This window comes from Phocoena sinus, chromosome 14 (assembly GCF_008692025.1).
Source record: "Phocoena sinus isolate mPhoSin1 chromosome 14, mPhoSin1.pri, whole genome shotgun sequence".
Lineage (NCBI taxonomy): Eukaryota > Metazoa > Chordata > Mammalia > Artiodactyla > Phocoenidae > Phocoena > Phocoena sinus.
Window position 1 is genome coordinate 12,219,841 of NC_045776.1, and position 72,089 is coordinate 12,291,929.

At 41.6% G+C, this 72,089-nt stretch overlaps 2 protein-coding genes across 2 annotated transcripts; one reads left to right on the forward strand and one right to left on the reverse strand.

The window, feature by feature from the left end:
* Positions 1 to 81: 81 nt before the first annotated feature.
* On the forward strand, positions 82 to 7,593 carry LOC116739054 (serpin B3-like). Its single transcript, XM_032603108.1, has 8 exons — positions 82 to 187; positions 934 to 1,123; positions 1,743 to 1,802; positions 3,179 to 3,307; positions 3,784 to 3,901; positions 5,014 to 5,156; positions 5,457 to 5,612; positions 7,183 to 7,593. Exons 1-8 carry the CDS (start codon positions 87 to 89, stop codon positions 7,591 to 7,593), a joined length of 1,308 nt encoding a protein of 435 aa, XP_032458999.1. The 5' UTR covers positions 82 to 86.
* A 22,870-nt stretch (positions 7,594 to 30,463) lies between these two features.
* On the reverse strand, positions 30,464 to 52,914 carry SERPINB5 (serpin family B member 5). The gene is made up of 7 exons (XM_032602847.1): positions 52,838 to 52,914; positions 46,864 to 47,038; positions 43,935 to 44,072; positions 41,062 to 41,179; positions 38,639 to 38,781; positions 33,739 to 33,906; positions 30,464 to 32,162 (listed from the first exon to the last, which is right to left on the reverse strand). Exons 2-7 carry the CDS (start codon positions 47,029 to 47,031, stop codon positions 31,770 to 31,772), a joined length of 1,128 nt encoding a protein of 375 aa, XP_032458738.1. The 5' UTR covers positions 47,032 to 47,038; positions 52,838 to 52,914; the 3' UTR covers positions 30,464 to 31,769.
* Positions 52,915 to 72,089: the final 19,175 nt, after the last annotated feature.

Consider the following 72,089-nt stretch of genomic DNA (forward strand, 5'->3'; position numbering starts at 1 on the left):
TAGAGACTTCGTGCTCATGAAGCTGATGCGTAGCCCGGTGAAGAAATCAGAAGCTGCTTTACTTGAAATACCAGCTGCTGTGAAGGATGGGAGGCAGCAAGAGAGAGGTATATAGTCCAGACCTGACGATTCGCGGCACATCAGCTCACAGGCCGTCTGCCCACCTCTGCTTCCTCCAGGCTCACAGGTAAGTGCTTCCAGCAGCTCTGCTTTTGACTACGTGAATCCTTTCTGAAAATAATAACAATGATGTGTGTTACATCATTTATCTAATTTGTTTTGTCTGATTGTATTTTATTCCTTAACCAGGACAAAAGTAAAACAATTTTTCATTTCCTTTAATCTTTAGGTAATTTATTTATTTCCAAAAACCAAATGCTCCTTTAGGAGGAAGTGTGATTGGGAGGGTAGGATGTCCAGTACCCACAGATCCCTCAAGTAAAAGGCATAGAGGTGCCTCATGAGAGATGGTGGGATGTTACACATCAATCTTTGTCTTTGATCTGTTATAATGCATTTTCTACCCAGTCTTAGTATAGTCAGTAAGGAAGAAAAGATAAAGATATTCTATTAGTTTTCACAAAAGTTTTCTTTTCCTATTTTTTTTTTTTTTTGCCACACCACACGGCATGTGGGATCTTAGTTCCTTGACCAGGGATTGAACCTGTGCCATCCTGCATGGGAAGTGCAGAGTCTTAACCACACTGCCAGGGAAGTCCCCACAAAAGTTTTCTTTTTAAATACTATTTCGATAGTCTTCTAATTATGAAGTATATACATGTACATTGAAAAAAGCTTTAAAAGTAAAAGGAAGGAAGCTATAGTTTTCAGAATCCCACAACCCACATATAAGGCATATTTTATGAAAATTTTATTACAGACTAACCTCCCTTTCAGTAAACTCATTATAAAATAAATTTGATGCTTCTCCAGGAGTTCCAGACTACATCAAGCCACCATGAGTTCACTCGGGGAAGGAATCACCCACTTTGCAGTCGACCTGTACCAACAGATCAGACAATCAAACAAGGAAAATATCTTCTATTCCCCTTTGAGTATCATGTCCGCCTTTGGCATGACTTCCTTGGGGGCCCGAGGACACACCGCATCAGAAATCCAGAAGGTAGGTCGCAGCTTCCTTTACACTTACCCGTTTGTCCTGGTTTCTCTGTCGGCTTCTGTGCAGATGATCACAGACCTGGCTGTCCCCAGGGGTAGCACAGGAAGCTGCAAACCTCCCCAGGACTGGGCGGGCACAGAGCTGTGGGAGCATATGCTCTCCCCCAGCTCTCCGCCCCATCTCTTCCCTGTGCCTAGACTTCCTTTGGGAGCTGGGATGAACCCTACAACTGCCCAGTGACCACAGGTGAGGCTTTAAATGGTAGAGTTCAGGTAGAAGTGGTGCGTTGACTAAAATCCATGGGAGACATCTTTACATGTTTCCTCAGCAATGAATGAAAAATGAATCAGGATTCTTTGAACTGGCTGGTGATCAACCAGCTTTGTGTTTTTCACACGCAGGTTGTGTTTTTCAAGGAGCCAATGCTTGCACGGAACATTTCTTTGTTCTTTCTTTCTTTCTGGGGTTTTTTTTTTTTTTTGCTTTGGCATTTTGTTTTGATTCTGTCTTTCCTTCCTTCTTTCTTTCTTTCTTCCTTCCTTCCTTCTTTTCTTTCTTTTCTATTTACTCTGGGGTACATAGATCTCTAAAGTCTCCTTGTCTCACTCCCCGTCTCCTCCAGGTCCTGCACGTGAATGAAATTGCAGAGAACACAGAAGGAGGAGGAGTTATAAAAGATCCCGTGAGTCACAGAGCATTGGATCTAGAAGGACATCACATATCCAAGAGGGTCGGAGTTTAAACTGGGACTTTCAGATAAACAGGGAAAAGCCAGTTTTTAGGGGACATCTTAAGCAAAATAGATTGGACAGAGTTGTTTCTCATATCATCTTATGTACTTATTTATTTTATATATTTGTTTTCTTGAAAGAAGAGTAGCATGTTCTTAAGAGCAGGGGTTCTGAAACCCAAAGGAGCTTCAAACTGAAGAATGTTTTTTTTTGCCATGCCACGCAGCTGGCAGGATCTCACTTCCCCATCCAGGGCTTGAACACAGGCCACGGGAATAAAAGCCTGGAATCCTAACCACTAGGCCACCAGGGAACTCAGGAGCTTCAAATTGTGCTCTTCTGTTCAGGAATGGAGAACATGGCAAAATACAACTGCTCTGAGCCACAATTTGACTTCATACAAATTAACTAAGAGCAATAAAAAGTCTGCTACAAGACATGCAACTACATGTAAAACAGGACAAGAGTGCCTGGATGACAGAAACCCCCATAAACGTTATGTATTATTATTATTATAGAATAATAATAACTATAGTAATCACAATATGTTGCTAAAATTATATAATTTTAATTAAACCCTAAATTAGATTAAGAGCAATCAGCATATGATCAACTATATTTTGGAAAATGATGGAGTGAGAATTATGGTTGGTAGCTTAAACAGTCCAAAACTCTTAGTTAGCAAGTGGAAGGTTCTGGTTGAGATAAGCGTGAGTTGAAAAATTGGCTCTGTCTCCTTGGAGAAGTTTCTTAGTTCTCTGAACTCTCTTGTTTTCGTGTCAATTGAACTAAAGACTTAGAGATGCTGATGTGCATCTGTTGGCAGAGACACACTGCTCCTACTTCAGAGTGACTGGCATAGCGAACAGCCAAAGAGCACAGTCAAGGGGTCTTAGAAAGCAATCCCTCCAAGGAGTAAAACAGGGCTTCATGTCATAACATAGGGCAATATACAAATTTCATGTTCTCATGCAGTTGATGACTGTTAGAGGTACACTACGGCTCTGGCTCTCAAGGAGTTTAAGTTTTAGCTGGTCCCTAAACATTTGAGACAATTAAAACACAATCCAGTAATGGAATGGTGCTGCACCTCTAGTTCAAAAGAGAAAAGACTGGAGTGTGTTAGAGCAGGAAGGAAGAATTACCTGGAAGATTGAATGTAAGGATTATGAAGGGTATTTCTGGTAAAATACACCATATGTGGGGAGATAGCAACAAATGTCATCCCTGGGGATACCAAACTCTGGGAACAGAGCTCACAGACCTATGGGGGTGTAGTATTTATATACAATGAGAGTCCAATGAGCTCACTTTCTGGTGTTTGAAGGTTGAAAGGCCAGGAAATATTCATCATCAATTTCAAAACCTTCTGACTGAGTTTAAGAAACCCACTGATGCCTATGAGCTGAACGTAGCCAACAGGCTGTATGGAGAAAAGACTGTTCAGTTTCTTCAGGTAAGTTTCGTGGCCTGTCACACCTTTGGTCTGCATCCTGGGTCCACTGATCCTATCTCCTAATGGGGGAGGGGGAGGCAGAGGAGCCTGGCTGACCCACATGGGGAGCATTTGCCCTGGGGGCATTCAGCTCCTGCCCCGCGACGCCCCCCACTAGAGTGTCCCAGAGCCTGACAACCCACCGGGGAAGCACCGCGATGCCCCCCACTAGAGTGTCCCAGAGCCTGACAACCCACCGGGGAAGCACCGCGATGCCCCCCACTAGAGTGTCCCAGAGCCTGACAACCCACCGGGGAAGCACCGCGACGCCCCCCACTAGCGTGTCCCAGAGCCTGACAACCCACCGGGGAAGTGGGCGTAAGGATTGTTTCAGGTACTCTGTTTGGTCATTACTGAACACAGTTTAATCTGGGAATACCTGCATAGTTACTGATAAATTACTCTTAATCCCTCCTTTCTTCCTGCCCATGTCACAGGCGTACGTGGATAATGTTGAGAAATTTTACCTAGCCAGTGTGGAGTCTGCTGATTTTGTCAGTGCTGCAGAAGAAAGTCGGAAGATGATTAATTCCTGGGTGGAAAGCCAGACTAACAGTAGGTTATGAGAGGGTCACTCCTTCAAAATCACTGTAGATTCCCCGCTGTGTGTGAACGCTGGGGCGGACACTGCATGGGGTGCCAGGAGCCGGGGTGAGATGAGATTGCAGAGGATGGAGGCGGGCACTGCAGAGGGTGGAATGGTCCACGTCAGTGTGGAGAGAAACAAGGGGAGCCCGGGAGGGATCCCAGGACCAGCTACCTGGAAACTCAGCTGAGTCTGTGGATGACAGTATCTCTATGGATCCCAACTCCCTGCTCAAACTTCAGGTTGATTCGCATTTTTTCTTTAAATTAGAGGCTTAACGTCTGGATTATGATCCCTAAAAGATAATATTAAAAGGGTTCCCTTATCCTTTGTTAACTGGGAGACGAGCCACTCTCCTGCCAACCACCCTTCTTGCCACCTGCAGCAGGAGCTGTCTGACCACTTCCCCATCCCCGCATCCTGCAGGGATGGCCACAGTCGTCCTCCCCAACCACGGAAGGCGGCTGGATGATGTCTCCGTTCTATGAATAATATCCTACCTCCCGTCCTAAATACAGGCCAAACCTACAACAACTCAACGTGGCAAATGAAGACAAAGACACCCCGGGACATGGTGTCTGAGTCCATGTTTTCGATTCTAGCGTTCATGTCATTTGTCCTAAAGAACATTCAGGCCCATTCCCTCTGAGTAGTGGGTTCAAGTTTGAAAAAATAGAAAGCAAAGAAGAAAGGGAAGAAGAAAAGAAGAATAGAAGGAAGGATGGAGGTAACAGGAGAGGGTGGGGGTTATTGAGGGGACAGAGAGGGTAGTAGGGAGGGAGGGAGAAAACTGACCAGTGGAAAGATCAGCTGAAATCAGTCCATCAGAATTCAGTGTGAGATGACTGATGTCACCCCAGAGACCAAACACGTTCCCAGTCAAAAGAAGGGGTGTCTGCATGAGGGCGACTCCATCAGGCTGGCGCCATGAGGAAAGCTTCACCTTGTGAACAGTCGGGCACAGAGTCCCTAATGTGGTGATTTGTGTGAATATTTAATCATCACTTGTAACTTTCAAAGCATCTTCCAGACAAACCACTTGTGCCTTTCATGACAAACCTTTGATTTTCTTTCTTTGCAGAAAAAATCAAGAATTTCCTTCCCAGCGGATCTGTTGATAAATCTACTGTTCTGGTTCTGCTAAACGCAGTCTATTTCAAAGGGAAGTGGCACGAGGAATTTAAGAAAGAAAATACTGGGGAGAAACAATTTTGGCTGAACAAGGTATTGTCTATAAATTATGTATGTAACATAACATGCTACACATTCAGTGTGAAATTTAAATATCTAGTGATTAATATATAGCTGCTGTGGGTAGAAGATAGAATTTGTCAAGGCTTATTTTCTTGTCTTTTTTTTTTTTAACTTTATTTAGTTGGGATTCCTTGAAGAAACTCTTGTCTCTAATTCACAGATTTCTGAGATCATCTCTTAGAAGGAGGATGTATTTGGTATTACACGAATATTACCTTTCTTTTTGACTTATGCTCACTTCACATTTTTTGCCACATGACTTTATTGTAGGATACAAGCAAACCTGTGCAGATGATGAAACAAACCAACCTTTTCAATTTCACGTCACCGGAGGACATGCAAGTCAAGATCCTGGAAATACCGTACGAAGGCCAAGAGCTAAGCATGTTTCTGCTGCTGCCCAATGACGTGGATGGTCTGCAGCAGGTAAAAGCTGGCACCTCCAATGCTGCCTACTATTGCTTAAATTCCTAGTGAGACAGTGCTCTTTGGGCTGCTCACAGACCGGTGCTAGTGGCTGGCAGAGCTCAAGCACACAACAGAACAATAAAGCCGATACCTTAGGTGTCACGGTATGATACGAATAGTGTTTCTGTACATCACAGGTCACATTAATATTCTGATGAAACTATGGAATGTCAGTTCACAAAAAATATATACCTAGATACACACATAACTACTTTGCAACCATACGAACCTCTGATATATTCCAGTCCACTCATTTGAATACAAGGAGATTAACACTCATACATAGGTGACACATAGAAATATTTGCAAGTTCACTCACAAGTAAAATAAGGAAATTAAAAAAACAAAGCGGTTACATATTGCCCACTAATTCACAGTGCTTTTGTAGACGGTGGACAAATAGCTTTATCTTGATGCCCACTTTTTAATTTTGAACTATTTGGTCCCTAAGTGCTCAGAATGGACCAAAGGCTCATTCAGAACCTCATTGCTAAGATTTCAAAAAAGGGGGGGATTAGAGAATTCTCCTGTTAGCATTGTTATAATAAAGTTAGTATGTAAAAATATCAATAACAATATCTGGCATAAAAGGCCATAAGCCGTTACTATAATAGTCGATGATGATGTGGAAGCGGCAGTAAACTCGCCACACTCAAAATACATATCTCGTAACACTGGAAACTGGAAATCCTTAGGGAAAGCAATATGGCAGGAAATGTGAAGAGCCATCAGAATATTTCTGCTTCAGCTCTAAATTCCCCATTATCAATGACATTGGGAATCTCAGTCCTAGGATTTTATCCTATAACAACAAGTCTAAACAAGGGAAAAGCTTTTGGACAGAAGTGGCTCAAAATAATGAAAAATTTTAAATGAGGAAAAATACATGTTTGTATTACCTTAGGTTAGGTTAGGGACTGACATGCAGTGAATGCTTAAAAGGTATTAGGTAAAGATATATATACTGAATATCAATTTAATGGTAGCATTATGTAACAATGTAAACTTGATTAGAGAAACATATATCTATACAGGAAAAGTTTACAAATAAATGAAGCAAGGAAAAGGAATAAAAGTAGGCTATACGTTGTAAATGCACTATGTAAACATTTATGGACGAAAGAACATTGACAAGAGGTCATTTGAAAGTGAAGCGCGAAATAGAGAACGAGCCTAAGAAGTGGATAGCTCATCTTCTACAAATAATTTTATTTAACCATTCTGTTTCATATATGTGTGCATATATATATATCCATTTGTATAGATATTTATACATATGCATATATTATTAATGTGTACATATATACATAAAAATAGGAAAGCCATGAAAATATAAGAACATTTATTTGATTATATAATATATATTCAGGACTCTGTTATTTTTACCTCCTCAGATAAAACCCTATCAACTGAATCTCCTGTATTTATGTTTTTACTGTTAAAGGATTTCCACGTTTCAATCCAACGTTAAGGGGGGCTCCGTGTCCACTGACAATCTTGCCAATTGTTCCCTTTTTCATTGTTACAGCTTGAAGATCAGCTCACTGCTGAGAAGTTAATAGAGTGGACGAACCCACAGAATATGAACCAGCGTGAAATAGAGTTACACCTACCTCAGTTCAAAGTGGAGGAGACCTATGACCTCAAGCCCATGCTGAAAGCCCTGGGGATGGTGGACGCCTTCACTGAGGGGAAAGCCGACTTCTCAGGCATGAGCAAGATACGAGAGCTGATGGTGTCGGAAGTCTTCCACAAGTCCTTCGTGGAGGTGAATGAGGAGGGTACAGAGGCTACAGCTGTGACTGGAGCAGTAATAGTTGCAACATCAGCAGTACTTCCAGACAGTTTCCACTGTGACCACCCTTTCCTGTTCCTCATCAAGCACAAAAAGACCAACAGCCTCCTCTTCTATGGCAGAGTCTCTTCCCCTGAGATGTGATTAGCCAGCGGCTACACTCGGGGCATACTCACAGAGCTGTTCCTGAGCCTTGATTGCTGGAAGTAACAGGTTGTCTTTGATTCATTTTCCTTTCCAAACTCATAATCATCACTAAGCTTGTGTTGGTTGAAATACCATGTCTGTCTGTCTCTCTTTTTCTACAAACCCATGTAAACCTACTGTTATCTCCCCATGGTAACTCCCATGTGGACAAAATGTTCAAGATATAATAAAAGGATATTTCAACACTCTATCTTCACCTGAATTTGAAATAACATAGCTGCTGTTTCGAACATCGTATCTACCATTCAAACCTACTCACCCAGACACCCACATTTATTTGAATTCAAGTGATCTGTGGAACGCTTACATGCCAAAAAGTTTTCCTCTTATAAAAACATCATCAGTAATACACTACTTATTCATACTACTTGTTGCTTTTCCTTTTTTGCTTTCTTTCTTTTCAGCAAAGTGCAAGTGGCCTGCCACACATAGGAGAGATAATTCGGAAATATAATAATTTATAAAAAGAAAAATTCAAAACAAGTGTAGAGCATGATGAGGCTTGAGGCTGAAGAGGTAGACTGGTACCAGAGCATGAAAGGCTTTGAGTCCATGTTAGGAACTTTGTATTTTATCTCTAAAGAAACGAAAAGACATTGTAGGTTTGTAACGAAAGTGGGGCCCGGCTGCTCACTGCTCAAAATCCAATAAAGAGGTCAGGTTGGTGGAAAGGAAAGTTTGCTTTAATTTGGATGCTGGCAACCAGGGGGGGAGGGCAGACCCCTGTCCAAAGGCCGACTCCCGCCCTGACAATCAGGGGGCAAGAGCCTTTATACCCAGAGGGAGGGGGCTCCATGCAGAAACAGCTCTGGTGACAGGCAGCTCTGACAGTCACCGTGAAACTGGTCATGAGCTGGTCTGACCTGTGTCATCTTGATTGTTTTAAGTACAGTCAGTCTTCAGTTCCAGGGTTGGTTTTTTCCCATTTCCTTGAGGTTCTCAGAATTGTGGCAGCTCATGTCATGGCTACAGTCCAGTCACCATGTAGTTAACTTCTTCCACCCGGTGTGGGTTTCAGTATCTATAATACAGCTCACAGGATACGGCTCAGAATATTATCTACAGCCCTTGAGAAGGAAATAAAAGTCCTTGACTTTGCTTAATGACTAAATTACTATCACTGGGTCTCCTTTGTTTTCCTTTGTTTCTGCATTTTCTCACTTCTCTAATTAAACTTATTCTTTGGCTAAAGTTATTTCCACAGACAAAAAGCAGGCTGAGGACATGGGGGGAAGGACCATAGGGTCCTGCTTCATTTCAGGTTTTGTTTGTTTTCCAAAGGGGGATAGAGATCATATCTGCCACTTTAAAATATGTATCTGGTTATTATGATGTAAATGGGTGAGAGGAAAGAACAGCATGGACATAGTGAAATTACTAGTAAACCATTAGGATGTCAAGAGTGGAACTGAGATAAATATTTGCGGAGTAAACTTTGCCACTCCAAAATGTGTCCTTTTGGCGTGAGGATTAATTTAGGCTAATAATTTTAAGAAACAGAGGACCCAGGAAGACCCAGGAGGTCTTTCTTTTTATCTCCCACTTAGCTGCCTAAAGAGTTTAGATTAAGGGCCTGTTCCCACAACAGAGCTATCACCAGAGATACCTGCAGAGAATACGAGCGAGAGGTGGTGGGGAAGCTCGGCAGGGCCTGGAGATCAGTCCCCTCTGTGCCCATAGTCTCCGCCTGGCCCAGCAAACATGTTACCAAACATTTGCTTTTCCATCTCCATGTCAGCTGCATTTTTGAAGTCCCAAACCACTACACCCAACATCCTCTTTTGTCTTCTCTGAAGATGGTATTTAAGGTGAGGTTTGGGGCCATTTTGTCAAGTTTCTCAGTCTTCCTGGGTCTCTCCCGTGTACGGTGGAATAAAGTTTCTTCCTCCCTCACAGATAGTTACGTGTGATAATTGTTTAGGAACTAAAACTCATAGAATTTTGGAAACACAGTATATATGGCAGAAATGAGAGATAGAACCCGAGACCTATGGTGAAGTTTCTGGCCTAACCAACTGGTTGGATGGAAGAAGGTTTCGTTTTGGAGAGAAGAGATGATCCTCGGCTTAAGTTTGCACTTTGTAAAATTCCTTTTGAGACATCCAAATGGACTTGTCTAGTAAGCACTTGAATCCATGAGTCTTGAGCTCATCTGCAGGACACGATCTGGAGCTTGAAATTTGTTATGCTTGTTGGGGAAGGAAAATACTTTCCTCTACACTCTATGTTCTTCTGGCTGTTCTAAAAATTAAGTTGACAGAGACAGTTTGGCAGGAGAAAATCCAATATAATTATATACATATGGGGACCCCATAGGGAAAATGAGACTCGAGGACAAATTAGTCAATTGAGGCTTATATGGCATCTGAGAGAAGGAAAAGCATGTAGGGGGCTGGGACTTCAAAGGGGAGGGAAAGATTTACAGGAAGATAGGGAAAAACAAATGCTTGGTAAACAAAAGTTTGCCATGCTATTCACAGACAATGGGACACAGAGAAGGCTTTGATCAAAAGGGCCTTGCTAAAAGGGAACCCTCTTGCACTGTTGGTGGGAATGTAAATTGATACAGCCACTGTGGAGAACAGTATGGAGGTTCCTTAAAAAACTACAAATAGAACTACCATATGACCCAGCAATCTCACTAGTGGGCATATACCCTGAGAAAACCATAATTCAAAAAGAGTCATGTACCAAAATGTTCATTGCAGCTCTATTTACAATAACCAGGAGATGGAAACAACCTAAGCGTCCATCATCGGATGAATGGATAAAGAAGATGTGGCACATATATACAATGGAATATTACTCAGCCATAAAAAGAAACGAAATTGAGCTATTTGTAATGAGGTGGATAGACCTAGAGTCTGTCATACAGAGTAAAGTAAGTCAGAAAGAGAAAGACAAATACCGTATGCTAACACATATATATGGAATTTAAGAAAAAAAAATGTCATGAAGAACCTAGGGGTAAGACAGGAATAAAGACACAGACCTACTAGAGAATGGACTTGAGGATATGGGGAGGGGAAAGGGTAAACTGGGACGAAGTGAGAGAGTGGCATGGACATATATACACTACCAATTGTCAAATAGATAGCTAGTGGGAAGCAGCCGCATAGCACAGGGAGATCAGCTCGGTGCTTTGTGACCACCTAGAGGGGTGGGATAGGGAGGGTGGGAGGGCGGAGACTTGGGGATATATGTATACATATAGCTGATTCACTTTGTTATACAGCAGAAACTAACCCACCATTGTAAAGCAATTATACTCCAATAAAGATGTAAAAAAAAGGGCCTTGTTTCCCTCACGTCCCACCCCTGTCTACCATACCTGACTCATATTCATTGTACTTGACTCTGACTATAGCTCTCTTCCTGGGATTGGCCCCCTATCTAAATGCTTTTGGCAGTTAAGGGGGAGGATGTAAAAGCTCTTCCTGAGACTTTTGTTGCTTAAAAAAAAAAATAGTAAAATAATTTGTTCTCCCCTACATGCTCAACAGAAAATTTCCCAGCCCCAGGGGGACTTCCCTGGTGGTCCAGTGGTTAGGACTCCGTGCTTCCACTGCAGGGGGAATGGGTTTGATCTCTGGTCAGGGAAATAAGACCCTGCATGCCACACAGCCACAAATAAAAAATGAAAAAAAGGAAACAAAAGTTTACTATATTTATTCAGTAACCCTAAAATTCTGTTTTGTTTTTTTTTAAACAGGTAGCTAAAGGCAGGAATGAGACCCTAGGGAGAGGGTGTAAAGTGATAAGAAAGGAGGGCCAAGAACTGACCTTGAAGTACATCAATATATAAAGGTCAGGTATGGACAATTTTTATTTTCTAAACATAGCTTTTCTTAGGGGACTGTACTCATTCCAAATGCTTCCCAGTCAGTACTTCATCCCAGCTGATTTCATAAACCATGAATTTTGGAGGATGTGAGCAAAGTTAAAATTTTCCTCAGCCAAACTTAGCAACCCAGGAACACAGAAGAGGAAATAGATGTTTCACCATTAAGTGTGAGACGTGGTCAAGGGAATTGACAGACTGGCCAGAGAGTGGGTCACACGAGTAAGTGGTGCAGTGAACGGGTGGGAAGGGAAGGCAGGGCAGGGGGCCGTTGCCTTGATGAACACGGAAGCATTGGGGCACTTAATGAGGTTGAAGCAAAGAAATGATGGGAATGAGTTTCTGAGAAATATGAGAGGATCAAAATTTGGCCCAGGACCTGGGATTTTTCCTGTACATTAAAATGGAAAATTGTAGGTAATAAGATCAGAGTGCCATCACATGTCTGAATTAATTTCTAATGATTCAATGAACTTGAAACTGGTATAGAGTTGTTTGGATTTCTTTGGAGGGGGAGCGTTTGAAGAATTGTTGGTTAGAATGCCTTTAGACCACACCTTTCAACTACTTGTAATTTTAGTTGGGTTTTCCAAAGGAACTTTATAAATGCAAGCAAGTAAGACAAAGGCTCATAGGCATTTGAATCATATCAGGTAGAGGGCATGGTAGACATCTATCTATGAGGTCTGAAAAGCTTTGCCTATATTCTAGGCCAACTAGAAGGCAGAGATCCTACTGCCTTGCCTAGTGGCCACATGTAAGAGAAATTGAAGGGAAATTCAACACCTGTATCTTTATTTATTTTTTGCGGTACGCGGGCCTCTCACTGTTGTGGCCTCTCCCGTTGCGGAGCACAGGCTCGGGACGCGTAGGCTCAGCGGCCATGGCTCACGGGCCCAGCCGCTCCACGGCATGTGGGATCCTCCCGGACCGGGGCACAAACCCGTGTCCCCTGCATCGGCAGGCGGACCCTCAACCACTGCGCCACCAGAGAAGCCCCTGTATCTTTATTTTTAAAGTAATAGATTATAATGCATTGAATTAAACAGAATACAGTGAGGCCATACTGATACAAAATAAACAGATGACTAAATTAAAAGTTTTATACTGAATGGATGTTTACCTGCTATCAAAGTTCCTCCCCACAGGGTACCATTTCACATCTATTAAAGTAGAGAACTGGCCATATCAAATTTTGGAGAGAATGTGAAGCAACGAAAACTCTCATACACTGCTGGTGAGAATACAAGAAGGTGTAACCACTTCTGAAATCAGTTTGGTAATTTCTTATAAAAATTAAACGTTTACTCAACATATGATACAGCAGTGCCACTCCTTGATATCCACCCAAGAGAACTGAAAACAGGTGTTTACAAAAGTACTTGTGTACAAATGTTCAAAGCAGCTTTATTAATAATGGCCCAAAACTGGAAAAAACTCAAATTGGCATCAGCAAGTAAATGGATAAACAATGAAATAGGACTCAGCCATAAAAAGGAAGAAAATACTGATTCTAGCAGAGCCACAGATGAAACTTCTCAACACTGTGGGAGAGAAGCTGAACAGAAAGAGTCCCCATTGTATAATTCTACATGTATGTCAGGAGTCCAACCTGACAGAGGGCTGATTAGTGCTGTCCCAGGGCTGGAATCAGGGAGGAAATTGATTGCAAAAGAGTCCAAGGGAAACTTCTAGTTGAGATGAATGCTCTATAATCTGACTGAGTGGTGGCTACATGGGTGTTTACATTTGTGAAAAGTCACTGATGTGTACACTCCCAACGTGTCACTTTTGTTTTATATAAATTCTGCCTCATAAAGTAGACAGGGAAGGAGGGAGAAGAAGAGAATATACAAAACACACATGGTTATTGTTGCCTCTAGAAGTATTTGAGTGAAAAACAGCTCTTAATTAAATATGTTTTTAAGATCAACCCCCTTCTTACCAACTCAATTTATTTACATATATTTAACCACATTTAATTATATGCCAGTATTCCTATCATATAGATGAAGAAGCGGCAGTTAAATAAGTGCTCAGAGGTCCTGGGGCCTTCTGCTGACACCCAGATAGGGGCATAGAAAGACAGCTTGGACATATGTCAATTTTAGAACTGGTCATTCTGCCAACACCTCCTGTAGGGAGAGGCTTTGGGTGTGGCGATGAGATAAAAACTGCTTGGAGATGCAGAATGCGTCACAAATAATGGATCACATGTGAATATTTTCAAAACCCAAGGGATTTATCCATGTAAGCTTCACGAGCCAGAACTTTTGAACACCTTCCATGGGTTTAATGCGCACATTGCTGTCCTGGATCACTCACCTGCAAATACTGACTTGGAGATACAAATCAAGCAGAGAGAGGAACGCCTCTCTACCTGAAATTCACTGATGTCTTAGGACTGATCAACGGCAGCTCAGGTTCTAATACGGTTGCTATGATTTGGTTTCTAAGCAAAGTTAGAGGATGCTACTGCTGCTGCTGATGATGATGGTGGTGGTGGTGATGGTCATGCTGATGTCAAAGACGAAGAAAAGAGCAGCAAATATCAGTTGGAGGCATACCATGGTCCAGATCCTTTAATAACCGCAGAGCCTGTTTATCCTCCAACAACTCAATACAATAGAAACTCTTCTAAAACCCATTTTTTAAAATGAAGAAACTGAAGGTTAGAGAGATGAACAAAACTACCCAAGGCCCCATAGCTCTTCCCAAAGTCCAGATTTTTATTCAGTTTTTCTGACCCTAAAGTTGCCACATAAGAGGAGGATTTAGAAATGGACATGAACAAAATTTGTTTTGATTGCTAAAGTGGTTGACCTTAATTCCCTGGATTATTTTCCACGTAATTAGATAGTGGATCATTTCATTAGAAGTACTCACCAAATATAATGTTAGAAGTGATATTAGAGATCATTTATACAATGCTCTTCATTTAAGCAATAAAAAACCCCAAATTCCAAAGACATTAACTGCCTTGCCTGAGGTCACAGTTAGGTCAGGGCGGAGCTGGGATAGAAGCTCTAACTTCCTGACTCCGGGCCTGGTGTTCTTCATTTACTTTCTTTGCCTTCTCTATTTGATCAATTCAATTTTACACGTGATGTTGCCCACTGATCTGTTATCCTCCAAAAGCATTGAGTGCACAGGTCTGGGTGTATCCATTCCCCTATCCACTCACCTTTGGTCATCATCAACAGGCCCAGGGCTGATCGCCCTGTGGTTCAAACTTAACAGATTACATGGGAATTAAACACTTCCATTTTCTTCAGGGCAACTGTATTCTTTTTTTTTAAATAGATCTTTATTGGAGTATAATTGCTTCACCATACCGTGACAGTTTCTCTTGCACCACGAAGAGAATCAGCCATATGCATACACATGTCCCCATATCCCCTCCCTCTTGAGCCTCCCTCCCACCCTCCCTATCCCAGCCCTCTAGGTCATCGCAAATCACCGAGCTGCTCTCCCTGTGCTATGCGGCTGCTTCCCACCAGCCAACTATTTTACATTCGGTAATGTATATATGTCGATGCTACTAAGTTTCCATTGGGTGCTGTCTCCTTGCTCCTCCAATAAATTGGTAGCTAGAACATTGGATATAAGATGTGCAGGGACCAGGAACTGACCAGGTTCTTGAGCACTTGTATTCCCAGACATTGATCTACATGCTGAGCATGCAAAGATGAGTCCAGTTAGTGGTGGAGACTCATTTGAACAGAAAATTTCAATACGATAGAATTAACAGTATGAAAAAGCTTCACCAAGCACTCTGGGAGGACTGGATTGTGTGGGATAGTTAGGGAGGGGCAGGAAAACAAGGCTTCCAGGAGGAGAGCTGCACTTGACACAAATCCAGAAGTGTCTGATTTACATATTTCACATCCAGAATGTCAGTGTATTCGTATATAGAGGGAAACGTACTGTAAGTTTATGGCTAGTTATCGCTGGAAACTTCTTCCATTGCTTAAGTTCACAGCTCAAGTTGTAAATGAGAAACTTGCTGGGCCAATGCAGAAAAAGAAAAAATTAAAATGAGATTTCCAGCATAAAAAATGGCTCTGTATATGAGTATCTTTTCTCTTCTCTTTTGCAGATGGTAGTAAGCAAAAGTTAATTAATCTAAGGTAGTTCTGTAGATTCCTTTTTCAATAAAGTCGGGTAAAATTTGGGGACTCATAATTCATGTAAAGGCTGCCAAAGGTGAAAGCAACTGGGGTTGAGCAGGACGCCCTGGAGGAAATAAGAGAAAATCAAGAAGAGGGAAGAGAGGGCTTAGCAACCTTCCAGCTTCTGCAGTGACGGAGAAAGCTGGAAAGAGAGCCGCTCTTCTAACGGGAGAGTCTGGATAACACACAAATGCTTGAACTCATCAGAAAGCCACAGGTGCAAGACAACTACCCAGCCTGAAATCTAAGGAAAAAACAAGTGCAGTAAGTCCCCTACATAGGAACCTTCAAGTCGAGAACTTTCAAAGATGCAACCGTGCGTTCAGGCGTGAGGGAAATTGCAGCTTGCCTTCCGTCTCCTACTGCTGACGATGCTTCAGCTCTACCATCTCCCACCTCCTCTCCCACCTCCTCTCCCTCCTCCAGTCAGTAACTCTTCCTGCCTGTTCTCTCGATGCCAGCCCCTGGGTGCCAGCTGTTGTACTGGACTACTGTACTTTTCAAGGTACTGTATCATAAGATTTAAAGCGTTCTCTTTATTTTATGCGTTTTTTTAATGTATTATTTGTGTGCAAAGTATTATAAACCTATTATAGCACAGTGCTACATAGCTGACTGTGTTAGTTGGGTACCTAGGCTAACGTCGTGGGACTTACAAATGGGACTTAACGAATGCGCTCTCAAACGGAACTCGTTCGTATGTAGAGGACTTACTCTGCTCCCAAGGAGAGACAGATGCAAACACTGACATGCCTGGGGCAGACATGGGGGAAGGCAGGGCCCCAGACAAGCGTGAAGGTACAGACCCTCAGAGCCACAGCCACGCAGGGAGTTTGTACCCACTGAGTCTTCTCCCCAGAGGCTCACTGGGTGTTCAAGGGAAAGACTGGGTACAGGGCACACTCAGTGGAGAAGGAAGGGGCTGCCACTGCAAGAAGGCCAAAAGCCCCACTTGATTCTTCTCCCCCAAGAAACAGAAGTCGTTAACCTCTGAGACAGGGCAGCAAGCCTTGTCACTCCCATAGCAGCGGTGCAGACCCCCAGGGAAACCTTCCAGCAGTCAGGCCTCCACCCCAAACACAGTGTAACCCCACAGGAATTGAAAGCCAGGGCAGCACTGAAGGCAACCATCATAACAACAAAATCCAGACTCAGCTCAGATCCTCTCTAGAATGACTCCATACCCCATGCTAATTACATGGCAAAAGAAGAGTCATTCTGAGCATAAAGGCTATTTCCCTCTTTCTCTGCTGTACCACACCCAAAATTTGATATGCAATAATAATCTGTGAGACACACACACTCACAAACATACACAAAGAAGAAAAGAACCCACTGTGCAGAGAGACAAAGCAATCAACAGAACCAGACTCCAGGATGATACAGATGTATGTAGGAACTATCACAGACCCAATTTAAAATAACTAAGATTAAAGATACTAAAGGATCCCGTGTGCCCTTACTGTGGCTTTTAGAGCAGTACCACAATTTGCATTAATAGACTTACCCACTGGCTAGGAACACAGAGTACAACATAAACCACTGCTGTTGGAATAAACCATGACTCATATTAAACAAAGCAGAATGCTCTGCGATTATCCTATTGTCTACAAAGGTTCACTATTTTCCATACTCTGTAATTCTAGTAAGTGGTTTTGGTGACTAGTATTTCCAAACATCTGGTAGTACTAGCTCAAGACAGTAAAAACAATGGTAAGGAAAACAGTGCAATGGGTTTAAAGAAAGAAGTGAAAGTATATTAATGACCATATTATTTTACATAAATTTTTGAGTAAGATATGACAGCTGTGATAATCAGACTGTGGGTAAGTGCCTTAACATTAAATGAAAAAACACAAGGTCGCCGTAGCAATTGTAAGGACAAATAGAAATTAAAATTAAGAGGCTTAATTCTTCCCGTTGAAAATGAAAGAAGAGATTCCCCTTCCCTCCTTTTCCTCGCAGCATTTACTTTAGGAAATTTGTAATTCTAAGCACTTTCTCCTCTTTGAAATATATATATATATATCTCCTTTTGAAGACTAAGTAAGCCTTTTGTTAGCTTTATGGGAGAGGAATGTCTTTTTCCATGTTTGAAATGGAAATTTCAGGGCAGATAGCAACCCTACCTCCCAGCTTCTGTTGAAGGGTAGGCACTGAAATCAAAGGGCCAAGTTGCAAAACTACCTCCCATCCTAAAGATAGGAGAAGTTTAATTTTCCTCTGGATAAAAGCAATTAGCTAACCCAGATGGTCACCCTAATTACCAGGTGAGTCTAGGATGAACTCTGTGTGACAAATGGCGCCGTGAAGTCTCTTACCTGAAAACTTGTTATTGTTTATTGTTTGAGAATATGTATGTAATGTGCTGTATCTGTTTGGTTGTATAACAGTATCTGCCTTGGCAATTTCTTACCGAATTGCCTGGTTTAATGCTTACTTAATAATAAAAGTGTTTTCTCTTTGTGGAAAGAATTTCTGGGTTGGAGGAGGATTATATTTTTAATTATATTTCCCCAACACATTCCACCATGATGGAGACTATGCTTTGTCCCACCAGAAGCCTGCCATGGGAGCTAAAAAATGTGTGCAGTAATTATAACTTGGAAGTGAAACCAAGTAGAATTGTGTGGAGCTCTCCTGGGCACAAAAGCCTTTCTTTCCATGTCTTATTTGCAGGCAAAAGACTTCAGCCTCCTAGACCTTCCTGAATACCAAAGGGCAGATTCAAACAGTTGTTAATTAGGGAAGTGAGGGAATGCAGAAATAAAGGAGGAACAATTAAGAAACTATGGGGCTTCCCTGGTGGCGCAGTGGTTGAGAGTCCGCCTGCCAATGCAGGGAACACGGGTTTGTGCCCCGGTCCGGGAAGATCCCACGTGCCGCGGAGCGGCTGGGTCCGTGAGCCATGGCTGCTGAGCCTGCGCGTCCGGAGCCTGTGCTCCACAACGGGAGAGGCCACAACAGTGAGAGGCCCGCGTACCTCACTCGTGGCCCTTACACTGAGGTGAGAAGTAGACACCTGTAAATAAAATATTTACATACATTTCTTTACAAATATCTCTTCATACAAGAATATATATGTATACATAGATGCATATGTGACATGTATGTGTATATCACATATGTAATATCTATATATGACTGCAGTATGAACGAATGGAGGAAAAGAGAAACAGGAGGCGATTTAAGAGTCTGTTTCTATTATTCAGAGGAGAGACATGGAGTTTGGATCGGGATAGTAGCAGCAGAGAAGTAGGTGAATTTGAGACATATCAGAATGTAGCGATTGGTTGTGTGAGGCGAAGGCGGGGAACTCTTGTGGAAAATGATATGAGTCCAGTTTGGACCGCTGGGTGGATGGTGTGGCCACATACGAAGAAAGAGAACAGGAAAAGAGAAGGTGAATTCAGCGTGGGTCCTTAACTTGCTGTGTCTGTGTCACCTGTAGGTGTCCACGTTGCAGCTGGATATGCGGCTGGAACCCAGCAGGGAGACCTAGCAACTGAAGCCAGGGAATTGTATCAAAAACAAAATGGGAAAAAAAAAAAAAAATGGGGCTCCACAATAAAACTCTAAGGATTTTTAACATTTAAGGGGCAGACAGAGGGAAAGTTGCAGAGTGCTGTGTCTTCGAGGCAAGGGGAAGCAAGCACTTCAAGAACGTCCCCAGAAAAGCAGGGGCAGAAGGTCTCAGGCACTGCCTGAGTGGACGTGTCTTAAAAGCTACTACAACTGGTTAAGTTTGAGATCCTGAGCGGCACCGTTTGAGTGCGACAAACAGCGCCATCTAGTGGAAGATAAGAGGAACAGACGAGAGAAGACCGATTTTCTTGTCTGTTGGAGTTGGAAGGAACTTTAGAAACAATATTGTACAGAGGAAACATAGGCCACAAGGGCTAAGTCTGATTTCCCCAAAATTTACACCAGCTCTCCAGTGAGAGAGCTAGGACTAGTACGTGGCTTGTCAGATCCCAAGCCAGTAGCCTCTTTACACTGAACTGCTTCCAAAGTGTTTGCAGATGACAGAAAGCACTCGGACCCGGACTAACCAGGACCAAGGAGTCCTGGTGTCTCTCAGCTCCTTAAGACCTGCACAAGTTTTGGATCAAATCCGGGTTCCCTGCCCTGCGAAATGTCCAATGCCTTCCCAAGGCGTATATGAATTCTCAGACACCTCCGGTTCCAGAATCTTCCTCCAGTGAATTCTTATCCTCAACTCTACTTCATAGGGCTGTTCCTTTACCTCAACCTTGGCATCAATCCAGACGTGGAAACAAACCCTTTCCATGGGGCCAGGTTTGAGATAACAATCAAAAACAGCCTCACTCAGCAAAAATGAAAAACACCTCACCCAGGGCCAATGCGGAGATGAAGAACTGGGCATTAGAAAGCTTCTTCTTGACAGTATTTTGACTATTCCATCACATTACATGGATTCCCCTTATCTTTTCTGTCTTTGTTGACACTTTCAGAGCAGACAATTGTTTTCATACTGTCTTTTATAGAAAGTGTGACCATATAGTTAATCTTTCAAACCAGACACTTCTGAAAGTGAAAAGGATACCAAAACGAATTAAAATACAGACGTACATATACATATATGAAATCTTTACTTGACAAACTGATTTTATTTTATTGGTGGGCTTTGCAAGATTTCTGTACAAAAACTATTTTCAAAAATAAAATGTTGTTTTAAAGCAACATGTGTCTGTGCACACAAGCAAAATAGGAGAAAGAAAAAACTTCCTAGAATCGATTATCTGAGCGTTAAAAAAATAATATAAACATAAGCAGAATCATTATTGTCGTGTAGTTTAAACGTTGTCTTAATTATATTGGTCTCTAAATCGGTCACTAGTATTTCTCTGAAGATTGTAGGCTTTCAGTATGATGTATTTTTAACTCTTTCATAAAACTGCCAGAAATTATCTTCAAAGTTGCATTTGATGATTAATAAAATTTAAATTCTTGAGAAAATAGTCTCTCTCTAGGTGCTGAAGTACCTGTTAAGCTCAGAGCAAATTCTGCTACATGAGGAATAGTCTGAATTCAGACTTTATTGCAACGCTTAAATAATCCACCTCCAGTATTGTCACAGGGACAGTCTCTGTGTCTCTATTCAGAGAAGATTTGTTCTACAAGCCAAAATGTGTCAAATAAATTATCTCAGTTTATGAGTCTCTTGAATGTTTCATCAAATGTAGATTATGCAAAATTGACAGCTTCCATTTTATTCTATTTGATAAGAAATATAAATGTATCCATTTTTTAAAAAAAAGTTCTATCAAAAGATACTTTCCACAAGTGCAGTAACAGAATTTCAAAATTAAATCTTGTACACACTTGAGCACCTCTTGTTCTTAAACTTGCCCAGTTCCCCCTTTCTTTTTCAGGAATTAATTTAAATGTCTTCCTGTCAGCAAGTTTTGTGTTCAGTAATTACAATTAGCCCAAATCACCAAAAGCTGAGGTTTGTGGGGAGGTCTGTTCCTTATACGCTTTGATTAGGGACTTCCCCCAAAAGTGAACATAATGCAACCAAAAGGTAAAGGATTCATTTTCCAAAACAAGAACAAAAGTTTTAGACTATTGTAGGACATGAGTTGGTTTACAGCATAGTTCTTCAAAGATTCAAGTATTTCTAAAATCCAACTGACGGTGGATTTACAAAAAAATTCTGTAGTTACTTTGTGTATACATTTAAAAATGTATACCTTTTACAACTGCAACTTCTGCTTTGGTAGAATAACACAGCATATTTGGACACAATTATGAATTTTATGAGGACCACAACCAATTTCAGCTCTACTGCTATTTCACTTGGGTGTTCTTAAATTTAGAAAAGAAAATTGTTTTCATTATACCATTGAGGTCACCAAAGTTTCTATTTGTTTTCACTAGAAAAATAAATAAGTTTATCTTTAATCCTGAAACTTTTTAATTAAATTTATTATTGAGTTCATAATACTTCAGGTGTTTTTCATGTGATAGGTGGAAATCCCAAAAGCTTTAGGAACCAGACAAAAGAAAAAGGGAGCCACGATTGAAGTTACCATAAATGATTTTCTATTTGAAACAGCTCCTGACACTGATAGAAAGCTGTCATCATTTAACTGTTTGGGGCATTCTTCTTCTAATGGAACTGAAGCATCTAGAGCTAGTGCTTCCTTGGCCTCTGTGCACACAAACACACACACACACACACACACACACACACACACACACACAAAACCCTTGAATTTGAAAATGAGTTCAGTAATTTAGAAGAATAGTCACATGATTGAATGAAAACTGACACTTCACAGGGTGCTGCATATAAGTCCCTTCTCAATGCGGTGTATATATACAATGGAATATTATTCAGCCATAAAAGAAAGAAATCCTGCCTTTTGCAACATGGTTGGACTGGAGGGCGCTGTGCTGAGTGAAATAGGCAGCTTCCATTCTCACGAGTCCTTCACATACTTTCTGCCCAACAGCCAGGCCTGAGGCCAGACTGGTCTGCCCAGCATATGCTGTTCCCTCCCTTGTTTGCCTAACCTTAATAATGCCTGCTGGTGCTGGAAGACTCAGTTCAGATCTTGGAGGGTCCCTCAGACTGAGCTGGGCACCCTCCCTCTGTGCTCTAATTCCCCCACCAATCCTACCATAGCTGATTGTTCATTTTCTTTCTTTTCGTTTTGTTGTGTTGTGTTTTTTTGACCACACCACGCGGCATGCGGGATGTTAATTCCCCCACTAGGTGTCGAACCCATGCCCCCTGCAGTGGAAGCTCGGAGTCTTAACCACTGAACCTCCAGGGAAGTCCCTGATTGTTCATTCTCTGTATGACTGTGTGCCTTATTCATGTTTTTCATCCCATGGCCAGTGTCTAAGACAATAAATGTTTATCCAATGAATAAATGAACGATTGAGTCGATGAAAGTTTTCGTGATAACTTTGTGGATGGGAATAGGACATGATAGTCTGGTCAGGTAGTTTCACAGTTAGGTGGGCAAACAGTTTTGCCTACTAGATGCTCAACACAATTTTATTTAATGAAGAAATATTTCATTTTCGAGCCTGACATGCTTAAAATTATTGAAAAGAGAAGTGCAAATCTCATTCACTGCCTACTGTAACTCCATTCATTACTGGTGCCCGTGGTCCCACTGGGATGAATTTTATGACAAAGAAAACCACACTCAGCAAGGTCTCACATTTGCCAGCTCAGACAGGCTGACTCCCCTGCCACTTCACAATGGTGCCTCCTCAGGGATCGGAAAACCTGTTCTCTACCTGGAAAGCCATTGACCTAATTATCCTACTCATTTAGTTCCTGCTTTCCCCTAAGTCAACAAAGAAGAAGAATTAAGGACAAGGGAAAACAGCTCATCCCAGCTCCCTATCACCTGCCTTCAGTGTTGGATCAAACTCAGCCATCAACTCCAGGCTGTTCAGAAAGGAAAGAGCCCTGTTTATTTGGGTGCTGTGCCGACTCCCGCGGTGTCCAGAGAACTCGTCCTCAGGCAGAGAACTCCCTTTATCCACGCATCCTCCCTAAGCAGTGCCGGGACTAGGGGTGGTGATGGTAATGACCACTTTTGGACCACAGGCTGCCTGAGGAGGAGACAAGGGTGAAGCCAAGGAATCAAGTCCGGTCTCAGCTTGTCATCACAGCCAGTGGGATACTCGCTGCGACAGTCCCGGCTGTTCCAGTGCTCAGTACACACCGAGATTTCTCACTCCTCACCAGCCCTCTCCTCCTGGGTACTTACATCCTCATAAACATGACCTATTTCTCATCAGCTTATTTGCTCCTAAAATCTATCTACTTCTTTTTTTCCATTGTGGTAAGAACTCTTGATCTGAAATCTACCCTGTTAACAAATTGTTGAGTGCACACTTCCGCGTTGTTACTTGTAGGCACGATGCTATCCAGTAGGTCTCTGGAACATATTCATCTTGCACGACTGAAGCTTTAGACCCAGTAACACCAGCTCCCCCAGCTCCCCTCCCGCCAGGCCCTGTCAACTGCCATTCTACTCTCTGCTTCTATGAGTTTGACTATTTTCGATGCCTCATAGAATTGGAATCATGCAGTATTTGTCCTTCTGTGACGGGCTTATTGCACTTAGTATAATGTCAAGATTCATCCATGTTGTCACATATGGCAGGATTTCCTTCTTTTTAAGACTGAATAATATTCCATTGTATGTATATACCACATTTTCTTTATCCGTTCATCCACTAATGGACATTTATGTTGTTTCTATCTTTTAGTTATCATGAATACTTTTGCGATAAACATAGGAGAGCAAATATCTCTTGGAGATCCTGATTTCAATTCTTTTAGATATATACACGGACCTGGGATTACTGCATTACACGGTAGTTCAGTTTTTCATTTTTTGAGGAACCTCCATACTGTTTTCCTTAGTGGCTGCACCATTTTACATTCCCACCAACAGAGTACAAGGGAAAATCTATCTACTTTTAATTGGCCTAATTTTACGTAAGGATCATTATCTTACCAAAGCAAAATATTGAATTTTTGATGATGATATCAGCAACAGTAATTATAATAGTAGTAATAATGATGATGTGATTATGCTTTTATTTCTCTTGCACATTTTACTGAGTACTGAACGAGGCCACTAGTAGCCTATACAGCGCCTTGTGTGAATTCAAAAGAGTGACCCTTCCTCAGACGGACACAGCGCCACCCCCTGGTGCACTGATTTCAGCCCTTTCTCACCCTCTCTGTCGGGTGTCCTCGTGCAGTGACTAACCTACAGAACAGTACGCAATGGTGCTCATGTAGGGGGAACCCAAATAAAGAGTAGAAGACTGGATAGCCTGCAGGAAAAGAGCCAGGTCTGTGCTTATAACTAGACAGAAAAAAACAACCACACGATGTCAGGAAGCCTGTTTTCTTGTCTTGCCCCTTTCCGCTGTTAGACCCAAACGGTCTACGAGGGATTCCAACTCGCCCAAGAACCGCCAAGAGTTGAGAGCCGCTGCAACACGCAAGAGGTTTATTAGGAGCCGATGCACCGGGGTTCCCTGAACCTCACGCAGGAGGCCGATGGGAACCCCTAAAAGCGGAATCACATACTTTTTATAGGTTTATTTACTCATAGGGCGGGTATATTCTCACAATGATTGGGTAAATGTGGTGACTTTTGAATTCATTGGCTTAGGAACTTTTGCCCCACCTTCTGGCCGTTACAGTTGTTTCGTTCATTGTGGCGGTTAGGGCGTATACCTGTTACGGGCAACTGGAAAATTACTCGCTGGCTGGAAAGTCCCCGTCTACTGAAAAACTCCAAGAATTGGTTTCGATAGGGAGAAGAATTGGTTTCGATAGGGAGAAGGAGTGGCGCAAGAGGTTGGTTTACGGGAACAAGTGAGGGGGTGGAAAGTCCCTAAAGGCCCCACACCGCCTCCCTTAATGAACTCCTTTCTGGGACTGCTGGAAGGGGAGTCTTTTCACAACTGATGGAGGTCCTAGAATTGGCAAGGAGAGTCTCTGCCTCGGGGCTTTCCTTCTTCCTGCCGTAGTGGGGGGCCATAGCTATCATGCTCTTCACTGTGGGGAGGCCGACCTTGGTTCCAAAGTCAAGAGAAGAGTCAGCTCAGTCAGACCCTCGCCCAGGCTTTTGGCAATGGAGGCACGGTGGGTTCCGTGTGCGTGGAAGGGCGAGCGCTGGCTCAGGCGGACAAGATCTGTCTCGGGCGGTGAACTACTGGCAGGAAGAGGAATCTCAGAGATCATTGAGATAAACGCCTTTCCTCATATTCGAATGGAACCCCAGGCTTCGAAAGGGTGAGTGGCTTGGAGCCGGAATCCAGGCTTCCCGCCCACAGGGCAACTTGACAAACCGAGGTTTCCTCCTCAAGCTGATGTCGGTAAATTTACCTTCCCCAGAACTTCCTCCACAAAACAAAATTCCTCCAAGGTGCAGTATGACCAGCAGGTTCAGAGGTCCTATAAATTTAAGAAACCAGTCTTCACGCCTCCCCCGGAGAGTCACAAGGCACATTGACTGACTTCTCAAAAGCTGAGAAAGGACTGCCGACCCTGGTTAACTCTGTTCAACCCAAACTTTTCAAGACTTTTTAACCATGGACTCCAATTTTCATATCAACTTCTCATCTCCACAGAACGGCGGTTCTTCCAGGCTCACTTTCAGAAATACTGAGTGATTTTTTTTAAGACAGCAAAGAAGCCTTTGTTAGGTCTAAGAGACAGCCACAGCAACTCAAACCCATGGAGGACCTGCCCAAGCAGATGCCTTTTTTCCCATCAATCAGAAGCATGTATTGCTATTTATCCTTTGTGGGAGGCACAAGAGAGCCTGTGGTAGAGTCAGGGAGGGCTCAGTCCATGAGCTCAGGGTCTGGCCTGAGCTACATGGGTCTGGCCAGGCTTCTGGAAGGCGAGGAGAAGTTCCAGGGGCACATCAGGATCTATCCCATCTCTAGAGGAGAATAACGCCATCTACACTCTTCGTGGCAGGACCTGGGGGTCAGAAATAGTCATTTACTGTTAGTGAAAATACTTTGATCCCCCTCTTGAAAGCCCTCACAAACTGGAGCAGCTATTATTGTTGGGGTAGATGATGGTGACCGGGACAGAAGCCATTGAACAGGGGAATGCCCATCTCCTAAATCTTCCCACCATAGGGGGTGGGATTGAGGGCAAGGATGTTGTAGAAGCAGTTTCAGGTCTAAGAGCAAAAAAAAGAGAAGGCTTACAAATGTAGTGTTAAATAGCAAATGGCATGCAGTTGACTGAATACGACCCCTAAGGAAAAAGCACAGAATTTTCAAAAAATTTATTAGCTAACCAGGAATGTTTGAAAAGTAAACATTCCTAGAAGCCTTGCTTATTATGTAAATGTGTAGCTAAGGTTTCTCCTTATCTACATTCATTTGTCTTATATTTAACATAATACTTCATTTTAATGTAAACAGAAGAAAATCTGCCCTTGAAGGTAATGGTTTAATTCACCAAGTGAAAAAAAGTTTTTAATTGTTATTGAAGTATAGTTGATTTACAATGTTGTGTTAGTTTCAGGGGTACAGCAAAGTGATTCAGTGCCATATATATATATATATATATATATATATATATGTATATACACATATATACATTCTTTCTCAGATTAGTTTCCATTATTAGGTTATTATAAGATATTGAGTCTAGTTTTCTGTGCTTTTCTTGTTGGTTATCTATTTTATATAGAGTGGTGTGTATATGTTACTCCCAAACTCCTAATTTATCCCCACACCCTCCCCTTTGGTAACCGTAAGTTTGTTTTCTATGTGTGTGATTCTATTTCTGTTTTGTAAATAAGTTCCTTTGTATTATATTTTTAGATTCCACATATAAGCGGTATCAGATGATACCAAGTGAAAATTTTTTAATGTAACCAAACGCATAGAGATTATAAACATGGGCTCTGGAGTCAGAGAGCTGAGGTTTAAATCCTAATAACGCAACTTACTAGCCTCATGTGCTCAGCGAGTTTCCTCATGTCTCTGGTCCTCGGTTCCTTTCACCTAAAACAGATCCTCACAGGATTGTTGTGGAAGCTGAATTATAATATATGTCATATGTAGCACAGTGCCCGGCTCATAATTACTCCAGGAATGGCAGTGGGGCTGTTAAGAGTCATAGTTTGAAAAAATTATCATTAACAGTAATGATGTAACAATAATAATAAAGAAAAATAGAGAGGCACTGGTAGAACACGTTGGAAAACCGTTCGGCAGTATCTCCCAAAGCTGAATACTTGCATAACTTATGGCTCAGTAATGCCATTCCCAGGGATGTGTGTGTCTATGTGTGTGTGTAAATACATAGATGCATTATTTTTATATACACCCATAACAAGGCAGCTCTGGTGTCCACACCACAGCCCTGGGCACTGCTGTCAGCAGGTCATTTGGACACCAGTGCCCCGGCACCGTCGCAGTTTCAATCTGGGCTCCTGCCTTTCCCCTCAGGTTCCACAACCACGCTGAGCCCTCCCACAAATTTCCTCATTGTTTCTTCCATAGCCAACGGGCACGCATCTCCTTTGTGAGATCCCTGCCTCTGTTCTGTCTTTCCACGTCTGGACTGAGGCTCCAGGCCCTTCTAAAATCCCACTTCCTTCTTATCTGGGTGCAGCCACCTCAGGCAGAAATATGCTAACCTGCCAGCCAACGCCAGGTAACCTGAGCACTCCCCCAGGGCGGGAGGGAGGTCCTGCTGCTCCTGGGGTCCTAGCGGGGACTTGCACAGGGGCTGGCCTAGAGTGTTGGTTTGGTGTTCCTGAAGGAGAGGGACAGACTGATGGCTTTGGCAACACTGGGCGGCCAGAGGTCCCATGTGATGTATCAATCACAGTAAAGCCATCCAGAGAGAGCCTTCCCCAGTCATGGTCCAAAGGCCCTGAGTCACAGTGGAAGAAGTGTGGGCTGTGCGATCACACAGAGCTCAGCCCAACCCTGATATTTACCAATTTGGAGGCTTTACCCACTTCCTTTGATCCCACGTTTCCTGGTGAAATAGACGGGCATAGCCCCTATCTCTAGGGTTATTGTGAGAATAAGCAACTGGAGTAACATCCATAAAGCATCTTCACATACAATACATGACCCATAAAAAATGGGCCCAATTGGGCCGGTTACATCTAGGGATGCTTTGGTTGACAAGAAAAGGACTGCCTAGATAAGATAAATATTTGGAAACTCCAAAATGGAGATGGTATAGAGGAGAGAGGAGTTCTTCTGGGTGCATCCGGTGGCCATTTGTCGAGGGTTGGTACCAGCTGGAAGATGGCGCCATTGAGTACAGATGTTAGGCCCCCTCGTTTTGGCCCCCAGCTACATGAGTTCACATCCAGCCATTGGCTTCCATTAACTCTGTGACCTTGAGCCGATTATATATCCAGTCTGTGTCTCTCAGTGTCCTTATTTATGCGATAGGATTGTGGTTTTCCTCCTCCTCTGTTTGTTTTGATGATTGAATGAGATAATACAGCTACAACTGGTTTAATGGTGAACTAGACCCGGCAGGTGCTAGGAAAGTGCGCTTAATTCTTTCTTTCCAATATCTTCAAGCCCACTCTGCTGGGGGGAGCGTGGGCTTGAAGGTATCCTCACCATCCCATAGACCAAACCCCCTAAACTAAAGGCCCTAGACTAACACTTCTCCAGTCACTGTCTTGTATTAATACACACAATTTCAGAAGTGAAAAAGCCACCAGAATTCTTCTAGATCAGAACTCCAATCTGTCTTTTGATTAAAAGCTTCTCCACCCATCACAGTTGGGGTCTGGTTTGGGTGCACTAACCACAGAGGAAAGGAACAGAGGGGGGTTTGACCATCACTTACCTACCTGGCTCTTCTGCCCCTCCCTACAGCACCTGACTCGTGGGGGCGAAGGAAGGAGGGAGAGGTAAGGAAGTAAGGACCTAACTTGACAGGTGAAGACGTAATCCAGGATCTCGCAGGAGAAGTGTCCGATAGTAACTCTCTCACAGGGTGCTCTGCTGGGCTCTTATAGACCCCACACCTTCCCTGGGCCAACCGTCTGAGCAAAGTCTCGAAATAATCAAGCCTGGCTACCTCCACATCTCACTGTAACTGACAGCAAGCAGGCTCCACTCCCCCTGGAGACCTTTGCCCTTGCTCTGACTCAGGGATCCCTCCAGCCAGCATCTGCGCTTTAGGTAGAGTCCCAGGTTTCTGAGCCTCGGCACTATCGGCTCGTTCGAGTGCCATTTGCTATGGGGCTCCGTTCTGGGCATTGTAGGGTGTTTAGCAGCATTCCCGGGTCTATCCACTAGATGCCAGTAGCACCCCTCCCTCTAGCTGGGACAACAAAAATGTTCTCGGACATTGCCGAATAACCTCTAGGGGGCAGAATTGCTCCTGGTTGAAAACCACTGGCTGAGACTATCCCAGGCAAGAGTTAAGTCCAAATTTCAGTGCTCTGAAAAATTCCAGGAGACACGTTAAGTTCCCTGAACACTTACTTGGTTTAAAGAGGCACTAATCTCTCCTCTCCTCGAAACACTCGCTAAGCTTTTGCACAGTCATCCCACACCTCCTATTTCACAGCCTCGAGAAGGGGAATAACGGGCCAACGGTGGTAAAACCTGGCTTCGGCCACCCCCAGAAATCCCACACAAATGGTCTTTTCTTTTCAGAATGTGCAGGCATCTGTCACTTTTTGTGCTCAACGTTTATTGCAGGGTTGGGGGGAACATTCTATCTGAGCACTCTGCAGAGACAGGAAAAGGGCTGTGTTGAATATTATGTTCACAGATACCATAATTGATTTAAAACAAATGTACATGACATTGACCAAAAAAAAGTACTTAATAAGAAAAGAAAACATTTTAGGCATATACAGCTTAACTTGATAAAATTACATTTTGAGGTAGGGCCCAAAGTGGGAAAGGCTGGAGAAAAGTTCTGTGGCCTCCTACAAGGCCTCTGCTTTCATGATACACTTTTATGTCTCTGGGAGTCATTCTACCACTTCCCTGGTCCTTCCCTCCCCAGGATGAAAGGGGCTGGAAGGAGGAAGCAAGAGCTGGTGGGCAGGAGGGAAGACCAGGAAATAGGGGCAGTCATTATTCTTATTCCTTTTTATTCGACATCAATCCCCGTCCCCAAAGCATTTTGTCAATGGAGGGCTTGGTTCTATTTCAAAATGGTGAACCTAACTTCATGGAAAAAAGCAAGTCATTGTAATTCAATAATATTTTATTGTCAACAGCATAAAAGAAATTCAATATTGAACCTTCGGAGTAAGAAGAAAGTTGAACCTATTTACAACAAAGCCAGAGGAGAAAGAGGGGGGTGCTGTCACCAGATCCCAATCTTCCACACCGTCCTGTTTCTGTAGTGAATTAACACGTGAACTGGTGACATAAATAACTTCTCAGAAACATCTTGAAAAACTGCAACTGTTGTAGGTTCCCAGCTAGCTGTCTACAGTAACTAAACCCATAGGCTTTGGAAAAACACAAGTCACAGCAGTGCGAGCATATCAGTAGCTTTAGTCACGTTTCCTAGCAGCGTGAAGTTCCTCCCCCTTTCCCACTATCACAGTACACAGAGAGACGAGTCCCTTCAACACTCGTAAAATTCTTTTATTGTCTGCTGTGAAAGTCCCTGTGCATTTAAGCCCTGGTGGTCAGACATCCACCAGCCTGTGAGTCGGTTAGAATTCCCTGCCGGTGGTCTCTCACCAACCCAACAACCAGGTAGGGGTTCTATCAACAGTGAAAGTGAATCCTTAATAAGATCTGAGCTTCCCCTTGAGGTGCTGCCCTTTGGTTACTACAGGTCCAACACTCCAAAATTTCAAAAAGTTCTGAAAAGAAAGTTTTCTCATAAGTAGGTGGCACACTGATTTGGCAGCAAAACCTGATACTTATGGGCTACCTGGAGTCTTTATTTTGTGCGGATAGCCTACATTTTGTGGCAGAAATATTAAGGTGTTGATTTATAGGGTTCTGCTCCAGCCTCTATCAATGGAGATCCATAACATACAGTATGTGCAACATATTATCTTTCTAAAATCTCCCAAAATCAGAATTTGAAGGAAATATTTGTTCCGCAGGGTTTAATGTAAGGCGCTGTGGACGTACAGTAGCTTGAACGTATGTCCAAGTTTCATTGGCTCCAGGAAAGTTTTGCAAAGCCCATGTACCAGTTTCTTCAGTCTTTCAGGAAAAAGGAAATGTCTAGAACATTCTGTATCCCAGTGATGGAAGGCTAAGCTTTGGTAATAAAATCCTCTCCAGATCCTCCTTATAGGCATTTTCTTTGTGAAAGACTGTATTCCTCCCAAAACCCCTAGATAGTTTGACAAATGATGAATACAAATTTTTTCTCTAAGGTGATTCCTTTTCATTAAAAGTATCGTCTTTTAAGGGGGTGGGAGGGAAAGAACAACAACAAAAAAAAAATTGGAAGAAAGGCTATTAGTGTGAATACGAGCAGCTTCCTGATCCAGCAATATTAACAATTTATTGTATTTAGAAAACCATTCTCGGCTGCAGAGTTTACAGAGAAGTCGGGTGGGACTTAACCTGGGCTCTGCCACTTAAGGAGAACAGAACTTGCCAAAGAAAATGATGTTTCGAGTTTTGTTGTGCCTGATGATGTAAATAAAGGGGTGGTCGGCATTGAATTCATCCTTGTGCTGCAGGATTCGTGATCCTGGCACCTCTATGGAATCCCCGCCTTCTTCAGTTATTTCTAAGCACACTCTGTGAATGACATTTGAGAGGGCCACTCCCTTGGTCTCTGACATTCCAGAGAAATCAGATGCATTCTCATTAAAGATGTTTTTCAGCCCTAGGTTTTCCAGACTAGCCTTGGGATCAATCATCTTTTCCATCTTAAATTTTGGAATGGAGACTTTGACTTTAGCATTGGCCATGGCACTGGGATTGGTCCACTGCAATAGCGTCTCTGAGTTGAGTTGTTTTTCAACCTGAAGGACAAAAAGGAGAGGAAATTGTTTTTCTTTATTTCCAATTGTAAAAGATCCTCCTTGATTAAAAACATAAAATGTCATGGTGAGCCCTATTTGGAAGCAGTACAGATGGTTCATCAAAGATGGAATCAGCCCTGCAGTTTTGGTGTGTGACTAGGTTCTCTTAAAAATGGTCCACCCATACAGAGCTACCATATGACCCAACAATCCCACTCCTAGGCATATATCCAGAGAAAACCATAATTCAAAAAAGATACATGCACCCCAACGTTCATAGCAGCACTATTTACAATAGCCAGGACATGGAAGCAACCTAAATGTCCATCAGTAGAAGAATGCATAAAGAAGATGTGGTACATATATACAACAGAATATTACTCAGCCATAAAAAAGAATGAAATAATGCCACTTGCAGCAACATGGATGGACGTGGAGATTGACATACTGAGTAAAGTAAGTCAGAGAAAGATAAATATCATATGGTATCACTTATATGTGGAATCTAAAAAAAATGGTACAAATGAACTTATATACAAAACAGAAATAGAGTCACAGATGTAGAAAACAAACTTACGGTTGCCAAGGGGGAAAGCAGGGAATCAGGTGGAGGGATACATTGGGAGATTGGGATTGACATATACACACTACTATATATATAATAGATAACTAATAAGAACGTACTATATAGCACAGGGAACTCTACTCAATACTCTGTAATGACCTATATGGGAAAAGAATCTAAAAAAGAGTGGGTATATCTATATGTATAACTGATTCACTTTGCTGTACAGCAGAAGTGAACAAAACATTGTAAATCAACTATACTCCAATAAAAATTAATTAAAAATAAAAATGGTCTACCCAGCTACCTAGCATTGTTCTCCTCCACTCACTCCACAACAATGGTCCCTCTGTTCTGAAATTTATGAGGGCATTTCTTTTAACTATAGAGTAGCTCTATAGAAATGAATGCACGGATTATGATGTTGCATGGATAATAGTGAAATAAATGTAAAACTAGAGAAGTTTTTATGCATTTTATTGAATGCTTGTCTTGATTTCTCTACTAGGAAATCTAGAATATTCGTGCCCTAGACATGGTATCAAATTTCATAACTCAAATTAATGCTAAAGTTACTCTTTTTAAAATGAGAATTTGAACTGTCTAGGATCATCCTTTAAGATCATAGGTGAAGAATGCATCTATTTCAGTTGGCTATTTTTAAAGTGAGAGATATGCAATGACACATAAAATGATTTAGACATAAAATTCTTCACTGAGCAAATCTTAAATTGCTCCTTGCCCTTCCAGCCTCCCCACTGGCTAGAGGAGAAATACATGTGCAACAGAGAATGATGCTACCTTGACTTACTTACTGGCACGTTATAAGTACCAAATAAATATTAACTGTTCTAACATTGAGGAGAAAGGTCCCCAAAGAACCGTGAAACTCTTAGAGACCATTGAGCAAGTGAATCGTTAAGGCAAGGCTGCCGCAGCCCCACAAGCACCGCCCGAGCCTCTCCTTGGCTCCGCTGCGCCTGCGGGCTGGACGTCCACCTCCCTCCTCACCTGTTCCAGGCCCGTGGACCCGTGCTCCACATCCTTGGGGAGTAGGACGAGCATGCTGAGGTGCTTGTTTTGAAAGGGAAGCTCTATGAGCTTACAGTTGATACCGTCGACGTGGCCCATACAGAACGTGGCCTCCAGGTTCATCATTTGCACTGGTTTGGTGTCCGTCTAAAAAAGGAGAAGAAATTTGCTCTGCTTGTTCTTCTCACACATGCCCACACACCCCTCTATACACACACAGCTATACACACACATACTCATAAATTCGTTCCTGATATAGTTCCACGTCATTATGGCTTAAAGAGGCAGGCAGGTAATCCACACCATCAGAGACTGTCCTGTCAAGAGTTTATGACTTCCTTTGAAAAGTTATCCATGTGCTTTGTAATTACAGGATCTATCCATAATATAATACTGTATTTGCATATATAAAACATTAAAAATAAGACAGGATGACTGGAAATACAGGCAAATTTTAACTTAGCCTTTATAGATGCCTGTAATTACAAGATCTTTAAACCATTCCTGGTAGAGCTCACTTGAAAGTAAATTCCAGTGCAAACCCACATGTCCATTTATGTAGCTTTTCCTTATACAATGCCTAATATGGAAAAGTTAACGTATAGCAGAACAAAACCATGCTTGTTTTGTTCTCCATCTGCCTTCAGTTTTAGTCATCCTGCCCTCGGTCCTCTCTTCCTGCTCTGATCTGATTAGAGAGAAGAACCTTGGTTTTAGTCTCAAATGTGACATAAACATACGCTGCGACCTTCAGCAAGTCACTTAACCTCTCTGGGCCTCAGTTTCCTTGTCAGTGGAATGAGGGAATTGGAAATTTCAGAATGATGGTTCCCTCTGGAGAGGAAGCAGGGAGATGGAGGGGTGGTGGGGCTACACAGGACAGTGCAATTCTTGCTAAATTTTTTCTTTAAAATATCTGAAATAAGGTAAAATATAAAGATTTTACAAAGGTGGTTGTTGGTACATTGGTGTTTGTTATACTATTCTCTATAATTTTCTGTATGCTTGCAATATTTCATGATTTTAAAAATTAAGAATGATAACAAACAAAATTATCTCTAAGTCTCTTCCAGCTCCTATCACTCAGGCCTTTCTCCCCAGGCAGCATCCCAGGACTTTTCTTCTCCTCTGTGTCCCCATTAATATCTGACCTTGTATCTGTGCTACAGAGGTGACTCATTTTCTGAAGAAAAATTAATTCATACTAAGGAGTAAAAGACTGATAGTAATTTAGTGCAATTTATTGTCTTGGTTTATACCTCCCTTGGGATATTTGCCTGTTAACCGAACCTCTTTGGAGGGAAATTTCAAACATCGTATCAGGTCTGCAGGAATAATATTACAGTAAAGCTTTTATGTGGGATCTTCGAATGGTAATAGTGTTACCCAGCACTATTTTCCAGCAAAGCTAGACTTATTTTATTTTTTGTACATACCTCTATTTTAACACTTGTCACAATGTTAGAAAATGTATGTATGTGACACCCCCACCCCAACTAGACTACAGTCAAAGCAGAAACCATGTCTTATTTTCTTGGTATGTCCCAGCACATAGTAATTGCTCACTAAATATTTGGTTGATAAATAATTGAAGACTTTGACTCTATGTATAACCAGAAACAAAATTATGATTTTAAAATAAACATACTACTTTTGAAATTAACTGGTAATTCTTCCACGTATTTCCCTCAAAGAAGTATAGATTTGTCTAAAAATCTCCATCAGGTTAGAGTACTAATAGTTTCTGAATTCACAGAAGCTGTGACCACCAAAAACGGTCATCTATTTCATTTATCAGCACTGACTATGGATACAATAATCCCATTTTCTAAAACATAAATTAAGATGTATCTTCTGAAAACAGGACTAAGTAACGACCATCCCAGAAAATATCCAATACAGTGTGTGTGTGTGTGTGTGTGTGTGTGTGTGTTCACGCACATGAGTGTGTGTGTCCACCTTTGTCAGGATAGGTACTGTACTCAACTTTTCTTTTTTAATTTATTTTCTTTTTGGCCACGTTGGGTCTTTGTTGCTGCGAGCAGGCTTTCTCTAGTTGTGGCGAGCGGGGTCTACTCCTCATTGCGGTGTGTGGGCTTCTCACTGCGGTGGCTTCTCATGTTGCAGAGCACGGGCTCTAGGCACACGGGCTTCAGTAGTTGTGGCTTGCACGCTCTAGAGCTCAGGCTCAGTAGTTGTGGAGCACAGGCTTAGTTGCTCCGTGGCATGTGGGATCTTCCCGGACCAGGGTTCGAACCCGTGTCCCCTGCATTGGCAGGCGGATTCGTAACCACTGCGCCACCAGGGAAGCCCTGTACTAAACTTTTAATAATATAACTTCATCAATTTAGTCTAACCCTTAAAAGAGACACCAAAGGACACGAGAAAAGATTTAGTAACATCACCCCAAAAGTTCAGGAGCTGACAAAAGCAATTCAAAGGAAACAAAGGAAAAGTAATAGCGCCTGCATTCAAAAGCAGGGTATATCCCCACGCAGCCTTGAATAGTGTTTTATTTTTTTGTTTGGTGAACCGCTGAGAGATCAATGGCATTAAAATACTTATTAATTCTCTTCCTAGAGTCTGAGTCTCCAGGACGTGATATGACCTAGCTTTATGATTTAACAACAAGAATAAAGGAATTGCACACATTCTTCCTCCCTTTATAAAAGACACCCATTAACGTTTTCTTAAATGTAAAAGCCACAAATCTGAGGGTGGTCGGCACAAAAGTCCATGGTGAACTCACTCACTGTTACCTGGTTCTGATGATGTTCTGGGCTAGCCCTGCAGCCGGTATGAGAAGCACCATGCTTCAGGTTTCACTTAAACATTCTCACGGCCCCTTTGCCAGCCCTTCCCAGGGAGGAGAGCCAACCCTAACCACTCTGGAGGGGACACTCGGTGTGAGGATCACTGGGGCCAACACTTGGTCCCCGCTCACAGCAGAGGCTAGGTACAGTCATGTTCAACTTTAGCTCCAAATAAAAGGCAACACTAAGAAAGTCAAAAAGCCGTGTTTAAAACTCAGGGACCCATAGGTGAAAAATACAGAGTCTAAAGAAGTAATTGTTTGGTGCCTGGTGTCTGAGACAGAGCCCTGTGTGCAGGGTCAGTCTTGGCCCTGGCAGGCAGTAATGAGTAGACCACTGTAATCTGGGAAGCCAAATGGAGGAACAGCAAGTAGAGGGGGACCTGGCTCCCTCCCTAGGACCATGGAGGTTTCGAGTAGGTAAGGAGCACACTCAGTGATTATCGTCCTCTCCCAGGGAAAACGGCCCATGGATCTTGCACAGGAACCCATGGCAGTCCCAAAAGCCAAAAAGGTTTTGTTTGCTATTGGCTGTTTAATCAAACTGATCCTTCCAGATCGGTCATTCTTTCAACGAACATTTGCTGAGCACCTACTAATGTGTCAGGGACTGGGCCAGGAATTATAGAAACTGAGATGGGCAAAACATTATCCCTGCCCTTAAAAGTCCATGCACTAGTAAGAGATCCAGATAAGTAAATAAATAATTTGATTTCAGTGTGGAAAATACAGCTGGAGCAGGGGATTTGGGAGGGGAGGGTGTGGACTATGAATGCAAATGCTGTAAGTACAAACAAAAAGTCATGGGAACCAGTCCAGTTAATTCAGGTATAGACTGTATCTTGAAGGTCTTTTCTTCCTGGGTTCTAGCCCTAAGAAAGTACAATGATAATATTTGGCAAAAACAAAAGTGATTAATGCTAAGTACTCTAAGTGCTGGGAGAGGCCTGAAAATTAGAATTGATGCATAAGAGTTACAGGGTAAATAAGCTTCCTTCCGAGATTGTGCTGACTGACGCACAGTTCTGAGTCTGCATTCTTGACACAAGCCAGATCTCATCAAATGAGACCAAATCACACCATCATATAGATACCTGGGGTATCCTAGGTCCTCTAACGAAATGGGTCAGTTTTCCAGTCTCAGTGCTTTGGTTTCATTTATAGAGGAGGCACTTTACCTATTTATATGAATTATTTTTGGCATGGGATGTGGCTTCATTATTCACTCAGTAGTATTCATGAGACTTCCCTGCGATACAGGTTTCCATTGTAATTCTTCCCCATAATGAGTCCCAGCACTGCAGACAAGTAAGCTATGCTTTTTCCTTCACAGCCAATGAGTACCTCAAAGCATCTTTTATTTATTTATTTATTTATTTTGTGGTACGCGGGCCTCTCACTGTTGCAGCCTCTCCCGTTGCGGAGCACAGGCTCCGGACGCGTAGGCTCAGCGGCCATGGCTCACGGGCCCAACCGCTCCGCGGCACGTGGGATCTTCCCGGACCGGGGCACGAACCCGTGTCCCCTGCCTCGGCAGGCGGACTCTCAACCACTACGCCACCAGGGAAGCCCTTTCAAAGCATCTTTTAAATTAAAATATCAGAACCATTTACTTCACTATTAACAGGTGAGAAATGAGATCACAGAGGAGCTCATTAACCTGGAACGAGATTCCCAAATGGTCAATGTTTCGTGATGATCCAAAGGCCTCTAATGTTGGGATTTGGTTTGTTTCTTTTCTTTTCCTTTCTTACTAATGGTCCCAAACATCTGTAGTTATTTTCCGGTTGGTGATTTAGCTTTACCCACTGTGTTAGAAGCTCTATAAACTCTCACTCAGATCAGACCCTGAGGACATTCTGGAAAAAGGGTGAGAGTCTCTCTCTTATGGTTCTTTTCCTACACTTAAACAGCCCCTGCCCCTCCCCGCTGTTGTCTAAGGAAAAGCCCACTGCCTCCTGTGCCTTAATTTTCCTCATTGGAGTGAATTCCTAGGGTCCCTTGTGTTGCTATAACTTTTCAGATCTATAGTTGGGATCCTCTGACTGCAACACGCAGCCCACATACCTTATTGATTCTGAAAGGACATTCTTTGGTTTCTGATTCAGGAAATTTCTTCATCCACTTCCCAACAAAGTAGGCAGCATTAACCACAAGGATTTGAGTCTGGTCTGTTACACTGTTGTCAGCTAAAATGTTCTCAAAGCGGCCTGCAGACAATGGTAGGAAACCACAAAATTGCCCGGGGTTATGCTTGCAAAGCACCCCTGATGTCCCCATGTGAATCCACTGACTGGGCATTTAACCCTGGCTAGAGCCTTGCCACGTACGGCCTGGTAGCCCAGACCATCTCATTTAAGAAGGACCCCTTTATCTCCTTGCATCTTGCCTCAACCAGACTTTCCAAAGAGACCTGGGGAGGAGAGTGAGGGGGAGAAGGGAGGGGGGAAAAGACGCAAGAGGAGCAAGAAGAAATGCACAAGCTACCACTGTGGAGTCCCCATTCGGTCTGAGGCAATGTGCTAGCCATGCACAGGCACGGTATCGTGCATTGCTCCCCACTTTACAGACGAGGAAGCTGAGACTCCATGTTAAGTCCCTCGCCCAAGATGATGCACGAGCAAGGGTGAATTCAGGATTCAAAGCCAGGTCTTTGTGACTCCAGAGCCTGTGCTCTGGAAGGAAAATGCAAGAAAGCTTACTTTCCATGGGGCCCTGTGCTCCGAATGGTCACGTGTCTTATCTCACTTCCCTATGATGATCCTGTAGGGCAAAGGTCATTATCCCCATCTCACAGTTGAGGACACTGAGACTCAGAGAGGCCAAGTGGCTTTCCTGGTTCACTCAGCTGCCAAGCACGTCTGAAGCCAGGTCAGTGCTCCCCGCTTTACCCCGCAGCTCACTGCCCCCTCCCCAAATCACACTGCTTTGTTTGCATCCTGGTCAGCTGTAATTACCACCATAAGCTCCATAACAATTGTAATGACCATAGTGTCAAATCCCCAACAGCCAAAACAGGTGGTGATAAGCCCTTAATAAAATGAAGTCCTCGCCTTTGAAGAGCGTTGACTTTTTGGCTAAGGATATTTCATTTACCTAATCTCTCAGATCTTCACAACACTGCTCAGGCCCACTTCCTGGGCCTGTGACTAGGTGTGAAGGGCCCTGCACTGTTTCATGCTCTGCTGTCGCCATCTTAAAATTCTTAATGTGGTTTTTAATATAAAGGGCCCTGTGTTTTCATTTTGCACTGGGACCCACAAATGATGTAACCTGTCCTGCCAGTGCTATATGATGGGTCCAATATGTAATAGCACGACTGAAGAAGTGGGGAGCTAGTAAGTGCTGGTTAACTTCAACCTCGAGCTTCTGGTTTCAAATTCAGAGAAGTCTTTTCACTAAACTACGTTCTCCAGTAAAAAACTCAAATTTATGAAGATTTTTAAACAGAGTCCCTTGGAGAGAAAATGCAATTCGTTAACAATTTTAAAAGCAAAACTGGGGGGCTTCCCTGGCAGTCCAGTGGTTAAGACTCCGAGCTTCCACTGCAGGGGGCACAGGTTCCATCCCTGGTCAGGGAAATAAGATCCCGCATGCCATGTGGGCGGCCAAAAAAGAAATTTTAAAAAAAGCAAAACCGTCACACAGCAATTTAAATGGGAGCTGCCTTTCACATATACATTTTAAAATTGCCTAACCTGGTATTAGTTAGACCAGATTTTTCTTTACATATGAAGCCAAAGAAAATTCATTTGTCCCAATAGCTACCTCCCTATACAAAAACTGTACAAATATGTCCCCTGGGAAAGGGGATGTGAACACTGATTTGCACCCAAGCTCATCTTAGCTCCAATTCCTTTCCAGCAAGGAGCACAACTCACAGAGAATTTTAATGGAGGGAGGAGTCAGGAAAGGGAGAGGCCTGAGGGAAGCCCGAGCAAGAGGCAGGACCAGGTGGAAGCTGCAGAAGAGACCCCGGGCCCCGGGGGCTATCAGAGGGCCAAGGGTAAGGAGGGTTGTGAGACCCGGGACAAGCTTCCACCATGGTTTGTTTTGTTCTGTTTTTTCTACATGTGTATTTGATTATCTAAGACCTTTTGTCTTTTTTTCCTTGACAAACTTGTAGAATTTTTGAGCCAAAAGTGGCCTCAGGGATCATCAAGTTATAGTCCAAGCCCTTCACTTCCAGATTGAAAAACCAGCCTTGGAACTGGCCCAGAGCCTTACTTTGTTGGGGGCACATCCAAGCCTCCAGAAGGGCATGTGGCAGCCCATTTTAGCAGACTAAACCTGAAGTATTCAGAATTTCTGCCAACTGATGATATCCAGAAATCCATGTGGTTGAAATGGCTTGATGGACAAGAATTTAGCTTGTATACCGAAACCATCAAGGAATCCTCCAGATGTGCAACCTTATACTTATCAGATTCATGAGACGATATGGTCTGTTTACTTAGTGATTTATAGCAGAATAAGTAAAGGATACTTGCCATCTGTGAGTTCCTTAACTGAGTTGTTGATCTGACCTTTTGTTTCTTCCAATTTATCTTTGAAATCAACAGTCTCCATTTCATTTGCATAGGGTCTCTTGGTAGAGCTGATGAACTCCTGAAAAACATCCAGTTCATAAAATCACGAAGTCCTTAAAGTCTGTAGTTAAACCATTATGTTGGTACACAATTCTAGCACAAGGACTTTTAAATCTCTATTACGTGGATACTCCTTCAAAATCTGTAACACTATATAAATTGAAACCTTATGAAAAAAATCAATGAATTTTCTTTGTATTCTTTCATTTGTTCAATTCTAAGACAATATCAATTGTTAAATGCCTCCATCAATTTAGCATCAGTTTTGGGGGAGAAAAGAAACATTATGCTACATGCACACAACAATTATAATATGAATTCCAATTTCAGAAACATTAAAATGTACATACAGATAAAATGTAAATTTATATATGTATGTCTTAGAATGGAAGAAATGTACAGAAAAGAGAACTCTATGAGAAGAAAAATCTTATCCCCACTGAAATAAATAAATATTCTAAAGATGCTTGCTACTCAAAGTGTGGTCCAAGAACCAAGACCTGCAGCATCACCTGGGACCTTGTTAAAATGCAGAATCTCAAGCCCCACCCCAGAATCAGAACCTGAATTTTTAACAAGATTCCCAGGTGATTCATCTGCATGTTAAAGTTTGAAACACAGTGCCGTAAGGAACAGGGCAGTTCTTCTCATTATAATGCTTGTTAAAAATGCAAAACCCGGGACTTCCCTGGTGGCACAGTGGTTAAGAATCTGCCTGCCAATGCGGGGGACACGGGTTCGAACCCTGGTCCAGGAAGATCACACATGCCTCGGAGCAAATAAGCCCGTGGGCCACAACTACTGAGCTTGTGCTCAAGAGCCCGCGAGCCACAACTACTGAGCCTGCATGCCACAACTGCTGAAGCCCGCGTGCCTAGAGCCCGCGATCCACAGCAATAGAAGCCACCGCAATGAGAAGCCCACGCACCGCAACGAAGAGTAGCCCCCGCTCGCCGCAACTAGAGAAAGCCCGTGCGCAGCAACGAAGACCCAACGCAACCAAAAGAAATAAATTAAATAAATAAATTTTTAAAAAAAGAAAAGTCATTAAAAAAAAAAAACCTGGAAAACCCTAAATCCGGTCCCTGGTGATCTTGATTCTAGTGAACCAAGGCCAGGAATTTGCACTTCTAACACCCAGGTAGTTCTGATACAGGTGGCCCTCCTCAGACCACACTTCTTTGTACTGTTACTAGTAAAATTATAGATGATATACAACCAACAGGAACAATGGAATCAGCCTTTTAAAAAATTCCTTGCAACTCTCGGTTTGAAATAATTCAAAATGTTGAGTGGAAGGTCAACCAAACTAAACACAGCTTGATTAAATGTCACGTCACTTCACTTCCTAAGCACAGGACTCCTTGGACTTTTTTCAGAACAACTACAGGCTTGCCCAATTTGATTCTGTTCATTGCAACCCAACCTTGGGACTGAGTGTTACCATTTACTGACAGAGCTAAGAACATTCCAGAGACTCAGCAAGATGAAGGGCCTCCACTATCTTCACTGCCAGCAACAAAATGCGTTAAGCATCACTAAGGACCACCTAGGGAGTTTTTAAATTCTTTCCATGCCCAGGCCCCAACCCACATCTCAGTATTTCTTTAATTCCCCAGGTGATTGTTGGAAGAAGAATGGCTGTGTATATGTGTCTTTAAGCAGTAAGAATAAACTCACAACAACATCTAATGACCTATGTCCTCAAAAGATCCCCACCAGGAAAACAAATACCTATTGCAGAAAGTAGTAAAACTATGGCAAAATATTTAACTGGCAGTCTACCTTTTAGATTTGGAAAGCTTGAAATTCTGACCATCCAGACACAAATTGAATCAAGTCGTTATTACTACAGTAGAGAATGACCACTATGCAGCCGAGGATGTTGGCTATGTGTTTCAAACACATATTTTTAAAAGTATTATGATATACTCTGGATCAAATTTAAAAATATATATGTGTTCTTTATATGCTTCCTTCAAGAAATAGCTGAAATTACCACCTCTACCTTGTATAGATACCCACCTGAACAGCCTCATAAAACAAACAAAACCAGTTTATGACCGATGAAAACTTTTTTTTTTTTTTTTTGCAGTACGCGGGCCTCTCACTGCTGTGGCCTCTCCCGTTGCGGAGCACAGGCTCTGGACGCGCAGGCTCAGCGGCCATGGCTCACGGGCCCAGCCGCTCCGCGGCACGTGGGATCTTCCTGGACGGGGCCACGAACCCATGTCCCCTGCATCGGCAGGCGGACTCTCAACCACTGTGCCACCAGGGAAGCCCGATGAAAACTTTTAATTCGTACAGTTATGATTTTTCTCACTGATTTTGAGAAACATCAGGAGAACATTGTGTGCATGAAAAAGTAAGGTAAAGAACTTAAAATGTTGTCCCAGGCTCTATGCGCTGCTGTTTAAGAACAAAGATGTTTAAATCACAAGCTGTCTTGCATCTATAGAGGCACATTTATTAGAGAGTAATAATCCCATTCTCCATTTCTCTCAGTAAGGAAGCTAAGAGGAAGGGTGGGATCTGTGGGTGTTTTAGAGGGAAAAGGAAACTCACAGCTTCTTTATATTTTAAGTTAAAATATATGTGCCTGCAACTGATTCCCTCTAGATTCAACCTCTCCATTAGGACTAATTTATTTTAAATAAATCATAAATGAGCATCTTAGGAATGATTTTCACTAACAAAAAGTTGTTGGTCTAACCATGAGAACATGTCACCCCTGATAAACAGTTGAATCTTGCTAATTGCTCTGAACCACTTACCGTGGAAAGATTCAGAGATTTGTCTACGTAGAGCCGTTTGATTAGTTTCAGGGAATAAAAGGAACTAAGTTTGTTGACATCCGATGTTACTGTTTGAAATCCAAAGGGCACGTCTTTGACATTTTCAAAATGAAGGACCTGTGAGGAGAAAAAAATCCATTATCTGTGAAGCACTGCCTCTTCCCACTGTGGTGGACAAATGGTCATGGTCAACCTCCTCGGGTTGGTCCTGAGTATCTCCTGGCTCTATTGTTCCCAGAAGCAAGGCTTCTCAACCTTAGCACTGTTGACAGTTCAGACTGGATAATTCTATGTTCGGGGACCGGCGGGGGCGGGCGCTGTCCTGGGTATCACTGACCTACTAGGTGTCAGTAGCACTCCTTCTTCCATTTGTGACAACAAAAATGTATCCAGACATTGTCCAATGTCCGGGAGAGGGGTGAGGGAAGGGAGGGGCAAATTGTCCAAGTTGAGAAACACTGCTACAAAGATACACTTCTCTTGATTTAACTATAAGGAAATTTCGCCCTTTCTTCCAAGTGATGCCTCCATGCTCTTTTCCAAACTTGGAAAAGAAGGAAGCTGGGTTATAATTTCTATCCAATTTTGAGATAAGAAGAGAGAAATTAATACCAAGAGACAATCATTAGGCAGGTATCAGATTCCAGGATAGAGGTGTCCTTAGCCAGAGCCTATCCAGTCCCTTTAGTTGCTCTAACAAGCGCCAAATGGGCTGATACGTCATTTATGGTAGGCAGCTGCCATGCCATCGATGGGCTACAGTTAGGTAGCCTTTGAATCCCACCCTGTACCTACTAGAAATGTCATCTTGCCCAACTCTTCAGAACTGTACTTTCTCCTCTGTAAAATGAACTGAGAACACCTACTCTTCTGACATGCTATGAGGATTACAGATATTATATGTTAAGACACCTAAAATATCGTATGGATTCAAAATGTTAATAAGTATTCTTATAGTAATATTCTAAGCCACTTAAAACTAGGATGCTATCTTCTGTAAGACCTAAATCCTTTTATTTTTTTCCTAACTTTTCTTTTGTTTCAACCAATAGCTCAGCATCTCCTCTGCTCCATGGTGCCCAAAACATGATGTCAGGATAAGGTGATTTTCTCCTAACTCATAAGAACCATGCCCTGATGCCACACCTCAGGTGATCACTAAATGGGCACATTGCTCCAACGAGTCACACAGCTTCCGTATTGCAGGGTCAAACTGGCTGGTCCGAGGCTGTACGTAACCCTCATGCCTAATGACAGGCAAAAAGACCAGAAAATTAAAGAACCCAAGTAACCACTGTGGGGAGACAATTGCATGTACTGAAAAGACCTTTATTATTATTACTGAGGAACAGACCCACTACCAGGAAGTCCTCTTTTCTATTTCTTCTCTAATGGGAGATGAGAAATGAGGAATGAGAGATGGGGTAGGGATTGTGGGGTGGAGTTGAAAGAGGAGGACGGACGAAAAGGTACAGCTTCTCTTCCCACAAAGGAAGTTTCCTTTTCAAGTTCCACTCAGTTTCAAGCGTAAATTTGCCATCCTGACACAAATAACATTTTGTGGGTCATATTTTCTGGGGATTTATAGATAAAAGATGTTCCCTTTTTAAATGCTTATGAGCTCATGAAAAGAGAGATTCTGTTGAACTAGAATGATCAATGGAAGAATAATAACGGAATGGAATTAGAAGGGTTTTCACTTATTGTCTAAAGGTAAATGGCAAGGATTGGGGGGTAGCGGGTAAGAGGCTGAGCTGCTCGAAATGGGAAGGAGGTCAAAAGGTATAAAGTTCCAGTTATAAAATAAGTCATAGGGATATAATGTACAGCATAGTGACTATAATTAATAATCCTGTATCTTTGAAAGTTGCTAAGAGAGTAGACCTTAAAAGTTCTCATCATAAAAAAAAATGTTTTTTGTAACTGTGTATGGTGACAGACATTAAGTAGACTTACTGTGGTGATCATTTTGCAAAATATACAAATATTCATCATTATACTGTACACCTGAAACTAATATAATGTTACATGTCAATTATACCTCAATTTTTTTTAATAATAAAAGTAAATAAGGACTTAAAAGGTAACAGTATAGAAAATCATCTCATTTGAAGGTCTAAGAACTTTACAGAGATACTCAGCCATAGCCAAAAGGAAATTCTTAAAAATTTTTTATTTATATGTGTACACATACATATATACATACTCCTATATATGTGTGCATGCGTGTGTGTGTGTGTGTGTGTGTGTGTGTGTGTGTGTGTAAAACATCATCTTAGTCCATTCTTCTCAAATGGGATATTCAAATCCCAGGGAGTATTCTAAAGCATAAGTAAGCACAATCCATCTTCTTATTTATCCATGTTACTTAAAGGTAGATAATTTCAAACATTATTTCTGTATTGAAATAAACATGGATATATTCTATCTATCCAATAGGGTAGAACATATTATAGAGTAGAATATAGTTCAGGCTGCATTTTAATATAAAGGGTGATGCTGTAAATAAATTTCGTGCATAAGACAGGAGGGTGTAGATTTACACTCTTTCTGGTCAGGTTATCTGCAGTGGAACATTTAACAAACATCATCCTGACTGATGCTTACAATATAACGGGTAGAAAGACGTCAGGTGACTTGCCAAAGGCCACTTGTTAGCGGAAAACTTGTGATTGCCTAGCAGATCCCCGCGTTCTCCACAACAACAGTGCCTGTTCTAAACATGGGTTGCAGGACACATAAATGAGCTTTCACATTTAAAAATAGATTAAGAGAGTGCTGGAAATGTCAAAACTCTCGTTCCTGAGCAATTCCGACCACAGAGCCTCATTCCTTTTTCCCCAGGCACCACCTGTGTGATCTTATAACTCTGCTTCCACTCAAAGCAGAAACAAGGCATGGGGCTTACCCGTCCGATTTCGTTTGCTGTGTCACCTCTGGCACCCAGTTGAGCAAGTGACAGAGAGGTGGAGAGACAGATCGGAGAGAAGAGGACATTGCCCGCTGGCTCCTTTTCACACAGTTGTTTGAACAGGTCAACGGCAAAAGCCGAATTTGCCAGTCTCAGGGCATCCATTGTGGGCCTAGAACAAAGAACAAGAGTGAGGTTATTTCTAAATCACCTTTAAAGTGTTCTCAACTGCATTTCGCCAACGCAATAAGAATTCTAGTCAAACAAACTCGTGGTCTTGGGTAGAAGAGAGGAAGGAAGGAACTTTCAGTAAATGCAAATTTAAAAGCCAGTGGTAAAGAAACTCCTGCACAAATGTCCTAAGATCTGAACACCCAACATGTGAGGTCCTCTGTGTGTACAGCTCTGCCCGGAATCTCCAAATCGGAGCCCACTTGGCTACGATGGCCTCTGCACGTGGTCAGAACAATGGACAGCACTGATCAAAATCAGTTGGTTTTATTTATCCATATTGTTTCCATTAGGATTTAGGTTAAAGCATACAAAATTGAGTTTTTTGTATCAAAAATAGTCAAATCACAGCAGTTTTGTGTGATTCAAGTTAATATTTCGTAAGTGTTATGGGCTGCATTGTGTCCCCCCTCCCCACCCCGCCCAAAAGGTAGGTTGAAGTCCCACCTCTGGGTAACTGTGAATGTGACCTTATTTGGAAATAGGATCTTTGCAGATTGAATCAAGTAGAGGTCATCAGGGTGGCCCTAACCCAATAAGACTGGTGTCCGTTTAAGAACAGGGGAAAAGACACAAAGACAGTCGTGCAGAGGGAAGATGACGTGAGACACAAGGGAGAACACCATACGGCGACAGAGGTAGAGATTATTGGAGCAATGCTTCTACAAGCCAAGCACACCGAGGTTCACTGGCAACACCAGAAGCAGGAGAAAGGCACGGAACAGATTCTCCCCTGGGGCTTGCCAAGAGAGCAAGGGCCTGACAGCACCTTAATTTCAGAATTCTGGTCTCCAGAACTGTGGGAGTATAAATCTCCACTGTTTTAAGCCACCCAATTTGTGGTACTTTGTTGCAGCAGCCCTACAAGATTAATAAAGTAAGTAATGCCTTAGCAGGGCACCTGGCACATAGCAATATTTAATAAATAATAGCTATGATTGTTTTTGTTGTTAGTACATTATCTACTATGTGGAAGACACTACGAAAAGTATTATAAGGATCACCTGAGTACCCCCTCCCTTCCTCTGAGTTTTCCATCTCTTTGGGCAGATATGTATAAGCAGAATGCCATGCCATGTGGACAGTGGAACAAGTAACATGGGAGTTAAAGGAAAGAGAGGGCAGCTTCATCTAAAAATGAAGCGGAGCCGGGTGAAGTGGAAATGGCAGCAGCGAGCCTCTGGTCTTGACTGAGATCTCTCGCTCTCATTACCCCTAGAAGACATGACACTGAAGGTCGTCAGGCAGGATGTGCTCCCCGGTGTCGGACAAAGCATCACCACTCAAGACAGAGGGCTTCCCTCAATCGGGACTCAAGGATGTGTTAAAGTCAAATGCATGAATAGGATCTCAATTTCGCGCCTTATACCTGAACAGAAATTCAAAATGCAAAGACGTGAGAATAAGATCAAGGAATGGGCCCTTGATCTTCAAATAGTTCTTTGGAATTCTCCCTTTTACGGGACAGGTGGCTTGTGTGTAGGATGGAATCAAAAAGATTATACTATATCTTGGAATCTGTAAAAACAAGCTCATCAGCAAAAAAAAAAAAAAAAAAGTTTTGTTGACCTGTTCGTGGTCACTGGTCATCTCCAGTGACTGCTTCCTCCTTGGTCCAAAAAGTACAGCTAAGTGAACTCAGTGTTCTCATTACGCACCTACAGTAAGGTAACCTGAAGTCAGGGCAGGCATCTTACAGTTCTTCAAGGCCTACTACCTTATGCTCTCTCATCTGGGGAGAGGTGGGGGCCATGAGATGACAGTGAGCTCTCAGGGGAAGCAGACGAGCATGAGGAACACAGAGGGCAATGAGGCAGAAACAGAAGCATGTGTCCACCACAGGGAAGTTAAAAGAAACTTCCTAAAACGTTTGGGGAATCCCAAACAGACTTTCAGGACAAGAAGTCTGGCTTTCTCCGGCAGCAAGTTTAACACTGACAAAGCTGAGTTCATCTATGACTAAAATTCAATAGGAGTTATTTCTCTACCAAATAGAAAAGCCTAAATGAGGTATTTCTTCACCAAATAGAGAAACCTAAACCCAAACCCCTGTGAACTTCTCAAAGCTTCAACAACTCAAGGCTTGACCACACCAATGATAGTATGAAAACGTACCAATTATGTTTTATCAAGCCCAAGTAGTTCTTCCCAGCCCATATTTCCAACCACCCAGGAGGAGAAATTAGAATAATTTTGCATCATTTATAACAGACTTTGAAGTTTGGTGTCTTTTGTGTTTTTAAGGCCTTGCAGTAACCTGCTGAGGGAGTTTGACGGCAGACACCTAAAAGTGGATCCTAGAAGTGGATCAAAGTGTAAGGTAATGCCATTTTGTTCCACTGAAGTATTATTCATTCATTCATTATAACATTTGGCAATTTGTTTCATCTAAATGGCTCTATGTGAATACAAGATCATGGTGGCTTTAAGTACAGTTAATTATACCATATAATTAACACTTTGTTGCAATTCAAGGCTTAGATTCAGTCCCTGTTGGAGAATGTAAATCAGGGCACACCCAACATCTGAGGTGTCTGTGGGGGCAAATGATCACCAACTAAGTAATCGATCAAATATTGCCTGGTAAATCTAATCAGTTCCTTGGTGATTAGTGGCAAGTGACCTAAAAACACTGTAAAGCTGATTTGGTCTGAGATAGTTCAAGGGATGATTTTGGCCACAGCCAATTGCCCCCTCACTGTGGTGCAAGATGAAGCATTTAAACAAATCTCACCAACTTTAGCAATACACACCCAGGAAAATGGGTCAGGTTCCCATGCAGACCATTTTGCACGAGCGAATGCTATAAAAATTATGGGTACAAGAGTAGAGATTAGCAATTCCTGCGTAGTAAATTTCACATCTAATGACCTGTTCAGGGAGTTAAAATCGCGGCAGATTCTTTCCATTGTACTATTCCATTGTTACAGAGATAACTTCTTTCACTTTCATGAAAACCTTCTAATGATTAGAGCAAGTAAGGAGAATTTAATTTACAGCATCAACATAGAAAACACCACATCTTTTATTGATTTAAATGTTTAAAAGCCACTTTTAATCAGGGAAACGTGAAATGAAAGTTTAAGTAGTAATAAACAACAAAGAAATGCAACAAACAACAAGAAGTTGTAAGAGTTTAATTGTAAAGTTGCCTGTTTTGTTTTTATTGTTTGCAATACATCCTAAAGCCATACACCTTTAAAGGGGGTCAAGACCTTGGATGGCTCATCTCTTCAGTTTACAGATGTGGAAAGGGAGGCACACAGAGATGAAGTGATTCTCCCAGGCCATCCACGCGGGGAGTGAGAGTGGTCACACCAGACCTGGCACTCACCCTTCTATGTTCCAGCCTGGTAGTTCCTGACCACACCTATCACCTTCCTTCTTGGTAATTGTGTCTTTGCTGACATTTGTTCTCTCAGGAGACTTTATAGAGTTCCAAAAATCCTACGTGTCCTGGATTACCCCTTTAGAGATACCAAGATACCTTACATGTTTTCTTCTCTTTTTTTCTTACATGTTTTCTTTTTTTTAAATCAACACAAAACTTTTTTTTCCTGATTTTCCAACTGGCAGAAACTCATGTTCTCTTTCCACTCTTTGTGTTGTCAACTATCAATCTATATTGCTTTAATTTAATAAGTATTAACTGAGTACCTAATAATGCATGTCAGGCACCTGATCTAGACATTAGCAAATCAAAAGTGAACATAGCATGGTTTCCCTCTCCGAGGAGCTGTCACCTAGTGGCATGATATGTGCTGTAGGTGTGATGGATGTTTTGATGGGGGCACAAGTTATCATGCAGCCCTTAGGGGAGACAGCGCACTCATAGCAGAAATCTCAGTGAGCTTTCCTCAGAGACAGTGACATCAAATAAGTCGCACTACGGGCACATCCTAAAGAATAATGAGGAGTTAGCCATGCAGAAATGTGTGCCAGAGAGAACTGTTAGCTCAGAGACAGCAGGCAGACCCCAGATGAATGCAGACATGTGCACTGGGGTGGGTGGAGGCGTAGGGAGGTCAATTCTCTCGACTCACAGGGGCTCGCTGGCCCCTGCATCAAGATTTCTAACATTTTTAATGCATCCAAGCCAATATTTCCCAAACTTTTCATCTGTAGACCATTTGGTGGAAACAATCCTTAGGCAATACATTTGCCTATTACCACAACTACAATGGAATGTCTAAAAACACAGTCTGTGCTGTTCACTTTCTCACCTCACAAGGAAAAATGTCAGAGGCAGATTAAGACAATAGGAGATCCTGCAGCTTCTGCCGTGTGAAGGAATAGCATGAGGGTTAATGAGGTGATGAAACGAGTAAATGTACATGAAAAGTGCTTTTTCAGCGGGAAAGGACAATGTGGCTCTTAGTAATAAGGTCAACTGCTCAATTTCCAATGGCAGGGGAGCCTCTGCTTTGCTCAGATATTCTGAGCCATCATACCTGCTCCCATCTGGTTAGAAGCCTGATCTTGACCACTGAGCCATCCCACCGCTGCCTAGAACAGTAAATCAGGGCCAGACTCACCACGCCAGGACCACCAAGATTGCTGAGACTTCGTACCTTCAAAGTCAACCCACAACCCAGAGGGACTGAAGTGACAGAATTCAGGTGCTAAGAAGCAAAGATGTAAACCCACTGACTCACACAGAGAATCCTTTCTTCAGACAAGCTTCCATCTCTCCACCCACCCAGGAACCCATCAAACACCTGCGTATATTGGCGGGGACTGAGGTTTTGACGCACCCAGTTCTATTCAAAACCTCTTCGGTAATGTAGGGGTGACAAAGCTGTTAAGAAAATTCATGGTGACCTGGAAAAGTCCAGGAGCCGTGAGTGTGAAGACTTGGATTCCGCTTCATCCTGCCCCATGTAAGCCAGGGAACTTTGGACGCCACTTCTCCTCCGTGAGCCTCCCCCCATCTCTCACAAAATGGGGAGCCGAACGACGTGTAAGACCCCTCAGCCCTGGGAATCTGAGCCTCATCTGGTCACGAGCCTGCAGATCAGCCTGGCCTGGTAAATTGCTCTTTAGGGTGACACGCTTAAAGAAAGCCATCAAAACAGTAGCTTCTATGAGGAAGAAACTATGGGCCAACCTATTCGGAAAGTCGTCCAGGAACACACATTTGAAATCTGTAATTTGCTTCAAGTATCCTGAAGCCTAGGAATAGGGAGGGAGAACACTTCCTGCCTGGAAGAACGCAGTTACAAGTAAACGGACACCCACTGGATGCTTTAAAATGCCAAAAAGAACAGCAGTTCCGCAGTCTGAATCTCAGCCCACAGTGCCAACCCAAGAAGGTGAGCCGGACACTCCTGTGCGTCTCCACTGTCTTCAGGTTTGGGGCACCACACCCTTTCTGAAACTAGCACCGCAAAACTCATTCTGAGTTCCAAGGTAGGGCTGGAAACGTCCTCGGAAATAATTTCTCCTCTGCGAGTCACTGTTGGGCCCTCTCAACACCAAAACCTCCCGGCCACGCTGTTTCTTCATGCTCTTACCTTGTACTTTTAAGTAATTTTGCTCCCTACACGGCATGCCTGGTTCCCAAAGGACTGGGCGCTGGAAATGCTGCCCATGTAGGGGTTGATGGCCGTACTGAAGCTGACAGCCTACTCTTGAAAATAAGCCATTCTGTCCACTGTGTTCACCATCTCAAAGAACTATTTTCTTTTAAGACTTGCCAGAAAGAGAGAAATCTCCACCTTGCTACCTGCACTTTGCTTACCTGAAGTTACAGCGCTCGCACGGCCAGGGAAAAGCAAAACCAGATGCGGTAGGACCTTGATGTGGGGCAGAAGCACGCTGCTTGCTCACTTGAATGCCGACCGGGGCCACGCCCACTGTGACCACGCCCAGCCTGCCCTCCCTCCGTCCCGCCCACTTCTGCCCAGGCCCTTACTCATGCCTCTTGGCAGCTTGTCCGTGATTGAGAAAAATGATTCACGCTGAAGTTGCTGTTGTCTGCACAGCTTCTAAAGGCCTGCAACATGCTCAGGCAGGACAGGGCTGTCGGCGGATCGTGTCTTAGGCTGAATACACGCATACATACAGAAGGGCAACCCTAGTAGCCCACTTGGGACCGGAAGGTGAAATATTATATAAAATAGAAGGAATATGTGATGGTTGTAATAATTCATACTTCTCAAGTATGGTGGTGCCACAGAAAGCACCCTCACCTCCATGGCTCATTCTGCTAGATGCCAAAGAGGTAGCTAGCTACCTATTAAACAGAAAGGTGATCACAAAAGAAAGTAAAGAATATATAAATTAAATACATTAGACTTAGCAGAATATGTAATACCAAATTGATGGGAGAAATTGTTGATGGGGTTCCCAATAAAATATTGTGATTAGGATTACCCAGCTTTAGGGACTTCCCTGGAGGTCCAGTGGTTAAGACTTTGCCTTCCAATGCAGGGGGTGCAGGTTCTATCCCTGGTGGGAGAGCTAAGATCCCACATGCCTCTTGGCCAAAAAAGCAAAACATAAAACAGAAGCAATATTCAATAAAGACTAAACAAATTTGTTGTTAATAAATTAAAGGCTTTAAAAATGGTCCACATCAAAAAAAAAAAAAAAAAGCCTTTTAAAAACAAAGATTATTTTGCCCTGGAATCTCTTCGCGGAGTCTGCTCTTTGCATATTCCAGAGTTTTCCTGCCTTCCTACAGCTCCTTCTTTTGGTGGGAACTCCTCCCTTCCGACCGAATCTGTTCTCAGGAAAATGACCTGAAACTGACCCAATTACTTATCTGCTGTGCTCATTTAATACTCCCTGTTGTTCATTTACCACATTGTCTCATAATAATCTATTTTATTGTACGATCTCCTCTCTCTTGCTACGAGAATCTTGAAGGTAAGGACCAAGCCTCATTCCTTTTTGTAACCATGCCAACATGGTCTTGATAGACAATGTGCGGTCAATTAATGCTTGTTGACTAAATGAAAGAGAGCCACTCATTTTGCTCAACTAAGAGTGACTAATAGCTTCCCTTCTCTCCATGCCCTGGGTGTTTTATTATGAACCAGGATCAAAGTCATAAACTAAATGAGTTGAACTCCTAAAGTAGAATTTTAGGCATCAGGGGAGCAAGTAGCGGTAAGAAGGTCATAACAGGGTGATGTGGGCAGGATACCACTCGAAAATGACACTATCCAGCTGTGGTGTGGAAACGTGGGTTTAAACGGGCCGAATCATAAATTTAGAAACTGACTCTACAACTCACTGCTTGAGAAATCCTAGGCAAAGTGATTAACCTCAGTAGCCTCAGTTTCTTCATCTGTAAAATGAGACACATATATACACGAAGAGACAATGCATATAAAGTGTCTGGCCTATAGCATGTAGTTATTATCAGCATTTTGCCTATTCTCCAGGCAGGCACAGGCTCAGGGAATAATCATAATGGCCAAAAGGCTGGTGCAGGATATTCACATTTAATTCACTGCTATATTTTATCGAACACCTGGTACCTGCTTGCTACAGACATCTTTGTCCACTGTCTCTTTTGATGTCTGAATTCCCTTTACAACTGTCCTGTTCAGGGCTTGTCTAACCTGGGCAGAAACACTTCCAGAGACAGGAATTCAGCAATACCCAAGGAAGCCCGAACGTAACTCTGACTCTTGGAAATAAATGTTTCTTTAAAAATATTTAGTGGGAAATGATATAACTGTAGGAAGAAGCATTTGCTTTATAATTCCAGAACTAATCTATAACTGTCTTCTCTCTCTTTTATGTGCCACACACACACAAAACATAACATGTTATTGACTTTGTATTTAAAAGAGTCGATTTTGTGTGTGGGAGGGACGAAATACAGCTCAAAAAATGAATTTGCCATTCATTAATCGTACAACTTTATCAAGCAATAGTTTCCTGTAGTTCAACAACGGTAATCCTCAGCTCAAATATTTAATAACCTAGGAGACTGTTTTGTTTGTTCTTTTCCTTACCTGTAGGTTGAAATGTTCCAAATACTGTACCTTGATTGCTCAGCATCCTGGCGGCGGTGGCTTGGTACACCCAGACACTCCCAGAATGACTCAGAGGGGTGTTGTTACAGCACGCTTAGAGTCGTTTTCTCTCTCTCTCTCTTCTCTTCCAAGAAGATGAATTTCAGCCGCAAATTCTTAAGCACCCTCCCCAAATACCTACAAATCATCAAGTGGATTTTTTTTCTCACTGATCAGTGTTATTCCCACCGACACCTATGACAGCTCTCCCGTACAACAGAGGAATAAGCCGAATCTTACACGTTTTCAACAAATTACAGACATTGCACGATAAAGGCTCCCTTCTACTCACTGAGGACTATAATCTCCTTTCCACACATGGAGAAACTGAGTCAGGAAAGATATGGCAACTTCACCTTAGAGTTTCTGAGATAGAAAAAAAGTTTCCAAAACCCAGATTTATAATCCTTAACCCTGACTATGTCCATTTCGAGAATCCAACAGCTTAACATGTTTTCATACTTCTTGTCTTATCATCATCTAGCGTTTGAGAAGCCTAAAATTCCATCTAGAAGAAATTTTATATTAAACAACAACCTTTTCTGGAAAATAATTTACATGAATTCTGGTAATGTACATGAATTTACATGAATTTTACTAAGATGCAAACTTAAGGGGGAAAAAAACTAAGTGAAAAAAATAAAGATCAGTACTCCAGAGATAAACCACAGACAACCAGTTGGCATAGGTGGAATAATTTGCCTTTAAAATCCTTAATACTCTGTGTAAAGGCATAAGCGAAGCAGAAAATTCACATCTTGAATTTGGAAACTTTTGTTTCATGCCATAATGCACTTAAGGTTGTATGATTTATATTAAGAAATTACATGTGTGTGTATACTCAGAAGGCAAAGAAAATGCATAAAATAATTTTAACCAACTTAGATTTCGTTGATGGATGTAGAGAAAAGAGAGATGACAGTGTGGGAAAGAGAATTCATCTCGGAGTTGATTCTGAGCCATACTCCATTGCTCACTGGGTATTAATCATAGGCAAAATATTTAACTTCTCTGGACCTCGGAATCCTTCACAGTAAAAAAGAGGGAGGTGTTGGACCTGTTGTCCTTATGTTCCTTTTGGATGTAAAGGTCAAAGAGTGAAAGCCTGCCTTTACCTAACCAAACAGAGCTCAATTACTCTTGAAAATGGAGAGTATAGAATACCTTTGGATGTGACATAAAAATGAAATAAAAATTAAACATATTAGTTCATTAATGACTGGGTTTTAATTCATTAGGTAACAGAGCTATATGATCTGGTGACTTCACATTCAGCTGTTCAAATATTTGCATATATACACTATGTTATTATTTTCTTTTCTTATATAATTCTTATAGGACAAAAGGAACAAATAGAAGAATCAAAATGCAACCTTTCCAAAGTATCCAGTAGAAATAAGAATTTCAATACAACTGGTAGGAATGTACATTGGTCAACTCTTCTGGGAAATAATTTAGCAATATGTTACCTTATTAGTAATCATCTCCTTCAGCCCAAGAATACAGCTTTTAGAAATCTTTCTTAAGGAAATAATTACAGATAAGGTCAGTGATTAACGTACAGAAATGTCCACGTTTGTATTATTTATAACAGAAAAGCTAGAAACTAGCTGAATGTCCATCAATAAGCAAATAACTAAAAAAATACTCACAAAATTAAGTTGTCTAAGAGTAGGTTAAATATATATATATATAAAATATGTATATGGAAACTTTTGTTTCATGCCATAATGCACTTAAGGTTGTATGATTTATATTAAGAAATTACATGTGTGTGTGTACTCAGAAGACAAAGAAAATGCATAAAATAATTTTAACTGTCGTTATTTCTGGCTAATGAAATTAAAGAGTATTTTTATTTTCTTTCTATAGTTTCCTGTATCTTCCAAATTTCCTACAGTCATCATATGTCATTTCTTATGATTAAAAAGTTATGTTTCTTTTTTTTGGAACTTTTGAATTTTATTTTATTTATTTTTTATACAGCAGGTTCTTATTAGTTTTCTATTGTATACATATTAGTGTATATATGTCAAAAGTTATGTTTCTTGACAAGTTACTTTCCAAAAGCTGTCTGTCACGACTGGGCCTTTGCATAATAAATCTCCCATCAGCCAATTACTACTGTGTTGTACAACAGATACCTTCTGTTTTAGTTGTTGATAAAGGGATACACAGGTTTAAAAAAAAAATAAAGTTGTGCTTCTTAAGAAGTTAGTAATTCCAGAGTTTCCCTTGATGAGGTCTAGGACTGCTCAGTGGCCCAGCAGAAGCTGATGTCACACCCCAGACCAGAAAGCAGCCCCGACTCCTTCAAGATGAGCCAGGTCAGGGAAGACGGAGCCCGAGGGTCTGGGGCACAGGATCCCCCAGCAGGAAGGGAGCACAGGTGGGGCATACCTGACCCTCCTTCTCCTCCTTCTTCCTCCTCTTCCACAGCACCAGCCCACGTGCTGACTCAGTTGCCACTGTGATCTCTGCCTCACTACCTGATGCAATAAAGCATTCAAGGAGGAGCGATGGTCAACTCTGAAGGAAACCTGGCTGTGACCAAGTCCAAATCCCTGTCTCACTCAAATGTCCATCAACTGATGAACAGATGGATAAAATATGATATATCCATACCATAGAATTTTTTCAGCCACAAAAAGAATGAATTACGGATACACGCTGCAAAGTAGATGAACTTTGGAAATACTATACTAAGTGAAAGAAGCATAATATGCTTTTAAAAGGAAACGTCCAGAATAGACAAAGCTATAGAGATATAAGGTAGATTAGTAGTTGCCTAGACTCGGGGTGGAGACTGGAGGAAATAGGTAGTGCTGCTAAAGGGCATGAGGTTCCTTTCTGGGGTGACGAAAATGTTATACAAATTAATCATGACAATGGTTACACAACTTTGTGAATATACTAAAAGTCACTAAACTGTACGCTTTAAATGGATGAATTGTACAGTCTGTGAACTGTATCTCAATAAAGCTGTTACCAAAAAATAAATAGATAGATAGATAAATAAATAACCAAATTCCTTGTCTGCACCTGGCGAAAACTAAGCCCACAGTGTCTTGTGTGCACATGTTTAAAAGCGATATGAGTAACACCTTTAACTACATGACTTGTCATAACCATTTTACATAAGTTCTATTTTTATTCCATTTTATAACTGAAAAGGAAAAAACCACAGAGGCACAGGGCTGCTGAGTAACTTCCCCCAGGTCCCAACGTTAGTAAATGGTGGAACCAGATTTAAATCCAGGGAGTGCTCTTAATAAGCACACTTGTATTAAACACCATAGTCTTGTGTTTAATTTGAGATTAAATGTACCCATTTAATGAGGAGTGTGGGCTATATTATGTGGGATATAAGAAATACTCCTTCTTCTAATAAGCATTAGTCCTATGTGATGACAGGACCGCTTAAATGAGGAGAGAATGTAAGAATTCACACGTCTCAAAAACATGAAGCCAACTAGCTTCACATGGAACAGGAGGAAATTCTCAAGGAGGCTTCCAAGGAATTTGGGGGAAGAGGAAGAAATGTATGAATCAACCTACACTGTGTAGTATGTAAGGCCCCATGGCAGGCTCTTCAGAAGAGAACTGTTAAGCCCTGGTCCCTACCTCCTAAGATGGGATTTAAGGGTGATTCCTTCCATCCAGTGTCCTTTTGTTCCCACACCTGGAGGACTCTGTGATTTGCTTGTTGTAGCTCCAAATCCATTCAATGAAAAACTTGAGACCAGACATTTCTTCACTGTGCCCTGTTCTGTACTTGTACCCCTTCATACACACCCACTTCTTATGTGCATTGGAGCCTGGTCCCTCCCTAGACCCTAAGCCACATGGAGAGCAGGACCGCGTTTTATTTATCTATACATCCCTTAGAACTGACACAGTGCTTTGCACACTAAACATTAAATAAACATCTTAAATTTGTAAAAGGACACATGAGAGGATATCTAGCAGTAGAAAGCAATACATTATTTGTAACAATGGTATGGTGCAGACAGTGGTCATTATGAAAGGAAACGGTGTCCACTTCCAAGAAAGAAAATTGCTGTTTGAATATTTAGGAACGTAAAGAATTAAAAATTATAGTAGGTAAATCAAAGTTTTCTTTTTTACCCAATTAGATCAAAATGTTTATGCTACTGGTTCTTCAACATCATCGTCCCTCAGAATCACGTAGGGGTGGGGAGTGCGGAATCAGGAGAGGAAGTACAATCAGATTGCACATTCCCAGACCCAAATCCCTGGAGACTGTGATTCGATGCGTCTAGGCCCTGGAATCAGAAATCCTCCCAATGGTTCAAAATTGGTTGTTCACAGCTCATGCTTTCAAAATTACAGGCTTCTGGCACGTTACACACCGACAGAGGCCATCCAATAGCGTTGAGCAGTGCACAGCTTGTGGGATCTTAGTTCCCTGACCAGAGATCAAACCCAAGCCCCCTGCAGTGGAAGTGCCAAGTCCTAAACACTGGACCATCAGGGAAGTCCCAGTAGTGCTGATTCTGACTTGAGACTGCCCGGATCCCAGCTCTGCCATTTACGTACTCCATGGCCTTGAGCAAACTACTAAATCTCCCTTTGCCTCAGTCTCCGCATCTGTAAAATGGGGGTGACATTAGCAACTCCTCATGAGAATTAAATGAGATAATACATGTAAAGTGCTTAGAATAGTGCCTGCCACCAATAAATGTCCAGTAAATATTAACTATCATGATTTCTATTCTCTAAAAACTGTAGAGAAGTTATAAATCTCAGAGAGATTATTTTTCCCATATAGTAAACATAAGGAAAAAAGGGGTAGATTTATTTTAATTGGAAGAAAAATTGATAGTCTTAAAACTTGAGAGAAATTAAGAATTGACTGTATCACACACATACAAGCACACCCACATAGGCACACATACATACACAAACACAATTCATCTGCAATTTCCACTTTCTACATTTAGGTCTGGGTGTCTTGTAAACAGCAAAGAGCAACAGCAAAGGAACAAATATGAAAAACAAAAATAAAAGTGGAATTTACTAATAGTGAGAGAGGAGGATGAAGACCTGGAAGAGGGGACTCTAATATTTCATATTAAATAATGGACATTTTTCATTACTATCACTATGACGACTTATATTTTGATCTTTGCAGTTCATAGGTTTTTATTGCATACCCAGCCTTTTCCCCACAGAAATTGTATGTATATTATCTCTTTCAAAGTCAGTTATGGGCTATGATTCCAATTTTACAAGTGAGGAAAGTGATGTTAGAAATTTAAATGTAAATGGATTAAATGCTCTAACCAAAAGATACAGACTGGCTGAACGGATACAAAAACAAGAAATTTAAATAATAGTAGGAGATAGAGTCCAGCTCACACCCAGATCTCAGACTCAAAACACTAAGCCTGCTCAAATACCACACTGCCCTCTAATTCGTAAACAAATTTTCTTTTAAATAAATATGGAGTCAAGAATGGAAGAAAATTAATGAAACAAAGAAAATACCTTCCACTTTTATTATCAGTTTTCTTTTCCAAGGAGATTTTGAAGGGCAAGTGACAACTCACCACAAGCTGAACCACCATCCTGTTCACTTGGTTAGAATCAAGCCCAGTCCTGCCGCTCTGTGCTCAGTGCCATTCATTGGCAGAGGGTCAAGGCTGCCCTCTGTGATAGTGACTCCCACACGTCCCTCTATTATGGAGCCGGCTTCTTGCACACCCCTAAACTGAATTATATTGTCAGCTACACCACTTGTTAGTATTACAAAGATGCTGTATTCACTCTCCTTGTGTGACATAATGCGTCGTTGATATGTGTTTTACACCTATGTTTTTCAAGCTCTTAGTATTCCAGAATTTGATGAGCATACTAGTATTTACCTACTGTTACTAGTCATGGCTTCACAGGAAGAGACCATTAGCCAGAGAAGGAGGAGCCTGAGGAAAGTGGAGCGAGTCTTTGAGTAGATCTGGAGTAGAAGGAGGTTGTGTGAGAATGGCAAGATCCATCCTCTTTACCTGCCCAAAAGATTACAAGAATGCCTGTAATAGCTGAGCAGCCATAACAGCAAGGCTTGCTTTCAGTTAGGAAAAAGAAAACCTAAAAAGGAATGCAGTTCCTTTAAAAAAAAAATCAGTAAATAAGATTATTGGCACATGAGTCGAGAATTAAATAGAAAGAAGAAAAACGAGGTACAAATTAAACTGAGATTTCTTACTCGATAAATCAAACCTAGCATTTGATTCCTGAATTTAAAATCTACACTACACAGAAGGTATTAGCAGGTCTTTTCAAGGAGGAGATAAATTACCAAGTCATTATAAAGATCATGAGATGGGGGCTTCCCTGGTGACACAGTGGTTAGGAATCTGCCTGCTAATGCAGGGGACACGGGTTTGAGCCCTGGTCTGGGAAGATTCCACATGCCACGGAGCAATTAAGCCCGTGCGCCACAACTACTGAGCCTGCACTCTAGAGCCCGCGAGCCACAACTACCGAAGCCCGTGCGCCTAGAGCCCGTGCTCTGCAACAAGAGAAGCCACTGCAATGAGAAGCCCGTGCACCGCAATGAAGAGTAGCCCCCGCTCGCCGCAACTAGAGAAAGCTCGCAAGCAGCAATAGAGACCAAACACAGACAAAAATAAATATTTATTAAAAAAAAAAGATCATCAGATGGGTTTTAGGTTAGGAGGTGTTTTTAGGTGACTAATAAGATAAACCTAATGTCAGAAAGAGGCTTCTGGGTTTCTTCGTCTTGAAAAACACCTTATGTTGCTTTTCCCCCTCACTCTCCCACCATAGACAGCAGTGTTTGTGCTAATGAGACAATCTTATCCAAGGTCTAAGCAGTTATATAGGCTGTTGGGGCAATTAATCTGGGTGGAGAACACAAATTTTGTATGTTCCAGCTCCAAAGTGCTGGCATTATTTTTATTTTTATTTTTTTTAATTTTTTTTTGCGGTACGCGGGCCTCTCACTGTTGTGGCCTCTCCCATTGCGGAGCACAGGCTCCGGACGCGCAGGCTCAGCGGCCATGGCTCACGGGCCCAGCCGCTCCCCGGCATGTGGGATCTTCCCGGACCGGGCCACGAACCCTCGTCCCCTGCATCGGCAAGCGGACTCTCAACCACTGCGCCACCAAGGAAGCCCTGGCATTATTTTAACTTCAACATCTCTACCATGAAAAATCTGAGTGCCAACCCCAGAGTTAAGAAGACTCTTCCCGAGAATTATATCATCTCTTGTTTGATGCAGCCTCACAGTTACATGTGATCTGTCAGCCTGAACGGAGCATATTCAAAGTTTAGTGCAAATACTATCTTTGCTTTATATAAGAGGTAATCAGCATACACTAAATACTTCTGACTTAGAGAAAAAACAACTATCGTCTTCCAACTGCTGGTGTACAATCATTGAGGAGCTGGAATCTAGTGGAAAGCTTTCTGTCCTTGTCACACTATATGGATACCCATAGTGGCAAAGTGTGGCAAATTATTTTTTAGTCATCTGACCAATATTTGCACATCACTTACCATCTGTCAGACATTACATCATCAAATGTTTCATTGATAATCCCCATGGCCCAGACTGTCCTCGAATCTCTGCACACTGCACAACTTATGGTATCAGAATTGAGTCAGTGGTCTCTAGCTCCCTTTTTCTCTGACTCTCCTGGTATCTCTCTTCCTCGGCATGAAACTTTAAATTAAGCTATACACAAATTATATTCTCATCTTTCATGGTGACACCTGCTTAGCTTGGGGCAAGTTACTCTCATCTCTTCTTCAAGTCTTCATTTTCTTACCTTTAAAATGAAGTTAATAACATCTACTTCTTGGGGAAATGGGAGAAATAATTAGCCCTGAAATGCTTTGAAGACGAAAAATACCACATTATTCTTTGTGCTCATTGTCTGGCAGAAGATGTGAATTTTCCATTTGCAATGACGTGTTCTTCAGGAAAACCAAAGATGAGACTGTACTAAAAGACTTTGTATGGTCAATTCTTGGCAAATGAGCAAATAGTCCATAGTTGCATTCTTCTTAAAGAATATACACTCTCCTAACCAACTGTTTTGAGCACAGATGCGAAAGAGAAAGAACCCAACATTTATTTTGCCTTTCCTATGCAAATCTCAGATAACCAAATAGTTGGTAAAGAGTTTTCTCTTTATAGACGTATTCCAGCTAATGAATAAAGAAGAAATTATAAGACTGGAACACCATTTTATAACTCCTAAGAAACTAACACATCTAGGCTATGATCATCAATGGTTGATACCATCACAAAAAAAGACTTAATCAGACATTGTGTATTTCTGGATGGAAGTTCACAGCATCAAACTGTGAAGTAGTTTAACCAAAACGAGTAGAACTTGAATACGATCAAACGTCTAGATTTAACTACAAATTTCAGGAAATATAGGAAATAAAAGAGAACTTTATACCATAGAGATTCCATCAGCAAAATCCAGACTACAAGAAACTCTACGAGCATATGACTTATTTTCTTCAACAATTAAACTGCAAGGACAAAAAGAGTTCAAGGGGGAACCTATTAATTTGAAGAAACTGTCAAGTAATCACAATTATTTGGATCGTGTTTCACACAAACTGTAAATAATGATAGTGATAATAAGAGGAGATTTGAAGACTAATTGGATACGGATGATATTAAAGAAACAGATGTAATTTTTTCAGGTGTGATTATTATATCAGGGTTACAGTTTTTTAAAATCTTTCTCAAGCAGAGATACTGCCTCATATATTTACAGATAAAATGAGGGTTCATTATAGTATTTTCTCTACTTTTAAATACATTTGAAATATTCCATACTTAAGGTTTAAAAAGAAAGAGAGAGGAAGAATTTAAGAATTAAAAAGGAGAGAAGTATACAGCCTCTGGATACAAGAAACAGGGGAAACTGCTAGTTACAATGAGTTAATTTTGAAGACAGATCATTTTTCCAATTCAGGAATGATTTCAGGGATGAGTAGCACCAGAGTGATCAGAACTAAGCAGGAGTGGAGGTGGGCTTGGTGGCGGGGAGAAAACCAGAATTCAAGAGAAGCAGTTGAGCCAAAAGCTTAACCTCTCTGAGTCTCAGTTTCTTCATCTGTGAAATGGGAATGATAATAGTACCTACGTCATAGAGTTATTGTGAGGATGAAATGAATTAATACAAGTAAAGTGTTCATAGTTTAGCATATTGTTGATGTATGATAAAAGTTATTGTTATTATTTACAGATTTTTAAATCTAACCAGCCGATGCTCAATATTATTAATGATAAGGGAAACATAAATTAAAACCATGAGATACCACTATACACTCTTAGAACTGCTAAACTTAAAACAAGTGGACACATCCATGTTGGCAAGGATGTGGAGGAACTGAAACTCTCATACATTGCTGATTGGAAGGTAAAATTACTTTAGAAAGCAATGTGGTTTCCATACAAAGGAATACTATGTTATTTTTTAAATGAACAGTGAAGACATGAAACAACATGGTTGAATCTCAAAACATACGGAGCCAAAGAAGCTAGACATAAAAGTGGACATACTGTATAATTTCATTTGCACAAAACTATAGAAAAAATAAATCTAATCTATAATGAAAGAGTTAGTAGTTGCCTGGTACCAGGAGCAGCAGATTGATGAGAAGAGGCAACCTTTTGTGGTGATGAAAATGTTCCATATCTTTATTGTAGTGGTGGATACTCAGAAGCATGCATTTATCGAAACTTATTGAACTATACATTTTAAAAAGTGAGTACATTGTATTATATACATTATATCTCAATAAAGGTAATTTATAAAAATCCAATCAGCTAATTGAATGGATGTGTGATTCTGTATTGGATCCTGAACCGGAAAAAAGAAGAAAGGAAGGAGGAAAGGAAGGAAAGAAAGATGGAAGGAAGGGAGGGAGGAAGGGAGGGAGGAAGGAGGTGGGAAATATTTTTTTCTTGAGCTCTATAAGACATTATTGAGACTTTGAGACAATGGGAAATTTTTGTATGAGGTCCATGGATTAGGTAACCGTATTACATTAATGCTAATTCCCTGATATTGATAGTCATACTATGGAGATGTAAGAAAACGTCTTTGAGAAAATACACGTTGAAATATTTAGAGGTAATGGGGCAGCGTGTCTGTGATTATTCTCAACTGGGAAAGAGAGATGATGAAGCAATATGGTAAAATGGTAACATTTGGAGAACATGGTGAAACATACAAGGGAAGTCTTTGTATTATTATTGTAATTATTCCATAAGGTGGAAAAGGTTAAAAACAATCTATCTGAGCAACTTTAAATAGGTAGAAATTTAAATTTTTAGTAGTGACTTTATTTCACTTATACAGTAAAACAATTAAATTGGGAACAACAAATCAGATATTGTGAAGCTGAGATAGAATATTCAAATAAGCAGAGCCCTAGAACTGGCCTAGAAAGAATTAGGAGGTCCCACCTGGGCAAGAAGAAAGCAGGATGGTCCAATGGTCAGGGTCTGAAGAACTGTCCCTTCCAATGAACAAGAGTGTGGTGTGGCAAATCAGGGGCTGGTCGTTCCCACCCAAAGCCGAGCTCTGAAGGAATCAAGCTCCTTTTTCCAACCTCCCATCCCCCCTCCCTGATCCCCTTACCCCACTGTAGTGCTAAAAGGAAGCTCTGGAACCAGGCTGTGACGATAAGGATGAGAGTAAACAAAGCAATATAATTTTAGGAAGGTCAAGAGTAGCCACTCTTTAGAGGATATTTGTTTTTCTCTTCATTGTCTTATATTTCCAATGTATTTCAATTAACATATACAGTTTTCATAATTTTTTAAGACCCCATAGCAGAAATGACAAGAAGAGAAACCAATACTTTCAGGAAGATATTCTAGATAAAAATGTATGTGTTATAGTTACTAATTGCAATTTTAGTCAAAATAATACCTAGATGTGTTATAACAATGGAAAAAAATCATGTAAAGCTAGAACACAAACTTACCGGAGTCCTTTATGCATATGAAAATAAGTTCTTTCTAGGCTTCTCTGAGACAAATGATTATATATGAGGTTGAACACATAGAGGAAGCAAAATCTAGGTCTCATCTTTACAATGCTATAGTTTAAAATGTTTAACAGCTATGAAAGAGCTATTGATGTCATAAATCATTGTATTATAAACGTGTGCATGGAAAGGTGTAGGCAGCCACAGTGATTACCCATGGATTCTCAGTATCTTTTCTAATCTAAAACACATTTGTCAATAACTAAAATCCAATTTGTATAAGCTGCGATTTTCACCTAAGTTGTGTAGTACCTTTGGGTAATCTTACCTAGAGCCAAAATGTTTAGTAATTCATAGTACTAGAAAATGTTCAAGTGTGAAAGAAAATTTTAGAATGATGAAGAAAGACATTATATAGATATATAAACATTATATATATTATGTATATATACACATATATAGTCGGAATTGTGTGCCACGCAGAGAAGCACTTGAGTTAACTAGCTGCTATGGGCTGAATATTTATACCTCTCTTTCCAAAAAATAATATGTTGAAACGTAACGCCCAATGTGATGGTATTGGGAGGTGGTGCCCTTGGGAGTTGTTCAGGTCACGAGTGTGGAGCCCTCATGAATGGGAATAGTGCTCATACAAAAGAGGTCCCACAGAGCTCCCCAGCCCCTTCTACCATGTGGAGACACAGTGAAAAGACAGCCACCTATGAACCAGAAAGCAGTTCCTCTCACTGACACCATGTCTGTAGGCACCTTGATCCTGGACTTCCAGCCTCTGGAACTGTGAGGAACAAACTTCTATTGTTTATAAGCCTTAAAATCTTATGGAATTTGCCTTGTTAGATCTTGGACTAGTTTGGGACCCATCGCCCTTTCTTCTTTCCTATTTCTCCCTTTTGGAATGGGGATGTCTATCCTATGCCTGTTCCACCATTACATTTTGGAAGCACATTCCCAAATTTGTTTCACAAATTCATCAAATGGAGCAGCACCTTGATCTTGAACTTCTCAGCCTCCAGAACTTTGAAATACACATTTCTGTTGTTTAAATCACCCAGTCTATGTTGTTTTGATAGGGTAGTCTAAGCTGACTAATACAGGTACTAAGACAATTCAGTGGGGTAAAGAATAGTCTTTTTACCAAATGGTGCTGGGAGAGGTATACATCCACATGCAAAAGAATGAAGTTGGACTCCCTACCTCACACCACCTACAAAAATTAACTCAAGGTGGTTCATTGACCTAAATATTAGAGCAAATGTTGTAAAACTCTTAGTAGAAAACATAAGAGTAAATCTTTGTGACCTTGGATTAAGCAGCAGTCTCTTAGCTACAACATCAAAAGTACAAGCAACAAAAGAAAAATAAATAAATAAGTTGGAATTCATCACCATTTTGTGCTAGAAAGGACACCATCAAGAAAGCGAAAAAGACAACAAAAAATTCCTCCACAGAATGGGACTAAATATTTGCAAACCAGATAAGGGATTTGTATCCAGAATATACAGTAAGTCCCTACATACAAATGAGTTCCTTTCCAAGAGCACATTCATAAATCCAATTTGCTCGTAAGTCCAACAAAGTTAGCCTAGGTACCCAACTAACACAATCGGCTGTATAGTACTGTACTGTAATAAGCTTATAATACTTTTCACACAAATAATACCTTAAAAATCAAACACAAAAAATAAAGAAAACAGTTTTAATCTTACAGAAGAGTACCTTGAAAAGTACAGTAGTGCAGTACAACAGCTGGCACACAGGGGCTGGCATCGAGTGAACAGGCAAGAAGAGTTACTGACTGGAGGAGGGAGAGGAGGTGGGAGATGGTAGAGCTGAAGCATCGTCAGCAGTAGGAGACGGAGGAAGCTGCAGTTTTACTCACGCCTGACATTGATGGCACAGGTCCCAGTTCCTTGCTGGATTCAATTCTATCTACCCTCTTGAAAAAACGATCCAGTGATGTCTGGGTAGTAGCTCTCTTTTTTCTCATCATAGATGACATGGTAGCACTGGATTGTGTTCTGAACAACTGCTGCAACCTTTGTGTACTGTTCTACGTTTGGGTTCTTTGCCTCAAAAACTAACAGTGCTCCCTCAAATAAAAAACAAACCCCCTTGCATTCCTGCATTGAGAATCTCTTCAGTTCTTCAGTTACTTCTTCCTCTTGTCTCTCTTGGTCCTTTCTCTGGGACTCCAATTCCATCAGGTCCTCATTAGTAAGCTCCTCGTGTTGCACAGCAAGGAGTTCAATGAAGTCGTCCTCTTGCAGATCTAGCTTGAAATAGAGATACTGTACTACTGTACTCTCTACAGTACTGTTCAGTAAAGTACACAAAAGCACAACCGCTTATAGAGGATGCACGCACATGACAATGTACTCCAGACACGTGAACTAACTTACATGATTGTACGTGCAAATGCACGTTCGCATCTTTGAAACTTTGCAACTTGAAGGTTCATATGTACGAGATTTACTGTATAAAGAATTTTTGTCTCTCAACAATAAAAAGACAAACTACCCAATTTTTAAAAATGGGCTAAGACTTTAAAAATATATATATCTCCAGGGAAGTTATACTAATGACCAATAAACACATGAAACGATGCTCAGCCTCATTAGTGACTAGGGAAATGCAAACAAAAGCCACAAGATACTACTTCACACCCACTAAGATGACTATAATCAAAAAGAAGAAAAATCAACGTGTTGAAGATGCAGAAAAATTGGAACACGCATACATTTCTAGTTGGAATGCTAAATGACATAGCTGCTTTGGAAAACAGTCTGACAGTTACTCAAATTGTTAAAGGCATGACCCAGCAGTTAAGCCCTCAGTATATACCCCCCCAAAATGTGCACAAAAACTCACCCATGAATGTCCAAAGCAGCATTAACCATAAACACTAAAAATGAAAACAACCCACATGTGCATCCACTGATAAATGGAGGGATAAGATGTGTTATATTCATACAATGGAGTATTATTCAGCCATGAAAGGAAATGAAGTACTGACACATGTCACAACATGGATGAACCTTGAAAACATGCTAAATGAAAGAAGTCGATCACAAAGGACTATATATTGTATGATTCTCTGTACATGAGATGCCCAGAATAAGCAAATCTATACAAACAGAAAGTCTATCAATAGTTGTCTAGGAAGAGGAGAGGGGAGGTTAGAGTGAAATGGGGAGTGACTGTTGAGGGGTACAGGGTTTCTTTTAGGGGTGATGACAACGTCTAAAATTAGGTAGCAGTGATGGTAGCACAACTCTGTGAATATCTTGAAAAAAATCACACACTGAATTGTTCAATTTAAAGGAGTGAATTTTATAGTATGTGAATTATATCTCAATAAAGCTATTATTTTTTAAAAAGAATCCTATAGGGAAAGTCCGAATGAGACATAAATAATAGTATTAAGCCAACTGAAGGCTAGAGGAAATCATGCTTTGCTGGACACTCCCTGATAGAATCAGGGGCTGTTTTAGAGGCTCTGGAGAGAAAATAAGAAATGAGACAAGGTAATGCTGAGACAGTCACTAGAAGATGGAATGGGGGAGCCTGTGGGCTGCAGGATCAGCCGTTCAGCCCTCAGGTTGAAGTTGTCACTTCAGACCACGGGAAGGAGGAAAGGGAAATTTACACTGGACATACAGGCATTGGGGGGTGGCTTGGGTTGCAATTACATGTCATACAAAAATAGCACTTCTTAGTAACATTCTAGTTATTTGAAGCACTATTCAAAAATCTAAAACCTAGAATATTCCTAGCTCTTGGAATAACCCTAGTCCCTCTTTCAAACTCAAAGTCTACATTCAAAATCAAAGTTTTTGTGTTGTGATCCACTAAGAAAAATGCACCTAATCAAAACTTATGTGAGTGCAGAAGGTATACGAGTCCTATATTTAAGTGAAAGGAGTACCCCGTAGAGAGTCCCTCCCCTAATAGGTGACTTAAGGGAGCAATGGGTGGGGCAGTTAATGGCGGTGTCCAAAAAGCCCCAGGCTACTGGGAGCTCTTGGAGAGTAAGCATGAATCTGCCCAAAGTCAAGGCCAAGCCCCATTAGTCTGGCAGCCAGTGACATCACAGGCGAGGCAGAGGACGGGATGACGGCTATGGTTACACCCCTCCATAAAGGTTGTGTCAGAGCAGATGTGCCACACTGCAAAGGACGGGACAAGGGATTAAGTATTCTCCATTTTCATGCATGAATTAATGTTCCACTGAGATTCAAAACAACTATGGACTGGAGAGAGCAAGTGGTAATTGTTCTAGGCAGCCCCTGCCTGGGAGGAACTGATTGACTTTCATGGAAGGGGGTCTCCAGCAAAAGTCACTGGTATGTCTGGGGGGAACAGACTTTCCTTTCACATGGTCAAGATGCCTGTAAATCAGCAGTTGACTAGGGTTGTGTCCCATTGGTTAATCATTCATCACATTACATGCACACGACCCACTTAATCTTATAAAACATTTTATATGCCTTATACAATGACATTTTGGTCATCAGTTAATTTTAATTCCAAAATTGAATTAAACAAACTTGTTCTCATTTTTCCATAGCATCTCTCAATGGAAGGAAGCAGCAAGATGTATTAGGAGAGATCTTTGGCCCCAGAATCCAATGCTGGTTCCAACACTCATAAGATATGTGTCCTCAGATTAATTATACAACTTTTCTGAGCCTTGTTTTTTTTCATCTATTAAATGGGAACTCAGAATGGTTGTGAGATGTAAATAAACATCTTAGATTGTAAATAAATACCCAGCTCTCTGTGTATGCGGTCAAACGAGACCCTCTCCCTAGACATTCCTGGTTTAGCTGGGATCCTCCTCTTTCAAGCTACATGTTAGAATTACCTGGGAGCGTTTAACAAAGACAATTTCTTAGCTCTACTCCCGGAAAATCTGATGTAATTGATCCAGAAGTGGGGCCCTGGCATCAGTATTTTTTAGAAGTTCCCAGGCAATTCTAAATAGCAGCCAGGGTTGGGAATCACTTCTCAAATTGTGCGCTAGGGGTCAGTTTTTTGAGGGGGTTTTTGCAGTAAGCCGGCCTCTCTCACTGTTGCAGCTTCTCCCGTTGCAGAGCACAGGCTCCGGACACACAGGCTCAGCGGCCATTGCTCACTGGCCCAGCCGCTCCGCGGCATGTGGGATCTTCCCGGACTGGGGCACGAACCCTTATCCCCTGCATCGGCAGGCGGACTCTCAACCACTGCGCCACCAGGAAGCCCTAGGGGTCAGTTTTGACAGAATCACCAGGGTTGATTGTAAAATGAGGATTCCGGGGCATGGCTCCACCCTGTGCCTACTGAGTCAGAATTTGTGGGAGGAGCCCCCTAATCTCCATCTTTAACAAGTTCCCCGGTTAACTAGAATGTATACTGAAATTCAAGACCAGAAGGGTTGGGGTGTAGCCAGTGTTTTCCAAATCTGGTTGAAAAAACGGTTCTCTGAGCCTCACCCCTAGAAAAGATGATTTTCTGTTGTATCTTTTCAAGTGTTCTGAGGTTTGGGGATCACTTATGTAGATTTTCACCACTTCCATCATTCAGATAGAAAGGACCAACTGAATGATACTTGATCCAAAATCTGTATTCAGGATGAGGACATTCCTAAACCAATTTAACTATCACATTTCAACATGAAAGACTAGGTGGGAGACAGAGCTGCCTATTCAGTTGGGAAGGAATGTGAGTTGATAATATGTTGGGATTCCCTACCTTCCCTCTCTTTTGAACGTCTTCCGCCTCTCCAGCTCAAGGAGAGAAAAGACACAAGAGTAATATATTTATTCAAAAAGAATATATTCACCAACATAGCCATTAGAATTACATCTACACGTATACACACATATATATACATGTACATACATATACATTCATACATATATATCATAATATATCTACTCATTGAATTTATTC

Bases quoted from the DNA above. Each gene is read 5' to 3' on its own strand.
- LOC116739054 (XM_032603108.1), top strand. From the start codon at position 87: ATGGGAGGCAGCAAGAGAGAGGTATATAGTCCAGACCTGACGATTCGC. The intron at 3,902-5,013 runs GTAGGTTATGAG...CTTTCTTTGCAG, and splicing joins GGTGGAAAGCCAGACTAACA to AAAAAATCAAGAATTTCCTT. The intron at 5,613-7,182 runs GTAAAAGCTGGC...TCATTGTTACAG, and splicing joins ACGTGGATGGTCTGCAGCAG to CTTGAAGATCAGCTCACTGC.
- SERPINB5 (XM_032602847.1), bottom strand. From the start codon at position 47,031: ATGGATGCCCTGAGACTGGCAAATTCGGCTTTTGCCGTTGACCTGTTC. The intron at 44,073-46,863 runs GTAAGCCCCATG...TTCTCCTCACAG, and splicing joins CAGCAAACGAAATCGGACGG to GTCCTTCATTTTGAAAATGT. The intron at 32,163-33,738 runs GTGAGGAGGGAG...TTTGTCCTTCAG, and splicing joins GGTCCACGGGCCTGGAACAG to GTTGAAAAACAACTCAACTC.